At 32.0% G+C, this 63,763-nt stretch overlaps 7 protein-coding genes and 1 non-coding gene across 15 annotated transcripts in view; 1 reads left to right on the forward strand and 7 right to left on the reverse strand.

Moving 5' to 3' along the window:
* LOC109331981 (secretory carrier-associated membrane protein-like) overlaps window positions 1-3,148 on the reverse strand; it is a 5,007-nt gene extending 1,859 nt beyond the window's left edge. Inside the window, exons 1-6 of one of the 3 annotated variants that reach the window (XM_019566813.1) lie at window positions 2,875-3,145; window positions 2,202-2,318; window positions 2,017-2,079; window positions 1,387-1,420; window positions 715-837; window positions 110-172 (exon numbers count right to left, since the gene is read on the reverse strand). In XM_019566813.1, coding sequence (XP_019422358.1) covers window positions 110-172; window positions 715-837; window positions 1,387-1,420; window positions 2,017-2,079; window positions 2,202-2,318; window positions 2,875-2,925 — 451 coding nt within the window. In that variant the 5' untranslated portion in view covers window positions 2,926-3,145. Of the gene's footprint in view, window positions 1-109; window positions 173-714; window positions 838-1,386; window positions 1,421-2,016; window positions 2,080-2,201; window positions 2,319-2,874 lie in introns of all 3 variants that reach the window. The other 2 variants (XM_019566814.1, XM_019566815.1) reach the window with 2 other exon arrangements.
* LOC109330684 lies at window positions 9,934-15,108 on the reverse strand. 2 transcript variants are annotated; one of them, XM_019564951.1, is made up of 6 exons: window positions 14,395-15,108; window positions 11,927-11,976; window positions 11,705-11,782; window positions 10,951-11,557; window positions 10,431-10,796; window positions 9,934-10,379 (listed from the first exon to the last, which is right to left on the reverse strand). In XM_019564951.1, exons 1-6 carry the CDS (start codon window positions 14,527-14,529, stop codon window positions 10,347-10,349), a joined length of 1,269 nt encoding a protein of 422 aa, XP_019420496.1. In that variant the 5' UTR covers window positions 14,530-15,108; the 3' UTR covers window positions 9,934-10,346. The 2 variants fall into 2 exon arrangements, with proteins under 2 accessions (XP_019420496.1, XP_019420495.1); XM_019564950.1 differs by having other exon boundaries at window positions 9,934-10,796.
* On the reverse strand, window positions 20,575-22,571 carry LOC109330821. Its single transcript, XM_019565098.1, has 2 exons — window positions 22,386-22,571; window positions 20,575-21,441 (listed from the first exon to the last, which is right to left on the reverse strand). The coding sequence occupies exons 1-2, from the start codon at window positions 22,569-22,571 to the stop codon at window positions 20,575-20,577; spliced, it is 1,053 nt and encodes a 350-aa protein (XP_019420643.1).
* Window positions 30,700-31,401, forward strand: LOC109330822. Its single transcript, XM_019565099.1, has 2 exons — window positions 30,700-31,182; window positions 31,262-31,401. Exons 1-2 carry the CDS (start codon window positions 30,867-30,869, stop codon window positions 31,399-31,401), a joined length of 456 nt encoding a protein of 151 aa, XP_019420644.1. The 5' UTR covers window positions 30,700-30,866.
* LOC109330823 (F-box protein At1g61340-like) lies at window positions 34,707-35,504 on the reverse strand. Its single transcript, XM_019565100.1, has 3 exons — window positions 35,337-35,504; window positions 34,998-35,072; window positions 34,707-34,901 (listed from the first exon to the last, which is right to left on the reverse strand). Exons 1-3 carry the CDS (start codon window positions 35,502-35,504, stop codon window positions 34,707-34,709), a joined length of 438 nt encoding a protein of 145 aa, XP_019420645.1.
* TRNAL-UAA lies at window positions 43,807-43,889 on the reverse strand. Its single transcript has one exon. It is a non-coding gene; the product is annotated as a tRNA-Leu (tRNA).
* LOC109330751 lies at window positions 45,527-48,310 on the reverse strand. The gene is made up of 2 exons (XM_019565034.1): window positions 47,771-48,310; window positions 45,527-45,941 (listed from the first exon to the last, which is right to left on the reverse strand). The coding sequence occupies exons 1-2, from the start codon at window positions 48,065-48,067 to the stop codon at window positions 45,762-45,764; spliced, it is 477 nt and encodes a 158-aa protein (XP_019420579.1). The 5' UTR covers window positions 48,068-48,310; the 3' UTR covers window positions 45,527-45,761.
* On the reverse strand, window positions 49,963-54,483 carry LOC109330509 (glucose-induced degradation protein 8 homolog). 5 transcript variants are annotated; one of them, XM_019564716.1, is made up of 8 exons: window positions 54,468-54,483; window positions 54,384-54,415; window positions 54,157-54,239; window positions 53,277-53,436; window positions 53,035-53,141; window positions 52,049-52,180; window positions 50,867-51,023; window positions 49,963-50,360 (listed from the first exon to the last, which is right to left on the reverse strand). In XM_019564716.1, exons 3-8 carry the CDS (start codon window positions 54,205-54,207, stop codon window positions 50,239-50,241), a joined length of 729 nt encoding a protein of 242 aa, XP_019420261.1. In that variant the 5' UTR covers window positions 54,208-54,239; window positions 54,384-54,415; window positions 54,468-54,483; the 3' UTR covers window positions 49,963-50,238. The 5 variants fall into 5 exon arrangements, with proteins under 5 accessions (XP_019420261.1, XP_019420263.1, XP_019420260.1 ...); XM_019564718.1 differs by having other exon boundaries at window positions 53,035-53,138; window positions 54,384-54,471; XM_019564715.1 differs by having other exon boundaries at window positions 54,384-54,471.

Below are 63,763 nucleotides of genomic sequence, written 5' to 3' on the forward strand. Positions count from 1 at the left end.
CTACAACAAACAAGGCCAAGTTCACATGCATGGAATTAAGAAAGTTAGATTTGTGATTCAAGCTATACAATAAGCAAGAAAGGTTCTTGTTCTACATATCCAAACTAACCTCCACCATTAATCCAAGCTGTAGTGACAGCTATAACATTCCAGAAAAGGCACAACGTTATTCCTGCATAACATCACTTTTCATCAATGACCATGTACCACACCCTATGCTCACATAATTTTTGGGCATAAAATAACATGACTTCAAAATACATATTGGAGACACATTCTATTGTGACCATAATTAAATCCAAAATCATTGTCATGCTAAGAACGAATAAATGTAGAATGCATTTATAAAGCCATTATCTTACTCAACAAAACAGGTTAATTCCAGCCAGCCAGGTTAATGGTTTCAATCGTTCAGACAAAACTTGTTTATCATCTCGAAAGCTTCAATTTTATTATAAACTTTTATTTAAAAAAGTGAGGGGTGAAAGGAATAAATTACTATTGTCTTTAACATATAAAAGTACAAATAAAAAGGCACCGAAGTCATCATCTTTAGAGGCATACAAATAATTTATGAAATAGAGAACGTTGTCCAGAAAAAATTAACATAAATGTGCTCAATCCAGCCTCAATAACTGTTGGCTAAAAAGATGTCATAATTCGAACAAAGAAAGCCCATCTCCACCATAAAAAAAGAAGAAGAGGCTAACATACCTAAATATGTAGCAAATGCAACATATTGCAGTCTTTGAAGATGAACTGGAATTTCATTAGGAATATCATGATGAATAATTGGGAAAAATGGTGGCCAATTCTTCTCCTCGATAACAATTCCAGCTGCAAAACAAAATGTGATTACCTAGTAGAAAATTTAAGCAACACTAAATCAGTGTTCAAAGAGATGGGTTAGGATTTGCAGAATTACTGGACAATTCATGAAATCCTAGCCAAATACTATGGACTGACATACGCAACAGAATAGAAGAGGTGATAAAATTCTGCAGTACTATTGTTCTTACACTATTCAATTGAATGCCAACACAAACAAAAATTGCCAAACTTAACAATTCTTAAATCTTAAACAGACCACAATGGTTTCAAAAGCTGTTTGAATAAGCTTATACATATAGGAATAGGACTAGAGGGCTTTCGAGTTTCGAGAGCTTTCTGGGGCATATGAGAACAACCGTATGAAAGTAGCTTCTGACTTTCTTATAAGTTCTTTGTAGCTCATTTCAGTACACTTATCAGAGAAACTTACGAACATAAGATTTTTAGCATATATCAAAAAAGCTTTTTGAATCGGCACTTATTGCAATAAATAAGTCCAAAAAAACTAAAAATAAACCCTTCCAAATGGGAGCCAAACATGAAATGTAAAACTACCTCCCGCAGTAGCTTCTTCTTTCCGTCTCAAATCCTACATTTTGATAAATCAAAAGAAAGAACAAATCACAATTTTTAGGCATTAATAGTCTATAGGGAAATCAGCAGAAAATTTAACTGAATAAATATCGGTATGCACATTCTAAGCATAGAATGAAGATGGCATGATTTGGTGCAGGGAAATTATTTAAGAAGATACATATTTTCAGAGATTAAATTATTTGCTGATCATAACAGATGTCCCTTTTTGTCCAAATTTCAGAGAATATTATAGTAACGTACAGATTCAATTCAAATTCTTGGCAAGAAAAAAGGAATAGTTAACCAAGTGGGTGGTTAATTTAGTAAATATATTGCTTACACACTAACCTAGCATGTATGTGTTTCATATATATATATATAGAGAGAGAGAGATTCTGCTCTCAATACTTTTGTTTTCAAAGGGAGAACACAAGGTCATGAAGAATATATCATGTAGAACAAAATGACCTCTCAAAGGGAAAAGTTAGAATTTGGAGGGAATAGTAGAAATGTGAAAGACTGAAAGGAAAACACAAGACCGTCAAATTCAAATGGGAACTCTCAAACCTAAAGTGAAAAAAAAAGACACGAAAAAATCCCATTGCATACCTGTTCTCGTTTATTCAATTCAGCCTCCTTGGATTGGAGTTCCTTCTCTTTCTTTTTCAATTCCTAATGTTGAAATAGATCATAATTAGATAAACCACAATCAATTCTTACAACAATACATGAAATACATTTATAAATGAAATAAAAAGAACTGAGGATTTCAGCAACCATAATTTCATACGTACCAATGATGTATCAAGAGCTATATCAACAGTTTCACCATAGCCATAATTATAATCAGCACGTGCTGGCTTAAGAGGTGAAGGCCTCACATTTGTGGCAGGGGCAACACTTCCAGGATGCTGAAAAGTCGAAAACAATATGATGCATAAATTAAGTTGTAAGTGTTTTTTGAGGACTTTTTACCAATGTGATAGAAGTATAAGACATGTGTGCTTCAGAATAAATCATCATCATGAATTTCAGTTTCTAGTTGATTTTTAATTTATACATTTTAGTAAAGGTTTCTAGTGAATAATTGATAGTACTACATTAAAGAAATCCTTGGGTCATGTGAATGGTCCAAAAAGCTTGAATTCCAAAGGCCCCACCCCTTCTTAAGGTCAAAACATCATAAGAATAAAAACATGAAATCAAACGTGAAGAAGCAAGGGAACAAAAAAATAAAACTTCCTGAAAACAATATGCACATAGACATGGAAACCAGTTTCCTCAATCAAATGAATCATAGTATCAAACAAGTCAACCAAAAATCAGCATCAACATAACAATTCACAGACAAGTTTTTATCTAAAATTTCAGGCTCAAACACCACTAAGAAGGGTCCAATGCAGTTCAACAACAACAAAAAATTGCATACCCCAGTTGAAAAAATCTGAACTTTAAGAAAGGACTTACAGAGAATGGGTTAACTTCATCTTCGAAAGGGTTTTCATAGCGACCAGCCATTAGAGAGATATTGAAGGGAATGTGAAGAGAGTAAAGTCAAATGAGTAGCAAAAAAAAGATTTTTGGAGTGTTGAGATTTGAAAGTTTGAAACTTGTTAAAGAAGAGAAGGGGAAAAAAGGAAAGAAGGGTTGTTAATATAGAGACAAAGGAATTGTCTTTGGTTAGCTGAACACAGCAGAGAAAAACAAAAGCAGAGATATTCTCTGTAGAAGAAAAAACAGTAAAAAATCATTTTACTCGTGTGTATTCTTAATAAAATGAAAAATCCTAAAATGTCCCTAGAAGATCTTGCAAATCAGTTAGATTAATTTTTTTATTAATTATTTTTTATGATATTTTTTTTTAATTTAATATCTACCTGTTACTCATGCTTTGTTGACAATGTAAAGAATAGTTATATTGTGAGTGTATATATATTAACCTAAAGTTTTTAGGAGTAAGTATATTATTAATCATTCATTTGTATTTTATGTTTAAAAACTCAATTATAATTATATTTATACTTCTATACTATCTATATCTATATCTATACTATATATAAATGCAAAACATGGTGTAACTTTCACCATCGTGTAATTTCTATTTCCTATTTTGCCTTTTACATTATTTAATTTTTACAAAAAGACCATATAATCATAAATAAAGATTCACCAACACATTAATTAACTACATCTTTCACATTAAATTGAACATTATCATAAATACATAAAAATTATAACAAATACATTCTAATTCTAAAAATAAAATATATAAAAATTGAATACGTAGTACCATATAATATTGACCGACAGGCACGAAATGCATGTACACACTAGTATATATAAAGCCAAAACTTGAAATAACTTCTCTTATGTGTAATTCTCATTTCCTATATTGCCCTTAACATTATTTAATTTGTACAAAAAAATCTATATAATCCTAAGCAACTACCACCAATACATTAATTAACTACATATCTCACCTTAAATTTAACATTATCATAAACACAAAAAGTATAATATAAAATACACACAACAAATACATTTTAATTCAAAAAATGAAATATATAAAAATTGAATATGTAGTATCACAAATTATTCGCCGGCAAGCACGGAGTGCCTGTACACACTAGTCTAAAATATATTATAACTACCTACATGAGATAATTTTCACTTACCTATTTTGCCCTTATAATTAACTATACTTACTATATATAAAACTAAAACATATTATAACTACCTACGTGACATAATTTTCATTATTTTGCCCTTATAATTAATAATTATTACAATATTTTTTCATACAATAAAAAATATAAATGAAGGTCAGGGGAAGTTACATTCACTAAATATATCAAACTACCAATATATTTTTTAATAATATCACAATTCATTTTTATATTTTATCAAAAATAATAATATCATGTGCCCAAAAAAAGTGATATAATTTTCTAAAATGAAATATATAAAAATTAAATATTTAATACTAAAAAGTAAAAATGCGAGTAGGCAGATACGGAATGACTACCGACACACTAGTTAATATATAAAGTCAAAATATGATTAAGAGATAAACATGCAATTCAACCTGCTTAATTTTTATATTCTAATTTTGCCTTTTACTATATCAAATATTTTTATGTTTGCCTTTATAACATAACATAATAGTTGCAAATAATTTCTCTTTGCTATATTCAATATTTTTATGTTTGCTTTTTAACATACAAGTTGCAAATAATTTCTCTTTACTATATCCAATATTTTCATGTTTTACTTTTGTAACATTCGAGTTGTAAATAATTTTGTAATATACAAGTTGCAAATAATTCAATTCAAAACATGATCATAAAATATCAAACCACTAATATAAAATTTAATAATATCACAATTCATTTTCATATTTTCTATTACAAGAATTATAATATTATGTATATTTAATACAAAAAATGATATAATTCTCTAAAATTAAATATATAAAAATTAAATATTTAATAATAAAAAATAAAAATGTTGGTCGGCAAGTACTTCATACCTATCGACATGTTAGTAATTTACTTTTGTGTTTGTTAACACGCTAATAATTTACATAATCTATATAAGAATGTCGATAATATATTGATTGTATAACAATACCTACACTATGATACATAAAAAATTGAGTTACAAAATTTTTTTGGAACTTTTTTTAAGAGAAAAGAGGGTTTAAATTTCAAAAAAATGTGACTGAGAGTTTGCATGTATAGTATATATAAATGAAAAACATGATATAACTATTATAATAGTACAACTTTTCTTTTCTATTTTACCCTTAACTCTTTTTAATTTTTACAAAAAAATATATAATATTATAATTTATCAAAATAAAACATATATATATAACTTAAATTCTCAAAATTGTAGAGTGAAAAATGTGGGCTGACAATGTTTGTCGCCAGAGAAGTTATTAATAAAGCAAAAATTATATGCTATCATTTCATTTCTGAAAATAATTTTTTCCAGCTTCAGTTTAAACAAATTGATATTTTTTAAATGTCTAGGTGCGTGTTCCAGCTCATTACGATGATTGCACATTTGCACATTTCAAGATTCAGATAAGTTTAATATTTTTTAACATTATTTTTATTTAAAAATAATGGTAATTAATAAATGATTTAACAAATAAGTTAAATGCTAGTTTTTTGTATTACTAAGAGTATTTTTTTAGGTAAGGAAGTAATTCATTTCGTAACCGTCCCTTCCATTAAATGTTACTCTCATGAATCAAATTATCAACCTTATGGATCTAGTGGGTCTTACAATACTAGATCAATAACTTGTTGGTAAATGAAATAATAGTTGATTAACCGTATATGAAGCTTTCACATATATTCAGAGAAAAATGCATGCACTATTTTATATACCGTCATTGTATACATCATATATTATTCATTTTTATTTTGAAAAAAAATATATATACTAATAATGTATGAATTTGATATATTTTCATTGCATTATCCACCATTCATCTTTAATTATCATTAACTTTTCAAAAAATAATAAAAATACAAATGAATGGTAAATGATTCACTAATTGTGTATAAATCTTTACGTTGACAATGTATAGAAATAACACACATTTATTGTTTATTATTGATTATTCAATAATTCAAATGAATTGTAAATATTATAATAATTATTATAAATCTTTATAGACAATATATAGATAATACGCTTATATATTAAACTCATAAATTAGTTACCATACATTTCTCACATCCACTTCAAGTCATTAATAATATTATTTGTATATATTTTTAAAGGTTATTTTGATGAACTTAAATAGAACATCATTTAATGAAAAATAGAATAGAATAATCAAATTATTACATTCTTCACAAAGGATGACATGTTTATTTTTCTTATTGCCAGAATTTTAAAAGTATTTTTTTAATATTGTGAAAGGGTTGGTTTGGCTTAAGTAATAATACATATATACTTCAACTTTTTATAGCATGTTAAGACACTCTAATTGAAAACAAGTTGGCTGTTTTGCCTCAATCGTGAAACATGGACTTAAAAAAATAATAAATCATCATGTTGTTTTTAGTTTCTCACATGTATCATCGCACTAGAGGCAATTCTGTCCGAGCCGGAAACATCCACAGATACGTGGTGCTAACTCTCCCAGCGGACATTTTTTCCATCCACAAGACTCGAACCTGAGACTTTACTTAAGGAGAATCAAACATGTACCACTTGAACCAATGCCCGTTGGTAAATGAAATCGAAAAAAAGTAGGCAAAAATTAATTAAACTCAAATTATTTGATAAATAAAATAAAATTTGGTGTGCACTGCCTCACACAATAAATTTTTTAATTTTATTATTTATATATATTTTGTCAATCAATATATAAAAATAATTACTAGGTAAATAATAAGATATTTATATGATGAATTTATGATTATAGTCAAATAAGTGTAATCTATTTTAAAATAATAATAAAATAGATAATATACAATTTTAAAATAATAATAAAAAGTATAATATATAAATATAAATTTAATTAAAAATGAATTTATAAATATGTGTGTACTAATTAGACGACTATCATAAAACTCGTTCAGTGAATTCATGTATCTTAGGTCAAACGTGTTAGATGAGTGGAGTGTTGTGTATGTCATCTATACTAATAGATAAAAGAAAAATATAAAATAAGTACTCATTGGGTATTTTATGTTGATTTATTTTATCTTTTATAACTTTAATTTTATGTTTATCTATACTAATACTAATAAACATAAAATAACTACCCATTGAGTATTTTATAACTTTTCTAATTTTATGTTTATATAAATTTTTATTAATCATCACTATTACATAATTTTTATATTCCAAATTTATCATTTGTAACATCTGTCATCAATAACTAATATAAACTTCTACATATTACCTATGTTGCTTTCATTTTTTATACTAATATATTATTAATTTTCCATATACTCTCTTATTTATATTTTCACTCTCTATTGAGTTCGTATATTGCAATTTTATATTTAAATTGTTGTTTCTTAAATAATATAACATGAAACTGATACATTATATATTAGAAAAATACGAACGCGAGTCGATCAACACTGAGTGTCAGTGGATACGCTAGTATGTGATAAAAGTTAAAGTTTTATTGCATGATTATAAGACCTGTAATTTTATATGTGGCCGGAGGTTGAGTGGTAAAATGTCAACAAGAAAATAATTTTATAAAGAGATGTTTGAATGTTGTGTTTGGTAAATACACTAGACAAGATAAGGTTAACATTAAATGCACGAAGAGAAATTTGAAGTAATTCATATTATAGATTAGATGGTAGGATCACACCTTAGGTGGTTTAGTCATGAGTGGAAGAGAATACTAGAAGTCCCATAAGAAATAAAGATCAAATCGATGTTAGTCCAACTTTTAGAGAAATAAGATGATCAATAAACATCATAAGTAACATAACTAAGAAAGACTTAAAGTTAATATTTTATCAATGAATATAATTATATCATCTATACATCCCACTTTCATCTAATAAAATTAAGGCTTAATTATTTAGGTATATATCTATTATCCAAGCAAGTTATTAATAAACTTATAAGCAAAAAGGAAACTAAATGAACTTTTTTATTTCAATAAATATATTTACAGAGGCCAAAATATTCTCCCAAATTCCAATTATGTTTAGCTTAATTGGCTAATTCCGAGTCTTGAGAGACATTTTGATTTTCAACTGCTCCTTTAAGTGATGAAGAAATAATATGCTCAATTTACTACTAGTGCTCTTAGAGAAGTAAAGTAATCTCTCTTGAATGAGATATGATTCACAAACCAAAGAACACCTACTACTATTATCTAGTTTAGCGCTATAATTTATAACTATTTCATGTTTGAACTTTGATGTCCTAGTTTCCTTCTAGTAGCATGAAGGTTCATCAAACAAAAAAACTAGTAAAATGGGGAAATCATTGTACAAAGATATGCTTAAAGACCTAACGGCTTGTTAGGATATAAGGTATCCACAAGAACCAATCTGTCTGATTTATAATAATAGCAGCAAGCGAAACTGCTAAAGAAGTAGTTTGGATGAAGAAGTTCATAGTTGAACTTGGTGTAGTTCCTTCAATGGAAGAACCAATTACGTTATTGTGTGACAATAATGGAGCCATTGCTCAAGGACAGGAGTCTAGATCACACCAAAAGAATAAACATGTCTTACAAAAATATCTCATGATTAGAGAAATCATTGCACATGGTGATGTTAAGCTACAAAAGATAGTTGGCAAAGAGAATGTTGCAGACCCATTCACCAAGGCACTTGGCATAAAAGAGTTTGATAAGCACAAGTGTGAGCTGAGAATGAGGTACATGACTGATTGTCTCTAGTGCAAGTGAGAGATTGTTAGGATATAAGCTATGCCCAATAACCAATCTTTCTGATTTATAATAATAAAGTTGTATTTATTATTATTATTTCGTTATCATATTTATTGTTTGTCAAAATAATTAATATAAAAAATCATTGGTTAAAATTAGAGACTTATTATTATAATAGAGATTATAATAATGAGAAATAAATCTTTTATAATTTTAATCTAAATGGTTCTTGATCATAAGATTATTGAGCTTAGGACATCATTAATCTAAATAGATCAATATATGTGTAGTGGTCTTTATTAGATAAAGATTAATAGATCTCATTTATTAAACTACACATATAAATGGTGCATATAGAGATATGACCATTGAACTGACTCAAAGGAAAATTCCTAATGGTTAATATATTACCTTTGAATTGTCAATAGGATATTCTTATGAAGAAATATATATTTTCCTTAGACTTGATATTACCATAGTAATTAACAAGTTATTTATTATATTTTGATATCGGACACCTAATACCTTATAATGTTAGTTGAATGATTATTGGTTATAATTAAATTCTTGTAGGATTAGTGATTAATAAAAGAGAATCCATCAACTCATGGTAATGAGTTTGAGCTCTATAGAAATAAAGACTTTGGCCAAGGGGAATTGAATGAATGAATAAATGAGTTTCTTAAGTCATTCACTATGAGTTAACTTATTAGAATTTGACAATTATACCATATTCTAGAGTTAACACAGAACTGTAAAGATGAAATATTATAATAATCTTCTAATGATTCTAAAGTAAAAAATATTACTTCATTTATATCCGATCGTTAAGGAGTGTTGCTAGATGCCAACATTGATTAGTAAATTAATGAACCTACAGGGTCACACACTAACGAGTGTTCTGATTTTGTTGGACGAGAAAATATTGTTTTTGTATATTTTCTTAAGTGGAATATTATTATATTTTTGCTAAGCATAAAAATACAAATAATATCATTGAGACATCTATAATATAATTAAGTGAGACTTAATTAATACATTGCAATGATTTATTTATATTAATAAAACTAATAAGATTAGTGTTGATTTTACAATTTGAAACAAAAAAGGCTAAACCCAAGTGCAAGTGGTGGGGTTGGTTGCGGAAAGAAAGCAACGGAAAAGTGAAGTGGTTTTGTTTTATCTATAATACCAATGCATTCTGAATGTATGCACTACACAAACAGAATAGAAACTTAATCTTCTTCTCTAGTATTTGGTTTTGAAAAATTGAGATATAATTTACATTGATTTCTTGGTTCCACGGATCAAGTGTTGATACAACAAGGACTAGTCTTGGTGTGGATACACGTGTAAGACCTTCCTACGTTTGAATGAGAAAATTTTCTGAAGAATTTTCCGGTAACAAGCATGTTAACCTTCCTGCCTAAACTTGAGTTGGAACCAAATCTTCAGCATTGTGATCTTTTCTTGTAATTCTTCTTTTTCTCTTCATTGAGATTGCATGTCTCCGACTTTCTATAGTTTCACGTGCAACCTTTTTCGATCAACCACAAGATTTCTTGACGTGCAAGGATTCCTCTGAAAGCAGAGGATTCATTTTGCTGGGTTTCTTAGCTCCTTCTGAGACCTCAGAAGTAGAGTTGCTGCCGCCACCTGATTCCTTCGCAACGATCTTTCGGTTACCAGGGCATACAGTTCTGAGTTTCAGGGGAGGCTCATTGACAGCTAATGTGGTAGAAACATTAGCATTGGTGACACTGCTGCTAAAATCTTTGATGGATTCCTTTAACCTTTCGTTGACCATGTCTCTAAGAAGTTGAGCATTTTTATACTGGTAAGTGCTCTTGGAGTAGAAGACTAGAGCATTGTTGATGAGTAGATGCAAGTCTCTGAAAAGTTCCACAACTGAAGTAATTGTTCTGTTGCTGATTCTTGACCTTATAGTGTCAAGGTCCATGTGCTGCCGGATCATCTTCCTGTACCTGCCTCTCTTCTGTTACCGGAAAAAAAGTAGCGGATAAGGGATCATATTACTTCCTATTCCTTGACTTAAATCTCTACTTGTCAGTAAACAATTTCAAAAGGAATAACATGAAAAGAGATGAACTTTGCAAAGATCAGATTAATGTATGCTAGGTTTACGAGACCTGGCTATCATGTTTGCGATGGAATGAAGGACCCTTAAATTTCAAAATAGAATCCAAAATCTCCATTAGATCTTTCATTCTATCCTTTCTCAAGTTCTTATTCTTCTCATCTTTGTCAGAAGATTTTGCAACCTCATCAAAGTTGCTGGTTGAACCTTCTTTACATCCGGACACATCTACAGAAGTTGTCATGTTACTTTCCCGATCACTTGTTTCATTTATATTTCTGTCAGAATCCTTCCTCTTCCTCCTCCCTCTTTGCTTTTTTAGGCCCCCTACCTGTCCTTCACCTATAGGATCTTCCAACTTATCTACATTCAATTCTTTCTCTTGTTCATCAGACCGGGAACATTCAGGCTTAATCTCTATGTCCTCCGAAGACACAACCGGAACCTGGCACACGGGAGACATGTTTGTCCGGGTTTCATGCGTGAAACTCCCAGCAGATAGCCCATCCTTTGATGTCCCTCTGTTGGATGATTCCACTCTCTCCGAATTCTTAGAAGGAACATGTAATTCAGGTCCAGCCGAGCCATTGTCAACATGACAATCAATTTTTCTCTCATTCTTCTCAGTCTTAAGGGATTCAAGCTTTGATTCAAGAGACCTGAAACAAAGATATCAAGTAAACTATATCCAAAATGTTGACCTGATTTCATGATTTCTAGATCAGCATTTTTGAGACTTGTATTTCAGAATATTACTTTGTTATCACACAAAATCGTAGCTAAAAAGAGAAGGCCATGCAACTAACCCAATTGATTTTTCAGATTGCTCCAAAGCTCTCTTAAGCTCTGCCACTCCTTCCTTCTTAAGTTCCTCAAACCAATCCCTACCATGTCAACATAATACATGAGATATAACATACAACTTTATTGCAGTCTTTTGAGAGCATGTCATTAAATCTTAATAAGATATCTACCAAATTCGGAAATTTTAAAGAAAAAAAATACGGAAAAGAATAAATTCTCTTTACTTGCTCCCAGAATATCGCTTCAGCAACTCTTGATACTTTGCTTCACAAACCTGCAAAAATTAAAATGAAAGTTCATGAAATTAATTTCATTCTTTCTTTTTGCTTTAAAGCATGAAGAGTGGTAGGAAAGTTATAAGCCTCATATTCAACATCTGAATATGCTTAATATGCATTAGTTGTACAGGCATACCTGTCCCTAAACCAGTAAAATTATAAACCCAATGGGAAGGCTTTGGCCTAACCTCGTCAACCAACTAAAGCCTAGTTTGAAGTAAAGACAGTTCAAGAGTTGCTGTTCAGCCATCTCGACATTTAGCCGTACACGGCATGCAAAAAAGTCCCCTTTAAGTTGAGTTTGTTTCTAAACTGATCAAGAAAAGGTGTAGTCACCCTTAATTTGATAAAGTACATAACAATCTGAACTCGCTGAATGATCCAACGATGCATACACCCTTATTTGGTCACTTTAGAAGAGAGTTATCCAAGATATGGTTACAGAATTAGATTATCAAAATTCCAAAAGTAACTTTGTCAATGATATCATTGATACCGATACTGTCCAAGCATGGCATCCATCACCCACCACTTAACTGTCACAACTCACAAGGCATTTTTAGTTGTCTTGTACACCACTTATTGAGGTGTAAGGCATACACATTAATGCACTTGCTTGAAGGACAAGGGTCCTAATATCAGTGCTAGTGTAGTACTCAAGTTAGTCGAGTGCAACCCAAGAAAACACAAATCAATGGCTGGATTCATTATTATTTATTAAAACATAACTTTTGAACCCTCTGAGACATTCCATGCCTTTCATAACGTCTCTGAGCCATGTGCTGATGTTGATTAAGAAAGCTACAAAAGACAGTTTGGATATAATCAATTATATCACAGAACAAATTGAACAAAACAGGTGCCCAAAACACATTCTTCTCCAAATAGTAGTGACCCTAAAATCTTTTTCCTACATCGTTAAACATACATTGCTTTTTTTCTTAGCAAAAGTCCAACACAAGCAAACACTTCTACATTATTTGCTTGACATGTATTATAGAATAAGATCCAATAGTATAAATTCATTGTATTTACATTTTTTTTACTATAATCATTCAAGATGCTGAACACGATATTTGCATGCTTCAAAAACATAAATAAAAGAATATGAGTATTTGTTTACAGCATGTTAAATTATGTCAACTTTTACATCACCAATAATTTTATATAAAATATAAATTAGGTAAATGTATCTATTGAATAACACTTATATATGATCTAAATCGTTTGTCTCAAATTTGAGAAATTTTGAACATTAATATATTTCAAAGATATATATTAAGTTAATCTTCATGTATATAAATGGAATACTGAACAATGTTGGATTTTTGTGAAATTTGACATATGAGATATATAAGGTATAAAGTATAAACTATCAATCCAATTGGATAAGTAATTAAATTTATTTTATATAAAAATATTAGTGAATTATTATTAGTGAGTTAAGAGTTGAGGGAATTTAATTTGATATAAATAGTTCCTTATATCAACCACTAACTAACTGACCATACATCGGGGACCGAAAATTTATGTAACTTAGTTTGAGAATTGAGATGAATGATGAATATCTTGAATGCATTTATCGTGTAAATAAAACTTTATTTTGGTACATAAAAAAAACTATTAATAGTATATTATATGTTTTTTTTTTTAATTTATACATAATTTTTATTTCCGTACTCCTACACAAGCCTTTAGTATTGAACATTTAAACTATGACCTAATTATCACAGCAATTCAAGAATTTATAGGTCCCAAAAATATTTAAATAATTTTTTTAAAAAATTCTTTAATGTATTATACTTATTATTTATTTATTAATTTTATTATAATTCCTTAATAAATGTACTTATTACACAACTTAAATTTAATTATTATTACAATACTCTTAAGATTTTGCTTAATAAGCTAGGAAATTTTTAATATAAAAGTACAACTTTTTAAATGCTTTGATTTACTAAATGAGAAAAATACGTATGTATTGTAACAATTTTTATATTATTGCAGTTTATTTTTAATAATTATTATGTTCTAAATAAAAGTAATATAAAATATCCATGGATAATGAACTAGATGTGTACAAATATTTTTTTCCTTTAGTAAAGTGCCAAATTTTAGTCCTGCTTACCGCTGCCAAATTGATCGGTAATATACACATTATCAATAAATTTATCCAAAAATTCAATTTGACCAATCTAACAAAACTCACGTTTTACTCTTTAATTTATCACCAAATGTAATTGGATTATTGGAATACCCACATCACACACATGCCAAGCAATAAATGGTTGAATAAGACTCATAACCATGAAGACTTAAGAAAGTGACCCAAAAATAAATTAATTTTTATTTTATTTTATACCAGACAGAATCTAATAATAATAACAGAAATTAATGAATATTTCTAAATGTACCTCCGGAGTGTAAGTGTCAGGAGAAACGATCCGGTACCGGAGCTTGGCGGCGACGGCGGTCCAGTCTTGGGTCCCGTGCCTGAGAACAGCTCCACCTAGTAGCAGCTCCTCCCAAGAGCCCCATTTAATCATCATACACGTGTACGCTCCAGATTAAAAAGTAAACCACTATCCTTTTTTCACTTCCTAATCCTACGCACCCGGCAAAGGTTAGCAACCTCTGCCCTCGCAAAAAACGCCACTACCGGAAAATAATCAACAACCAAAAAAGAACGTAAAAGAGCTACGTGAATTGACAAAACAACCTTGTGGGTGTCGGAAAAATCAGTTTCTAGGATGTGGGTATGGATAGAAAGGGTGGTACGAGGTGGCTCAGGTAATTTTCCGACTAAAGTATAGGAGACATGACAATTTTTTCTGCTTATGTGTGGTTTTCAGGTTTTGGGTTTTTTCTGCTGAGTAAAAAATATAAATTTATTTAGTAGAGTATGCAAGTAAGAGAGAAGATGGAAGGGATTCCATTTTCATCAAATGATGAAGATATAGTTATAGAGTTGAAGTAAGAGAGAGGGAGAGAGAAATCAGGAACAAATAAATTCAAGGACGAGGAAGGGAACGTACAGTTTTTCCATTTAGTTACAGGATGATGACTTGATCAGTGTATACTTCATTTCGAGTCTCTCATTTTTTGCTTAAACTTGTAACTAAAACTCATAATCGGATCAAAGCATTAAAACGTGGATCAAATTGATTTTGGAACAATTTAATCTATTTTGACTCACGTGTTATATAAAAATATTTTGGATTTTTATTTTTTAAGAATCAAATGTAAGGAATTTTGAGTGACCTTATTTTAAGTAGTCAAATTAAAATGATCTAATTCAAGTAAGGTATATAGTTATAGACATAATTGTCATGAAAATAAATATCTAAAGTCTTATTTCTACTTTTATGATGGGCAAAAATAAAAAATAAAAAAATTCAAAGGCACTACCCTTCATGAAAGGGAATGCATGTCTTATAAATGGGGTTATGGTCCCCAATTGTAGACACAACAAAATCAACTATATTCTCTTCATTCCATTGGAAGAGGAACTAAAGACTAAGGAATAGTCTACAATTGGAAGGTCAAATAACTTACATGTTCTACTATGAACACACATTTGCATAAATGATATATGATATGAAGTTGATGAATACATGACAAATGATGCTATAATGTCCATTCACCATATTCTCTACGAATATATTAAGGTACACTTCCGCTTTAGTTTATCTATATTATTCTTGATGATTTGACATGAAAGATCTTGGCTATATATAATGATAGTTGTTCATCATCTTTAGTATGTGTTTTGTATCATTAAGTATATAAAGTTTCCCACACCATTTAAAGTCCCTCTTTATCAAAGATTTTTTCTCACAATGAAAATTGCTACCATAGTAGATGAGCTATAAATGTTTGTTGAGCACTTTTCAAAATAGCTCATCTACTGTGATAGCGATTTCATTGTGGGAAAAACTCTTTGATAAATAGATACTTTAAATGGTGTGTGTTAAAAATTTACGGAACGACAAGTGCATCGTATCGTCCAAATAATAAAATCCGGTAAAATAGCGGATATCGTCATCAGGGAGCAACTAGATTTTCACTAATTCCTACAAGAATGAATTTAGTATATATTTACAATGGTGTTTTTATAAGATTTTGTATTTATTGTAAAAAATCATAAATTTAACGAAAAACAAGTAAAATAATTTGGGATTTAAATGCATCGTTCTTTCCCAATGATATCTATGAATTCAATTCCAAGTGAATTGTGAAGTTACTGATTTAGATGCACATATCATTCAAATCATTCACATCAATCCCTTGAGTGTAAAATCCTTAAATAATTGCTCAAATACCAATTCCTTGAATATTTGACCAATTAACTAGCATTACGTTCCATGTAAAAGGAAGATCAATGCTAAAAGCAATTCATGCATCATTCTCCATTCCTAGATCAATGATGTATGAAGGAAGATGATCTGGGTTCGGTGTCAAGTTTAACTTTCCAATTAAACTTGAACCCAAGAACAAGAAATTAGTAGCAAATTAAATTCATGCATTAAGAACGGGATGAACTTCCCAAAATCAAATAACAATTACAATGCAATCGAATCTAGGAGTACAAAGGTTAGAAGATTATATTTCGAATCCCTCAGTAAGATCTAATCACTCCTTCTCACTATTACAACACTCGAATCATGAAATTATATAAGGAATAATGTGAAGTAGAATCTTTTCCACGATTTTTATCCTAATCTCTCTGTGTTTCTCTCTATTTTCGTGCCAAATATCTTCTTAAAAGTGAATGGACCCCTTTATGATTTCCGAAACCACCAATATCAATTCCAACTTTCACATCCTCACCCAAGCTAGAGATTCTCGCTTGAGCGAGTAAATAAGAGGCTCTAAGACCTGAGCATCTCGCTTGAACGAGGCATCCCTCGCCCAAGCGAGGACCAGACAGGACATCAAGACTTTTTTTGCTCCACTTGTCACTTGGGCGAGGGATAACAACGATTTTTGGTGATTTTTCTCCTACTTGTGGCTTGGGCGACCCTCTCCTCGCTTTGGCGAGGCTTGTGGTGCTCAGAAGTACCAATCTTCTACTTTTTTCTTTATTTTTCATAAATCTTATCCTAAAACAACATAAACACATAAAAATTTCTACACGGAACAAGATTACTAAGTTATTAGAAATCTTACACAATTCTTGTATAAATGTGCACTAAGTGCCCCAAAAGCATATGAATTTCCTTAACAATTTGGCACTTAACAAACTCCCCCAACCTAAAATCTTGCTTGTCCTCAAGCAAAGTAACAAAGTGCAATTCAGCTCAACATATCTGGTTTTAAAAAATATTCATTAATCCAATCATGGCATAGCTAGAATCATTCACTTGTTGTTCATGAAGATCTGTTTCATGCTCAATCATAGTGAACCAAGTTCCAACTAATAACATAATGCAAATGCAATTTAATTTCAAACAAAATAGCAAGAATAACTACTCAGTTCAATCAAAGGAACTCTCTCGATCTCACTGGTCATGTGTTTCGCTCATCTCTTTGTTGCACCCCAAACAATTTGACTTTGCCTTTTAGTTCAATCAACCATGTATGCATGTTCAATTATGGATCTTAAGGACTTTATCAGAGTTGTAATGAGGTCTGACTACAAATAAAATTGGTTTTTCTGGGATTCAAAAAGGGAGGTAGACCATTAGTGCATACTTACCTTTTCTTCTCATGTTTCCTTTCCAATTTCTTTGTATCATGTTCTTTCATATCAACCATTGGATTCTCCTTCTTCAACCGACTCTTTTCTTTTGAGTCTCTACTTTCTCGCATGACTTATTTTTCACTTATTTCTTTCTTTCTGCTGCTCCATGTTTTACCATTTAACACATGGTTGAAGAATGAGCCTTTTTGATTTCAGTACCCTCATAAACACCAACTTCATTTCATATTGTCTAGCAGGATTCATATGCACTAATTATCTCTCTCCATGGGTATGGGGATTGATACATATTGATGTGGTTTTGGTGAATAATCTTCACCAAAAAAAAAATCAGCTCAAAGGGGCTAAAAAAATCAAGTTCATAATTCATCTAGGTAGGCTTTCTAGCTGTAGTTTAACTATGCTAAACTAAGCCTTAATTATTTCCATATTATTCCCTACTTAATGACAATAAAACATCAGGCCAAGTTCATTGGTGAAATCTAGCAAAGACAATCATATGTGTTTGGGTACACTCTCTCACCTAGTTATAGGCTTTGTCTTTTGACTAACTGCTCATTATTCAACCTATTCAGTCTGTATCTAATTCAACATCCACATCCCGAAACAGTCAAACTTCAGAACCCTAATCATTCACAATCACAAAATCTTATCCCAAGATTTAATTCACATGTTTCTAGCACAACACAATTGGACAATAGTAAACACACAATTAACCACACTCAGTTTCATTGACTACACATTTTCTCACTACACTTGAAAACAAACAACATACAGAAATAAAACACATAACAATTGCTCCTACACCCTAAACATACAATATAAACAGTAGTCCTAAACAATCATACTCATGCATCCTAAACATTCATCCTAAATTACAAAACAGAAATAACAGAACAAATAATAGATGACCCAAATTCATTCAGTTCACAAATGCTCATCAGAGCAGATATCCAACATCTTCAGCATCATCATCATCAACAACATCACCAACAAACTCAATTCCATCTGCAGCAGGTCCAGCAGCTCCTGACCCCTCCGGAAAGGTAGGCCTGACCCTAGGCCAAGGAAACTTATGAGTAAAACTGTACGTGGATCCCCAGAATTGGTTCCCCGGACTTAAGTGTTGGAAAGCAGCAAACAACCCTTGCTGTTGGAACACCTGTCCTTGTCGCAACATCTCATTTTGGAGCTCCAAATGCTCCATATGTAGTGTTAGCTTGTGAAGCTGCTCCTGAGTGGAGAAGTCCTAATATGGTGCCGAGTGTAGCATTGGTTGTGGTTGTCTTGGCTCAGGTGGAGGTGGTTGTGGTTGAGATGATCTTTGGCCCTGATCTTGGTCGGGCTCCTCTTTGCAGTTTTGAGAGATATACTACAAGGTAATAAAAGGTTTAATCTTCTCGGTTCTATTCACCATAACCCCATGTTGTGCACATAATTCAATAATCAGATAAGGGAATCCCAATGCACCCTTCTTTCCAGCCCGCACAATGGTTTGATTCATCTCCTATGAAATTATTCCAGCCACATCAATTTTCAGACCGTTGAGGATGACATAGATAATGTGGCAGATGAACAGTGGCAAAGATGATACGTGACTATTAGGAATCACGTTGTGCAGGAGGAATATCATCCACAACTGGACCAATGAAGTCATGTGCTTGCGGTAAATCTACAATGGATGGCCATCAGAGTTAGTGGTGAAAGATTGTCCAGGAATGCACAATTTCTGAGCGGTGTTGGTCGAGTTGAACCCGCCTTAGGCTAGACTACGAGACTTTTGAATCATGCAGTTGTACTCGTCCTCGGTCCCGTCGATTGCTGCATCATACGGGCTATCCAACAGTTCATTGATTGTATCTCTGTCAAATAGCATTGTTTTTCCTCCTCCAGCGGGTAAGCATATGCATAAAATTCAACATTTGGGGTGGCTAATATCCAACATTTCAGCCGATCCAGATGTAGAGTGAAAATCGGAAGGTCCTCTGGCTGAATGCACTCGCCTCTTTGGCACAAAAATCCAGTTGAGGAGCAGGAGATAACGATCCTCATTGCCCTTCTTCTTGAATTTAGTTATGTCGCATGTTTGTGGGGCCTGGGAGGTTGATACACCCTTCAATTTCTTGGGAGGAGGGGGGGTCCTTTTTAGCAATAGATTTTCTCCTCCTGTAATACAACAAAACCAAATACATAGTCACTATTACAACCACTTAACCAACTCGAACACATGAGTGCCACTTTTACGAATATTACTTAGGGTTTCCACTTAGGAACCCTGTTTTCTTGATGTGGGCACTCATGGTAACACAACAACAATGCAATAATAATGATAAAATAACATCAAGAGTGACCTAAAGTACCTAAATGAGCCTAAACGAATGAAAGCTAGTAAAATACACAAATAAAGAGGTAATACGTTCAAGATGCCAAAAATGCACTTACATTGATCCGCTCATGATGCAAAGCTTGTGTGTGTGCACTAACTGATGAAGAAGAAGAAAGCTTGGGCTCTTGGAGAGATTCACGAGTTTGTTTTTGGTTTTTGATTGCAATGGGGATGTGAGGGGTTGGACCTCTCACCCCTGTTTTTAAAAGCAAATGCATCCTCTCTCGCTTGAGCGAGAAGCTCAGAAAATCTGGATCTGTCAACCTCGCCTAAGCGAGAAGCTCTCGCTTGGGCGAGGATTGGACAGAACTTTTTTTAAAATTTTAAGCACGCCTCGCTTGGGCGAGGCCACTCTCGCTTAAGCGAGGGACCCAGCACTGAAAGATCAGCTCCTTGCCTGAGCGAGGAATACCCAAAAATTCCTTTTTTTTTAATGCAAGCAAAAATAGAGTTGGATTGACTTCCAGTTAGTGCTTGTCTAACGTCATTAGCTCGACGCCTGTTCTGTTACGTATCTGATAAGTTGATGATTGTGGTGAACCGCTCGACGTCACCACCCAAGTAAGGTTTCACCATTTGGCCATTGACTACACAACTTCTCTGAGATGTTGGGTCTTGCAATTCGATCGCACCATGCGATATAACTTCCTTAATTAGGAAGGGTCTTGACCATTTAGTCCTTAGTTTGCCCAGAAACAACTTCATCTGGGAGTTGAACAACATCACATTCTGACCCACCCGAAAGTCTTTTTGACGGAGCTTCCAGTCATGATACAACTTGACCTTCTCTTTGTATAATTTGGAAGATTCATAAGCAATGAGCATCATTTCCTCCAAATGTTGCAACTGAAGTTTCATTTGGTCACTTGCTGCTTCGGGGTCCAGGTTGAAAAACTTGAGGGCCCAGACTGCTTTATGCTCAAGCTCTACATGCAAATGACAAGTCTTCCCATATACCGGCTGAAATAGGGATAATCCAGTGGGTGCTTTGAATGTTGTCCGGTAGGCCCATAGTGTATCATCCAATTGAAGAGACCAATCCTTCCTTGTGGTTGACACAATATTTTCCAGAATTCTCTTGATCTCTCGATTGGACACCTCTGCTTGTCTATTTGTTTGCAGATGATAAGGTGATGCTAGCTTGTGCGAGACCCCGTAGTGTTGTAGGACCTTCTCCAATTGTGAATTGCAGAAATGTGATCCTCCGTCACTGATGAGTACCCGAGGTGCGCCAAACCAACTGAATACATTCATCTTTAAAAACTTGATCACAATCTTATCATCATCCTTTTGTGCAGCTATGGCCTCTTGTGAGCATGACGGTGGAAATGGTCCCTTAAAGTCAATTCCCCCGCAATCAAACACCTCAATTTCCTGAATGTTTGTCAAAGATATTTCATTCCTCTTAGAGATCCCGCCTGATCTCTAACATTTATCATATTGTCGTGCATACTGATGTGCATCATTGAATACAGAAGGCCAGTAGAAGCCATATTGAAGGAATTTTGCAGTTGTCCTCTCTCCATTAAAGTGCCCTCCATATGACGAACTGTGATAGTGCCATAAAATGCTCTTGGCTTCTTATGTGGATACACACCTTCTCAATTTTCCATTCGACCCAGTCTTAAAAAGATGAGGGTCGTCCCACGCATACAAACGAGACTCTCGTAAGAATCTTCACTTTTAATGCCACGACAACTCTTCATGAATGACCCCTGCAGCTTTAAAGTTAGTCATGTCAGCAAACCATTACCTTTCCTGAACAATAAGAAGCTTCTCATCAGGAAACTCCTCCACAACCTCTGATTCTCTTACTGTGACCTCTTGATTGACCAGTCTTGACAGATGATCTGCTACGCAATTCTCGCTCCTTTTTTATCCTTGATCACCAAATCGAATTCCTACAACAACAAAAACCCAACGCAACAATCTCGGCTTGGATTCCGATTTAGTTAGCAAGTATTTTATAGTAGCGTGATCAGTAAAAATTATGACTTTGGAGCCAATCAAATATGATCTAAATTTCTCCAAAGCATACGCTATAGCTAGTATTTTTTTTCTGTGGTGGCATAATTAACTTTTGCCTCATTGAGTACCTTACTAGCATAGTGTATGGCATGGAAAACTTTAGCCTTTCGTTGTCCTAGTATCGTGTCGGCAACATAATCACTAGCATCACACATAAGTTCAAAACCAAGATGTTAGTCGGGCGCTACTATAACAGGAGCAGAAATCAGTTTTTGTCTTAAGGTTTCAAAAGATTTGGCACACTCAACATCAAATTGAAAAATAGTATATTTGTTTAAAAGATTGCTAACCGGCTTTGCTATTTTAGAAAAGTCTTTAATAAACCTTCTATTGAAACCTGCATGCGCAAGGAAATTCCAAATTCCCTTGACGTTAAGTGGTGGCGGAAGGTCCTTGATGACCTCTATCTTTGCCTTGTCAACTTCGATCCTCCTGGAAGAGATCTTGTGTCCCAAGACCATTCCCTCAGTCACCATGAAGTGACACTTTTCCCAGTTCAATACGAGGTTTGTCTCAACACATCATTGCAGAATGATGTCCAGATTTGCCAAGCAGCTCTCAAATGACGACCCAAAGACCGAGAAGTCATCCATAAAGACCTCAATGCACTGCTCCACAAGATCAATAGCTAACATGCACATCTGAATGTTGTCGGTGCATTGGGCAGTCCAAATGACATCTTCCTATATGTGAAGACACCAAAAGGAAAAGTGAAAGCTGTTCTTTTCCTAGTCTTGTGGGGTGCATCTAACTTTGCCAAATATGTCTTGATAATCTTATACTCATTCATATTGTTTCCCTCTAGGTCTCCCCTCAAAACCTTCTCCAAAGGACAACTCCTACTCAAATGAATGTCGTCGAGTATGAATAAGTCCTCAAGGACATCTACCCGAAAGCAGTGTTGCATAGCCTCAAAAACATTAAAATTCACCTCTTGATCTTCAATTCTTACCTTCAACTTCCCACCATCAACATCAATAATAACTCGGGCAGTCTTCAGCAATGGTCTGTCTAAAATAAGAAGAACTTCCTTATCCTCTTCAATATCCATGATGACAAAATCCACATAAAATACCAACCCATCTACCTTCACCAAAACATCCTCTACAACTCCATAAGGATACTTGACAAATCTATCTGCAAGTTGCAAAGTCATCCTGGTAGACTTGATCTCCAAATCCCCAATTACTTTCAGCATAGAAATGGGCATCAAATTAATGCTGGCACCCAGATTATGCAGTGTCTTTCCCACAAACAATTCACCAATAGTGACCGAAATAGTGAAGCTGTCAGGATCTTTAGTCTTCTCAGGCAAAGACTTCTGAATAATAGCACTGCATCCAGCTTCTAAGGTCACTGTCTCTTCCAACAACTTTCTTTTCTTTGTCAACAAGTCCTTCATGAATTTAGCATACACATTTATTTGTTCCATCGCCTCCATGAATGAAATGTTGATCTGGAGATTCTTGAATAAATCTAAGAACCTAGCATATTGTCGCTCTTTGTCTTTCTTGGAATGTCTCTTTGGGTAAGGGAGATCCTTCAACTAAGGTAGGTCATCCTTCCTCTTATCATTGTTCTCCCTTATATCATCCTCGTTAGTGACAACCCTTTCCTCATCTTGTACCACTTCACTCTTATGTGTCTCTCTGACTATCTTCTCCGATCTTCCAGCTTCAGTATTTCTCAGAACATCTTCCTCAACAGCCAAGTTCTCACCAATTTCCTTACCAATTACCTTACCACTTCTAGTAGTGATAGATTTGCAGTGTTCTTTTGGATTGGTTTGAGTGTTGGCTGAGAATTGTTGTTGATCTGAGTTCTGTTCTGCCATTTGCTTAGCCAAATGACCCACACGAGTCTCCAAATTTTTATAGAAGCATCAATATTTTTCTAGTTTGAAATGGAGACTTGCATAAACTTTTTCAATGTTTCTTCCAACTTTGTATGCCTCTCATATAATGATGGATGTGGACCTTTCTGATAAGATGGTTGATATGGTGATTGCTTGTTAGATGGTCCTGCATCCTGCCTCCACCCAAAATTTTGATTCTGGTTTTGGTTTCCCCTCCAACCCTGTGAAAACTAATTGTTGAACGAAGGGTTGTTAGGGAAATTAGTCTGACGAGGTTGATTGTTAACATACTGAACCTCTTCTACTTGTGTGTTGGTAGGCATTGAGCAATGACCAGTAACATGATCACCGCCACAAAACTCACAGTGTAGCACCTGTTGATGAACAGAAGGAGTTTGCACCACATTCAATTGTTGAGGCAACTTTGACATTTGCTTTGTAAGTGCCTCAATTTGCTATGTTATAATTTTGTTCTAAGCCAGAATGACATCAGAAGTATTCAAATCCAACACTCCTCTCTTTTGTACCGTCTTTCTATTATGATGAGCCTGTCGATCTGTAGCATATAATGCAGTAATAATTCTGGTGGCTTGCTCAGCATTCACTGCCATCATGGTGCCACTAGCTGCGGTATCCAATATCATCTTAGTCTCTGGCTTCAATCCATTACAAAAGATGTTTAGTTAATCAACATCTTCAAATCCATGATTGAGACATTTCCTCAACAACATCTGGAAACGTTCCCATACCTCATAAAAAGCTTCCTTAGCACCTTGTCTGAATGTTGAGATTTCAAACTTCGTATGCACATACCTCGCCAGAGGGAAAAATCTTGTTAAGAATTTTGTTTCCAAATCAATCCAATTGGTCAAGCTTTGGGTTGGATGTGATTTTAGTCATTCCCTAGCTTCACCAAGGAGAGAGAATGGAAAGAGCATGATGTATGCAGCTTCCCTCTCGGTGTCAAAATACCCCATAGTGGCCACCAGCTCATAGAAATTGTCCAAATGAGCATACAAATCTTCATAATCCTTCCCCGTGAACTAATGAACACTGACTAGATTCAGATAGGCATGCTTGATTTCCCCTGCCCTGGCGGTGTATAGAATCACAATGCTAGAGTAGTGTCGAGGACCTTGATACATAACATAGTCTCCTAAAGTCCTCATTGGAGGATTAGGCCTTGAGTTATTATCAGTAGCATTATTGACATTCTCCATCTTTTCGGACTGAGATTCTGAAGCTGTAGGAACTGTAGCCGATTCAGAGCTACACTATGCTTCTCTTTTGCTTTCTTCCGGTTACTTTTAGCATACTTCTCAATCTCTGGATTGTATTGTAGTTGCTCTTCTTTTGATTTACCTCGCAAAAGCATAAATAAGAAAACTACAACAAAGGTTAGCACAAGGGTTAACACTATATTACAAAGAATTAAAGAAAAACTATGTACAAAAATAAACAAACTCTATAAAGAACTAATGTAAATCGCTCATTGCTCCCCGGCAGCGGTGCCAAAAACTTGTTAGAAATTTACGGAACGACAAGTGCACCGTATCGTCCAAGTAATAAAATCCGGTAAAATACCGGAATATCGTCCTCAGGGAGCAACTAGATTTTCACTAATTCCTACAAGAATGAATTGAATATATATTTACTATGAGGTTTTTATAAGATTTTGTGTTTAATTGTAAAAAATCATAAATTTAACGAAAAGCAAGTAAAATAAATTGGGATTGAAATACATCGTTCTTTCCTAATGACATCTATAGATTCAATTCCAAGTGAATTGTGAAGTTACTGATTCAGATGCACATATCATTCAAATCATTCACATCAATCCTTTGAGTGTAAAATCCTTAGGTAATTGCTCAAATACCAATTCCTTGGATATTTGACCAATTAACTAGCATTACGTTCCATGTAAAAGTAATTCATGCATCATTCTCTATTCCTAGAGCAACGATGTATGAAGGAAGATGATCCAGGTTCGGTGTTAAGTTTAACTTCCCAATTAAACTTGAACCCAATAACAAGAAATTACTAGCAAATTAAATTCATGCATTAAGAACGGGATGAACTTTCCAAAATCAAATAACAATTACAATGGAATCGAATATAGGAGTACAAAGGTTAGAAGATTACATTTTGAATCCCTCAGCAAGATCTAATCACTCCTACTCGCTATTACAACACTCGAATCATGAAATTATACAAGGAATAATGTGAAGTAGAATTGTTTTCACAATTTCTATCATAATCTCCTTGTGTTTCTCTCTATTTTCGTGCCAAATATCTTCTGAAAAGTGAATAGGATCACTTTCTGACTTCGGAAACCGCCAATATCAGTTCCAACTTCCACACCCTCGCCCAAGCTAGAAATTATCGCTTGGGCGAGTAAATAAGAGGCTCTCAGACCTGAGCACCTCGCTTGAGCGAGTCATCCTTCACTTGGGCGAGGATCAGGCAGGACATCATGGATTTTTTTGCTCCACTTGTCGCTTAGGCGAGGGACAATAGTGGTTTCTAGTGATTTTTCTCCTATTTGTGGGTTGGACGACCCTCTCCTCGCTTGGGCGAGGCTTGCGGTGCTCAGAAGTACCAATCTTCTACTTTTTCTCCTTTTTTCATAAATTTTATCTTGAAACAACATAAACACATAAAATTTCCTACACATAACAAGATTACTAAGTTATCAGGAATCTTACATAGTTATTGCATAAATGTGCACTAAGTGTCCCAAAAGCATATGAATGTCCTTAACAATTTGGCATTTAACAGTGTGGGAGACTTTATATATTTAATGATACAAAATACATACTAAAGATGATGAAAAATTATCATCATATATAGACAAGATCTTTCTTATCAAATCATCAAGAATAATATAGATAAAACTAAAGCGGAAGCGTACCTTAATATATTTATAGAGAATATGGTGAATGAACATTATAACATCATTTGTCATGTATTCATCAACTTCATGTCATATGTCCTTGTATGCAAATGCATGTTCATAGTAGAACATGTAGGTTATTTGACGTCCCAATAGTAGACTACTCCTTAGTCTTTAGTTCCTATTCCAATGGGATGAAGAGAATATAGTTGATTTTATTGTGTCTGCAATTGGGGACCATAACCGCTATTTATAAGACATGCATTCCCTTTTATGAAGGGTGATGCCTTTTGAATTTTCTTATTTCTTTTTTTTTTCCATCATAAATATAGAAATAAGACTTTAGGTATTTACACATGATTTTCATGACAATTATGTTTATAGCCATATACCTTACTTGAATTAGATCACTTTAATTTGACTACTTAAAATAATAACCCTAAACACATTCAAACATTACATGTGTGACCCAAAATTCCTTACAATCTCTCACTTGTCACATATATAATTTTATAAATTGTGTTAGACTTTATGAGCTAAAAAATATGTCATTATAAACCTTAGACATATCCTTATCTCGTCCATTAATTATATTAATATATAGAACCAAAGAAGTTTTCGTTATATCACTCATAACTAAACTCAAACAATTATCACTAATATTAACACAACTAAATGACATTAGATCAATCATGAAATGTGTAACATGAAAATCACATGAATGTGATCTATACATGTCGATTTTCAACTGATCCTCTTTTACTTTAGTGAGACCCATAAATAAATTTTAGAGTGAAACTGAACCATAAACCTTATTCTGCAAAAATATATATTCATATCCATAAAGATAAATATGTCTATATAAAGAGAACACCCAAATACAAACTCCGACTGAACCAAAATATCCTCAAGTGATATAATACTCATATGAGCAATGTACTTGTGAAAGACCTTATATGATAAACTTTTAGTGAGCAGATCTGCAACTTAGAGTTTGTGTCAATATGCTCTGTTGACATTTGACCACTTTGAACTGTTTCCTTAGACGGTATATAGCAATGTTATCCTTTTGTCACAATATAACTTTAATGATCTTTCGATATATCCAAATCAGCAACCAAATGACAATTGCATAGCCATATCCCTTAATTAGATGTCTCATAATAAGCTATAAAAATGATTACCATAATAGATGAAGTTGTAAGTGTATACTTAGCATTTTTCCAAAATAGGTCCTCATCCACCTAATTGGCAGATATAACTTTACATAGATTTTCAACTGTATTGACATCTAACAAGAGTAAATAATCATACATAATGATCTCTAACTGAATCACTTTATGTTGTGAGAACATAATTTATTTGTTCTTAATAAGTATTTTATAACCTAATTGGCTGCATTCCAATTATTTGTCACTGAATTACTTAAATATATGCATTCTAACAAAGTACAAAATATCCTTATGCACAACTTTATATATACATTAGACTCACTTAGCCAACTAATAAGGAATCTACTATATATCTTTAAGTTTAAAAAATTCATTCCTAAAACATTGCACACATGAATATTCCTGGAATTGTATACCAAATGAACATAAGACTCATACTATTTGAACATTCTCATTCCTCATAGTTCTCATTATCCTTAATGGAACTTCCTTAAAATCAATGAGTTGTTCCATTCTAAAGTGTAAGGTCTAGATCTATACATTCGAGAACAAACACAATGTTCTCTCCTTAATTCTTAAAGTTAGTGCAATTTAGATATACAATAGAATATATATGTGCATATATTATAAAAGCAGAGAAGTCAATAGAACAAATAACAAAATAAATTGCAATCATTCGTGCAATTAAACTCACAATCAACTTTGACCCTTAAATTCAAATATTGGTGGGGCACATCATAAGTTATCTAGTACAACCACTACCAAAATTATGTAAGTTATCCACACTACATTTGCCATGTTTTTCAAAACCGTAGTTAAACTATTAGAAAAACGGAAAATTAGGTACACTTACTTTTCCTAGCCTAGCGGATTGTTAACCCTTTAACTTAAGCTACTAGGTTCAACACCCACTTATAGCAATTTTCATTTTAACTCGTTTTTTTCACTTTCACTCCCACTCTCCCTTGTTCACTTTTCTTTCTCTCTCGTTCACTTTTATTTCTCTCTCATTCATTCTCCCCTCGTTCATTATTCTTTCTCTCTCCACCATTGAGCTCCATCATCGCTATCGATGTGAGCTTCATCATCGCCATCATTGTGAGCTCCACCATCATCGTCACTGTGAGCTCTATTATCACCGTCACTATGAGCTCTGTCATCACCGTCACTATGAGCTTTGTCCTCCTATGAGCTTCATCCTCCACCGTTGTTCAACATTAGCTCAAATTGAAGCTTCTCATGAGGTTTAATTCAATTCAATTTTGAATAGAAATCCCCAATTTCATGATTCTTGTACTATAATCATAAATCATAATTATCTAATTTCACTTTTTTTTTCTAAATATTCTACCGATTTCCAAAGTATGTAGAAAGCCTAACTTGTGAGTTTTTTTTGTTGTAAATCTCTGTTTAAGGAAATAATTTTCACACATGCCATATTATATTTGATACTACTTTGGTTATTCTTGAGCATTTTTAGGTGGAGGTTAGAGGGAATTGTTTGAGGTATGATTTTGATGTATATCTATGAATGTGAGATTGTTTGAGGTATGATCAGTTGTGTTTGTGCTGATTCTATGAGTACCTTTTAGCTGTTGTTTGCTTTGGTAAGGGTAATGGATTTGTATGGTAATAAGCATGTCGTTTGTAGGACTTTATGTTCATGTTTGTGTCACTATGCTTTATGAGTTAGATTGAAATTTTATTAGGCTTAAGCAATAATTTTCATGTGTGTTGTATTATACTTGATATTATTTTTGTGATTCCGTAGTATTTTTAAGCGGAGGTTAGATGAAATTGTTGAGATTTGGTTTTGATAATAATATGAGATTGTTCTGGTTTTGATGTTTATAACCTCATCTCAGAAAAACATATATATTACCACTGCTGTTATTCTTTGTCCTTTGGTTTGAGCCAGTAAAGCTTGCAGCGTATTAAATATAATTATGTCAGATGCAACAAATTTTTATGTTGTTTCTTGTTTAAGCTTTCATATGAATTAGTATTTCCATGAATCTCCTGACTTTTCAACAAAATAATAGGTTGCGAGAAAGGAAGATCCAGATATTACAAGTGAAATTGAATGTCTTGCAAAAGGGCCAAATAATATTTCTCGAAGATTTGATGGGTATAATATCCATGGATTTAAATTTCGAACAAAGAGGAAGGAGCAAGGATTGAGAACACAAAATAGTGGTATTGTTATGTCTGCTGTAACTAAGAGATTTTCAAGTGGTAAGGAACCTATTGAAATATCAAGTGATGTTATGTACTACGGGAAATTGGTTGACATCATAGAGTTAGACTACTATGGTAAGTTAAGGGTTGTGCTATTCAAATGTGATTGGGTAGACACTACACTTAACAAGGGAATCAAAATTGATAAATTTGGGATAACAAGTGTAAAATTTTCATGTGTAATACACACTGGTGCAAATGAAGCAGATGAACCATTCGTCCTTGCAACTGATGCTAGAATGGTATATTATATTGATGATCCAGTTGATCAAGGTTGGTGTTGTGTTCGCCACATGAAGCCTAGAGACATCTATGATATAGGTGATCTGAACTTTGAGGACTTAGAAGAGTCATCAATGGAAGACATATCTTTTTGTGAGTAACATTTGAAGAACATCGAAGAATTACAATTAGTGCAGGAAGGTGTAGATGAACAAGAACAAGAAAAACATGGATCAAATAATGATGAAGATTGTGATAATTTTAGTGATGATGAAGAAGGAAGAATGTTAGAGTAGTTTAATATCCTATATTATGTACTTGACAATATAAAATAGACTTTTTTTACAATTTGTGCCACACTTTTTGCATTATATCTTTAATAATTCATGTTATGATTCATTTAGTATATATTTTGTTTCTTGTTATAGTTCTTTTCTTAGCAAACTGTGCAGGTAATTGGTTCAATATGAAGCGTGCGAATTCAGGACAAGTAATGCTAGAAAAGCTACGAGGACAAAAAGGTGAAAACAGTAGCGAAAGTACCCAAAATATGCAACAACAAACTAGTGACAATCAAGAGGGTGTTGAACCTGCACATGTGAACACAAACGATGCTTCATATGGTGATGACAACTTTGAAACCTCCTCAAACTCTAATGAAACTCAATCAAAAGATAGAGAAGAACCCTTATTTGTCAAGGTTAAAGGTAAGAGCAATATTCCATTAGCTTCAATATGTTATTATGTGTTTACCTTTAATACTTTGCTTCTTGTACATAATTGCAGATACCTCTTCAGGAGAAATTGAAACTCGAAAAATGCAAGCAATTCAGGTTTGGCATTTGGAAAAAACTAAAAAAGTTATTGTGGAACTCAATGGTTATGGACAAGGCAATGACATTCAATGGTTATGGACAAGGCAATGATAATGGCTCAAACTTACTTGTGAGGTTTCTTGGTAAACTAGCTCAAAACTCAACAATTTGTCCTATTTATGTTAAAAGATGGGATTGGATGTCAAAGGATAATAGATACCAACAATGGAAATATATTGAGGTAATTATTTAAAAAATTTGCAATTTTAATAATTTTTTCCTATTGTCATTGAAAATTGACTAGCGTATTTAATAATGTGTGAAGGAAAATTTTGAGTTTGATTATGTTGCTGGAGTCAAATGGGCTATGAGTACTCTAGGTGAAAGATGGAGGGCCTATAAATATAGGTTAAGGTGTAAGTATTTCTATCCTAATAAAAGTAAGGAAGACATACTTGCTAATCCTCCTCCAGGTTTAGATTGTGCTGATTGGACTGCATTTGTGCATCATTATAAGGAGGATAAGATGAAGGTAAACATTATGTTGTGAAGTATTTAATTTCTCCAAGACTTGTATTTTTTTAATATAATGACTACAATGTTTGGCAATTGTAGAAACAAAGTTTGTGGTTTCTTAGAATTCATGAACTTATATGATCACATTTTGCATTTTATTTTTTATAAGGATTTTTGAATGTTAAACATTTGGTAATTGTATAAGATTCAATTTTCTAATGGTATAACACTTACTACTGTTATTATTAGCTAGCAAATATTTTATTTTATTATAAATTTACCATTATATTATTGAAAATAAAGATTGTGAGACAATGACACATTGGGATCATGAGAGGAGTATGTATGAAAGTAACTTTAAATAAAATTAATTAGCCACGGATGGATTGTGGAAAAATAAGCAACTTATCCACGGTTGTGGTGTGGCAAAATCAGCAACTTAGCCACGGTTCGACTGTAGCTGAATTAAACAGATTGTGGATAAATAAATGTTACCACATTTCACAAAAGTGTAGCGAAATAACATAATGACCGTGGCTAATTTTTAGCAACGTCATTCCTTGCCACAACAACATTAAGTGTGGTCACTCAATCTAGCTACGGTTTTTTTCCACTTTAGCCACGGTTTCAACCGTGGCTAACAGGAAGTTTTACTGTAGTAAACGTTAATATTCAGTCTTTGGACAAAAATATTAACTTGCAAGTGGTACTCTCAATGTAGTAATCAAATATTGATAATTAGTCATGTCATATAATAAGCCTTTCTTTGAACCGACTTACTATTTACATGAAAAACCATATGATTATCACATATTTATACCACAAGTATGTTTGTAATTTTGGTCAAATAATCTTCCTTTTGGCCGCTTACTATTCGCATAAAATGCAAACATACATTTATGATACTCTTGTTGTAATGGTTAAACATTGATTACAATGCTTGTCAAATAATAAACCATTTTTTGGACTGATTTATTATAATTATCACATGTTTACTATCAGATGTGTATATAATCTGACCAAATAATAATATTCCTTTGGGCCGATTAATATTCGCATGGATAAATATATACACTAGCATTTGACATTTATAATAAACAATTTACACAAGAGATGACACTTTAATGACTTCTTATTTTTATAGGTTCACTTAAAATATCAAATAATTTTATAGTCTAAAAATACCCACAACAAACTTGAACTTATTGAACACTTAATCCAAAATATAATTTTATTTATATTCACCATGTAAATATATATTTTGGACAATGTATTACAGTTTTATAGTGTAAGCATTGTGTAAGGCTTCCTTTAGTCAATCAAAATCCTCAGTCAATAGTCCAACCACCAGACCAAATAAGATGTTCGTTGAATGAATGAAATAGCATAATGAATTAATTTCATAAATTCACACCGGACCGAAGGATTCAACAGACAGAACTTAATATATTCATTGTATGTCATAGTAGTTAAGGTACTAATATGGAGTTTCCAGAAACACTCCGTTGGTAATATAAAATTTAAAGCATATATACCAAACTAAGACAATGGGTTGTGCAGCTCTTCAAAAAAAGAACTTGAACTGCACATCTACCCAATATAAATAAATAAAATCCTTATTCCTAAAGTATATATGTTTATTTTGGAAAATAATAGTCATTTTGAAATTCTAGCCTAATGGTTAGAAAGGAAGAGAAAAAATGTACCAGTCAATATATCATTTATTATTCATATTTGATGCTATTGATTTTTCAAAATGAATAATCCAAATAAATGGTGATTAATATAGTAACTGTATATAATTTTTTACTCAATCAATATATAAATATTATATTCATACGTAAAATTACCAGTATTTCTTTGTCTTTTATATTTTAATGTTGGTTTGTGGTTGCCTCTAAACATTTTCTAGTTTTTTTGACAGCTTATAATTCGAATCTCAATAAAATTAATATTTTGGAGTAACGATGTATTAAAAGAGTCGATTACTATAAAAATAAAGGAAAAATAATATGTAATTTTCATTCTTTTATATAAAATAATACCTTTCCTCTTGAATTTTAGAGATAATCCTTAATAAATGGTTTGAGCCTTACTTTTAAGTGCAAATTTTTGTCTATATTAATTTATTTATTTTTTAAAATGAAAAATATCATTTTAGTTTTTCATCATAATTAATTTAATAATAGTGTTTAGTAAATAATTTTAGAATTAATTTGAGATTTTTTAATTTTCAAAGGATAAATTGATATATACCAAAAGTAGGTACCAACACGAGTGTAAACAAAAAAATGATAGTAACTTCCACATCAATATTGTACGTTAAAACTTACTAGTATTATCATTATAAAAATATGATACAAATTCTGTGTAAATTAAAATATTAGTTATCTTGTTTAAAATGGAAAGATTTTATATGTAATTTGCAAATTGCAATGATTACATTTGTGAAGTGTCATTAACCAATTAAATGTTTAAACCTCGAGTGAATTTTAATCATTGAAAAGTGACTTAGATTTTAGTATATTACCAATGAAACTACAACCTGCCATACATATTATTATATGCATGGTAAGCTGTGATACCAAACCCAAGTCTATCTATCATTTCAACATAAAAACAACAAGTAAAATTTATTAACTAAGAAAGAGAATATCTAATTATCTATGATCTTCTCATCACTTCCTCACTTTCCCTTAGCTTAATGCTCTTTACTCAACCTACCAAACAAGGAATGAATATCACCATTTACCTATCTCATTTTTTTGTATCTCAATCTAATTAAAAAGTGTTAATAAATAAAAATCATAAAAATAGAAAATAATTTTTTTATATTATTTGATAGAATGCAATTAACTTGAACTTTAAAAACATGAAGTTTTTAGGACAAATGATCCTTCTTATCCAAACAAGACTATTGAGATGGAAGACAAGTTCTTTCCATTCAGTGTTGACCTATATTTCCTCAAAGGCGCACTTGGGGCTTCAATGTCCTCAAACCCATTTACATGCTCCATATCAATGGCTGTATGAAAAGCAAAAGTTTTCTTCTTTGGTGTACTATACTCAAAATGTAACCTCTTCGCCATCTTACTCTTCAATAGTAAACAAACCAAATGGTAAATATTAACTATCATTTGAAACAAAACAAAATGGATCAGAATGAATAACAATAGTACTGTGAGACTTACTGCTTCTCTAATCGTTTTAGACACGTTAAAAAGTTGCTCCAAATCTTCATGGTCCGCACCACACAAAACCTTTACCTGGGATCCATTCACACAAAAAATTAGAATACATGCACAATACAAAAATGAAACAAATTTGGGTCTATAATTATCATATCTTAGGGTTTTCATAAGTCATCGAAACAATATCGTGACCATAATTATACTCGTGTCAGTTGCATTTGTTGGTAATTATCTGAAACGTCAAGATTATGAGAGTTTTCGAAACTATAAGCACGGTTTAAAACTTTGATGATTGTGAATCAAAATGTATGCTTGGAATGATTGATATTTGATACTCACTAATAGGTCAATAGGAAGAGCTTCAAGGAGAGACCCCTTAGAGATGGACGTGAACTTTCCACTACACATTCTCTTTAGTGGAGGATTTGAATCAAGCGGGTAAGTATTGGAAACCATGACCCTCTTCCTTCTCAGTGATCGAGCATCATTATAAACCTCAAACTCCATTGGCACTCTAAACTTATTAGCACGCTCTAGAGTTCTGCAGAAGCAAAACTTAATGGTTAACCAATCACTATTAATTAGAAATTTAAGTCAGAAGATAGAGAAAGGAAACATTTTGGGAGGAATTAACAAATATCATATATTTTGTATCAAAATAGTCGGGATTAATGAGAGAAGAAAAAACACTGAATCAATGATGTACCAAATGAATGTGGTGAAAAGGAAGCAAAAGCACACTTCTACCTATTCAATATACCAAATTATGTCCCTTTAAGAGAAAACTGTTCATTTTTTATTCTCAAGGAAGCAGATTAGTCAAAGAAGAAATCAGTGATCTAGTCGTGCCTAGCAGATTGTAAAAAAACAAGAGTACAAGAAATAGAGCAAAACCTCAATGACGTATGCACTTGGATATCTCAGACACTTCAACTTATAATTAAGACATAAGACATGCATACACAGGCACACATATTCATATATAAGAGAAAATGATCCTTGTAATAATATTGCTAACAGTTAGATTGCGAGTTAAATTTTGGAGAAGAAATAAAGAAAATGGAAGGTTTGGGAAGTTTTCACTTTTCATTTTTTCCCATACAAAATTCAACTTTTAAACTTGTTGGGTATTCCAAGTGTGAATAAAGAAGTCTCACATTTGGCAAAATGGATGAGTTAAAGAACATATAAGTAGATGATCCATAGACCTAATAATACCTTAAGGTTTTGGGTCAGATGTGGTGTCAAGCCCACTTATATGATTCTTTCACTTAGCTCATGGAGGAATGTTGTAACACATGGATGAAGATCTCCCAACAAGTAGTATCAGAGCCGATGGTTCAACGGCTCAATGGAGTATTGAAGCGACAAGTGGTCAGTAGATCCACGAGGGATCCTTGTGTCGAAAGTCTTCCTGACGAGAGGTCAAGGTGACGTGTTCCGTTGATGAAAGGATAAGCCAACGGCGATACAAGTGGGTAAAGAGCTGAGCTTAGTGTATCCAATACTCGAATGGGAATTTTCCAAGTGTGAATGAAGAAGTCCCACATTAGGCAAAAATGGATGAGTAAAGAGCATATAAATGGATGGACCCATAGACCTAATGCCTTAAGGTTTTGAGTCAAGATGTGATGTCAAAATCACTTATATGTTTCTTCCACTTAGCCCATAAAAAAATGTTGTAATCCATAGATGAAGATCTCCCAACAATAGATAAATAAAAATCTATTTCCATAGATGCATAGATATTAAATAAATGCTATCAAGTGAGAGGATTATTTTTATGTGAGGTGGTTAAGATTAAAATATAAAGTTCAATTTTTTCGGTGGTCATGTAAATTTTTAAAAAAATGGTCCTAACTTTTAAACAACTTTTAATATGAACACTCATGCACTCTTACATAAAAGCTCATCTACTGTATAATATTCAAGACTAATATCAAATAACTAATTAAACTTTGGCATTTTTTGTATGTGGGTGGCAATGACATTTCAACTTATGACCTCTTGCAAAGCATCCATACACTTCTCAAATGTTATTTAAACTTTTCTATTTCATTTGTCATTTTCATGGGCTAATAAAATTATATCTACCAAAGTCGAAACATTGTTTTGGTTTGCTTCGTCAAATATATATTATAATATATGGGGGAATTATACATAAAAAATTCCTTTTTTGCCATTGATTTTAACTTGTATTTAATTTTGACAAATTGTAAATTATTTTATACTAAAATTATTTATATAATAGTATTTTATTTTTTTAAAAGTTAATTTTATACTAAAATTCTTTTTAAAATGTCCAATTTTACTACTATAATATTACCTCTAATAATTTGTATTTATATTTTTAGGTCACATCATATAATCTTTTAATGTTGAAACTTGACCTATATTTTCATTCAATAAATTCAAATCTATGAGAATATTAATTTATAATATTATATGTATTTAAAAAAAATTACATGTTAACGAGCAGTACTTGTCCAAACGATAGTGTATATAAAAGAAATAAATAAATAGAAATATTTAAATTTATATATACATCTTCAAAAAAGAATGGGTAAGATAGAAATAATTAAATATTATATCAATTAATAATTAGTAACTATATATTATAATATTTGAGAATATATTAACAAAAATAAAAACAAATAAAGGAAAATAGTCAAATGGGAAATAATAATTAATATATAATACTCAAATTGGTAGTGGTAATTAGAAATACGATTCCTTGAAAGGAAAAAGATTAAATAATAAAAATAAATTGTTGGTAAATATATAAATTAATTGGTGAAATCATTCTAAGAGTTATGATAACAACTACTTGAAGGGCGTGTTTAAGGAATTTAAGCTGAGTAAATTAATCCTAAAAATCCAAATCAAATGCTTCTCAAAATATTAAACAAATAATTTTCAAAACAAACTTTCTTTTTAAACTTTAATAAAAAATGTAATTAAACACTTATTAATATTCTCCTTATTTTAATTATAATATTATAAATATCTTGAAAAGCATTAAACAAAAAAGACTGAAATACAAAAAAAATCTCATGTTGATATCTTTCCCACCAAATCCCTAACTAAATTACTTATATTGAGAATATTGTTCACCATGGCAATACAATTATTAATTACCCAAAATTATAATGTGGATTGTTTGTTCCAAACTTCACCATAAGTGCAAACTTTATCCTCCTGGTCTATTTTGTGTGATTTCTATCCTCTAACTTTTATCAATGTGTAAAAAATATTCTTTTTTAGGGAAAAGTTAACAAAAGCTTCTTAAATTTTATGTGTTTTACAAGTAAACACCATAAATAATTTTTTCTCTCTAGTTACTCTTTAAACTTTAACTATTGATGAAATTAATCATTAAATACATCAAAATTTAAATTGCCAACAATAAAATTAGAATGTAGTAAAACCATTCCATATTTCTTATCATACAATATTTTTACTCCAGAAGACACCAGAAGGATTTGATTGTCCATGTATTTATAATGGAAGATATGCTTTCCTAACAAAATCATTTCATTTCCTACTTCTTAACATTAAGATTAAAATGTCCCCAAAGTCGTTTAGCCCTTCAACAAGGAAGTGGAAATATTTGGTACGAAAAGTTTGTAATTTCTTACCCTGCCATAAATTTTAACAGATTCTCCGGTTTAACATATTACATAAGTTTGGGTATTATTCATGTTCCTTATGGGATGTATACTATGGATATCTAATAGCTTCACCAATATATATCATTTACTCATATCAATTCTCGGTTGGTATTTGATACAACAAAGGACAAACACTATTGGAGATAGCCAAAATATTAGAATCATTTGGTTGATACTACTATTGATTTTCAATGTGATGAATTTTCCACACAAATTCATAAAAGTTGATTTTAAAGAAGAAAATGGCTAAGATGTGACAATCAATATATATCTGATGGACTGGACATTGGTGCTACTTGCACAACTGCAGTATACAATTGCATGATGAAGAGATAGGGAATGGTTTCACTAGATTGAGGGAATGGTTTCACTATATTTCAATTTCATTGTTAGTAATTTTAAAATTTTATGTATTTAAAAACCAATTTCACCAATAGTTAAAGTAGAATGAGTGACGTGTTCCGTTGATGAAAGGATAAGCCAACGGCGATACAAGTGGGTAAAGAGCTGAGCTTAGTGTATCCAATACTCGAATGGGAATTTTCCAAGTGTGAATGAAGAAGTCCCACATTAGGCAAAAATGGATGAGTAAAGAGCATATAAATGGATGGACCCATAGACCTAATGCCTTAAGGTTTTGAGTCAAGATGTGATGTCAAAATCACTTATATGTTTCTTCCACTTAGCCCATAAAAAAATGTTGTAATCCATAGATGAAGATCTCCCAACAATAGATAAATAAAAATCTATTTCCATAGATGCATAGATATTAAATAAATGCTATCAAGTGAGAGGATTATTTTTATGTGAGGTGGTTAAGATTAAAATATAAAGTTCAATTTTTTCGGTGGTCATGTAAATTTTTAAAAAAATGGTCCTAACTTTTAAACAACTTTTAATATGAACACTCATGCACTCTTACATAAAAGCTCATCTACTGTATAATATTCAAGACTAATATCAAATAACTAATTAAACTTTGGCATTTTTTGTATGTGGGTGGCAATGACATTTCAACTTATGACCTCTTGCAAAGCATCCATACACTTCTCAAATGTTATTTAAACTTTTCTATTTCATTTGTCATTTTCATGGGCTAATAAAATTATATCTACCAAAGTCGAAACATTGTTTTGGTTTGCTTCGTCAAATATATATTATAATATATGGGGGAATTATACATAAAAAATTCCTTTTTTGCCATTGATTTTAACTTGTATTTAATTTTGACAAATTGTAAATTATTTTATACTAAAATTATTTATATAATAGTATTTTATTTTTTTAAAAGTTAATTTTATACTAAAATTCTTTTTAAAATGTCCAATTTTACTACTATAATATTACCTCTAATAATTTGTATTTATATTTTTAGGTCACATCATATAATCTTTTAATGTTGAAACTTGACCTATATTTTCATTCAATAAATTCAAATCTATGAGAATATTAATTTATAATATTATATGTATTTAAAAAAAATTACATGTTAACGAGCAGTACTTGTCCAAACGATAGTGTATATAAAAGAAATAAATAAATAGAAATATTTAAATTTATATATACATCTTCAAAAAAGAATGGGTAAGATAGAAATAATTAAATATTATATCAATTAATAATTAGTAACTATATATTATAATATTTGAGAATATATTAACAAAAATAAAAACAAATAAAGGAAAATAGTCAAATGGGAAATAATAATTAATATATAATACTCAAATTGGTAGTGGTAATTAGAAATACGATTCCTTGAAAGGAAAAAGATTAAATAATAAAAATAAATTGTTGGTAAATATATAAATTAATTGGTGAAATCATTCTAAGAGTTATGATAACAACTACTTGAAGGGCGTGTTTAAGGAATTTAAGCTGAGTAAATTAATCCTAAAAATCCAAATCAAATGCTTCTCAAAATATTAAACAAATAATTTTCAAAACAAACTTTCTTTTTAAACTTTAATAAAAAATGTAATTAAACACTTATTAATATTCTCCTTATTTTAATTATAATATTATAAATATCTTGAAAAGCATTAAACAAAAAAGACTGAAATACAAAAAAAATCTCATGTTGATATCTTTCCCACCAAATCCCTAACTAAATTACTTATATTGAGAATATTGTTCACCATGGCAATACAATTATTAATTACCCAAAATTATAATGTGGATTGTTTGTTCCAAACTTCACCATAAGTGCAAACTTTATCCTCCTGGTCTATTTTGTGTGATTTCTATCCTCTAACTTTTATCAATGTGTAAAAAATATTCTTTTTTAGGGAAAAGTTAACAAAAGCTTCTTAAATTTTATGTGTTTTACAAGTAAACACCATAAATAATTTTTTCTCTCTAGTTACTCTTTAAACTTTAACTATTGATGAAATTAATCATTAAATACATCAAAATTTAAATTGCCAACAATAAAATTAGAATGTAGTAAAACCATTCCATATTTCTTATCATACAATATTTTTACTCCAGAAGACACCAGAAGGATTTGATTGTCCATGTATTTATAATGGAAGATATGCTTTCCTAACAAAATCATTTCATTTCCTACTTCTTAACATTAAGATTAAAATGTCCCCAAAGTCGTTTAGCCCTTCAACAAGGAAGTGGAAATATTTGGTACGAAAAGTTTGTAATTTCTTACCCTGCCATAAATTTTAACAGATTCTCCGGTTTAACATATTACATAAGTTTGGGTATTATTCATGTTCCTTATGGGATGTATACTATGGATATCTAATAGCTTCACCAATATATATCATTTACTCATATCAATTCTCGGTTGGTATTTGATACAACAAAGGACAAACACTATTGGAGATAGCCAAAATATTAGAATCATTTGGTTGATACTACTATTGATTTTCAATGTGATGAATTTTCCACACAAATTCATAAAAGTTGATTTTAAAGAAGAAAATGGCTAAGATGTGACAATCAATATATATCTGATGGACTGGACATTGGTGCTACTTGCACAACTGCAGTATACAATTGCATGATGAAGAGATAGGGAATGGTTTCACTAGATTGAGGGAATGGTTTCACTATATTTCAATTTCATTGTTAGTAATTTTAAAATTTTATGTATTTAAAAACCAATTTCACCAATAGTTAAAGTAGAATGAGTAATTAGAAAGAAAAATAATTTATAATGTCTACTTGCAAAACACATAAAGTTTAAAGGGTTTTTGTAACTTTCTCCTTCTTTTTATATAATAGTAATTCATTTCCAATTAAATAAGCATGCATAATGATATTGGATGAAGTTTGATATTGTTACAGCCTTATGCTCAGTTTCTTTATACAGAATAATCTATTAAAGATATATCTTTTTATTGCTAAGTGAGATGATTTGCATCAGGCATAATTCCTAAACCAACATATCTAATTATAAGATTAGTGTAACCTATGATATAAGTAGGGCCAACCTTGACATATCTGAGAGGCCTTGTGAGTTAAAAAAAAATATTAGCCTTAAATTTATTAAAAAAAATATAAACAGTTTCTTATGAGGATTAGGGAAATTATGGCTATAGATTCTCTTATTTTATGTGTTAGAGTTTTATCAATAAAATTACTTTTTTTGGATACTATGTAAAACTTAATATCATAGGTTAAACAAAATATCGATTTATAAATTTCAAATTTCGATGATCTTAAAATTTTAAAATTTTGTTTCTATTATGATGTTGATTGAAAGAACTTAAAATAAAATCATTATGTTGTTTATAAAAATAAAATAAAATAAATATTTACTAAAAAAATAAAATTTTAAAATTGATCCCTTATCAAGGCCCTGGACAGTTACACCTGAAGCACCTACAAGGGTTGACCCTATATATAATATGGTATGAATGAATACATGGAACATGTATACTAAATTTGAATAAACTCTTTATATAAAATATTAATATTATCTTGGACCCATGCACACTCACTCGAGGGTGTAAAAAATATACATATTACTCTTATAGACTTATAGTTAATATTTTTGCATTAGTTATATAAAATTGTATTTATGTCACTTATTTGTCACATTCTCATAAAGTTATGTCACACATAAATAAGTTGAAATCAACATAGATTTTATATTTTAATTGCAACAAAATGAAACAAATAAGTTTAAAAGTTAATTAAATAATTAAGATTTTGAGACATAAATCAACAAATGACAATCAAAACTCCAATAACGATAAATATAACTAAAAATAATTTGAAAACATATGATTGATTTTCCTCCCAAACATAAATAAATTGATTTGGCCAATTCAATCAACAAATTGCAGGCTTTATGTGTAAAATAGTCTAATCGAACTAATTCATATTGGTTATGATTTATAACCAATTGAATAAAAGACTCAAATAAGTTAAACGTTTGTTCTAAATCAACCAGACCAATCTATACCGAATTTAATAACATTGTAAAATACAACTTGCACCTCTTAACTCTAATTTCTAAATCCACCACTGAATATTATTGAACTTAACTAGTGTCATTTAACTGCAATGTTATGCTTCATCTGTCATTGAGGGTGTGATAAGGTCTAGGAATTGTAACTCATTTTGGATAATAAGAGTAAGTGACACCCAGTTTTGAGAGAAAACTCGCAATCTACACCAACTTTTTGCCAACTTCAGTAACAATAATGATATTATGGAGAAGGATATTGTTGAATATTCAACTATTCAAGGTTCTCCATCCTAACTACATCTCATAATCATTTATTTATTATGTTTGTATATGCATATTTAATTGTTTATAAAATAACGACATGTCTTTGACCCAAAATATTATTAATCCTCTAAATTTTCATCATATATATATATATAAATGATTAACAAAATATCTACATACCTATATTTATATCATATATAAAGGAAAACATGGTGTAACTATTATGATATAATTTTACTTTCCTATTGTGTCCTTAAACTTTTTAATTTTTACAAAAACAACTATATAATCATATATATAACCTCCACCAATATATTAACCACCTTTCTAATACTATAATAATAAAAAATTCTAATATAAAGTATCCCCAATACAAAATTGGGTCAGGTTAACCATATAAAGGAAGGTTAATATAATAAGTTGATTCTAAAATAATGCAATAGATTGCTGGCTATGGGGTTCGAACCCATGCGCAGTTGACTGCAGAAGATCTTAAGTCTTCCCCCTTAACCTCTCGGGCAAACCAGCTTGATGATAGATCCCTCAATAATTATTACTAAGGCATTACTTATTTTCCTAAAGTGCCAGCTCTAATTGATTTGCAATAATGGAAGCAGTGTGAATCTAATTTCACTATTCTTTTTACTGGATAAGATTTTTATGATGAATTGGAGTGTTAAGTGTGTCCACCCTTAATTTCTAAAATAATTAGGAGATTTCAATATATTTTAGTTAGTCAAAGTATATACACACTTATTTATTTCACATTAAAATTCATTTTAGAGGAGTTTCTCCTCTTTTATTAACATTTGGGATCTTAATCTTTTGCCCCTCAAAACCTTACTTAATAGTTGAAAAACTGATATAGTGAAGTACAATGAAGTTCTAAGAAAGTTTCTTTCATAAAATCCAAGTTAATTTAATTTTTGGAGAAATAAACTAAGAAAAAACTATAAGTTAAATGATTATAAATATTTTAGAGATAAGTCTTTTGTCAATAAACATAATTTATGATATCATTCAATTCAGTCGACCCTTTTTATATAATTACCATGATTTATAACATTCATTTTTCAACTTAACTTTGCCATAGACACTTTTGATCCACAGCCATGATATTTACTCTTTAGCACTTCCTTATGCTGAAAGTTTATTCATTTATTACCCTTGAATTTCTACCACCTCATTCTTGGGACTTTAACTTCACATTTTATTTTCATCTACCCTCAATCTTTACGTTTATAACCAAAATTATATGTTGGATCGTCAAACTTTTTCCATATATGTCTTTCTAATCTAAACAAAACTTTCTACCTAATTTCATTTCAAGAAAAAAATCGAATTGAAACGTTGTTCTTTCAGCTTATTAAAACTCATGTTTGCTATTGTAAAATCATAAACTAGAAATCTAAAATACCTTCCTTTTCCATATTTCTTTCCCATATCACCTAATCCATATAAAAACATTCATATTCTTTAGTGTCCCTTCTTACATGTCCATTGAGATCTCCTCCTAGAAAAATATTTTGTCCTAGTATTTCATGGACTACAATATTCAATCCTCCCAAAAATTTATCTTGATATGTTCAACTAGATGTACATGTGTGCATAAATAATAATCACATTAAAAATATTTTTCTTTACTATAAACTTTAGAAATATAATCATATCTCCTATTCTTTTTACATCTAGTACATATTTCTTCCATTCCATATCTATAATTATACTCATCCCATTTCTAGTACCACAACTTAAAACACAAAACATCTAATTTCATTGTCTTTTCACTAACTTGCTTAGTTTTTTTAGGCATATAAAATTGACCATCATACAAATCATTATATCTATTATTTCCATTAATTTATCTATAGGAATACTTATATTTCATATTCCAATTCGTGTCATAAACTTGCTGAACTACCTCACACATTCATGCAAATACAAAAAACTTTGCCTATTTTCAGTAATTTTCAAGATCTCTTCATTTGAACTAAAATCCTTTACATCCCTGAACAATTTATAATAAAAATGATATAAAACTAGGGGAATAAATAACTATTAAAAGTTAAATAAAATAATAAATTAAATAAATTAAAAGTTCATGAGTAGTGATTTGCAATACAAAGTTTTCCAGACCTAAGAACTAAATAAAAAAATATTATATGTAAATAAAAGCAAAGATGTATGCACTCTGCCACAAATCAATGATCTTTTACTACAAAAGATGGATCTCATTCTAAAACTAAATCCTCTGTACATGTCATAAACCATAAAGAAACCTGCTCTTGGTAAAAAAAAAGGATAGAAGACAAACCCCTAGAACAGTGTATTTCTTCACAGAAAATGCACCAACCCCTTTATGCAATATGCATGAATCTTTCGTATTCAATACCCTCCAACTTAATTGGTATTATTATTATTATGCAAGGTGTTGGAAGTGGAACAAGTTAATGTGTTATGGTGAAGAGAATGCCATGAAATTTGTTCTATGCAGCAGGGTGCAGGGGCAGGATGGGCTATGAATGTTGGAATATCATCTCCAGGCATCAGAACTGAAACCCCACTGGTATATACACTCATCTGCACAAAAAGTTTAAACATTTACAAAGGAGTAAAGATTTTAAGCACTGAATATACAATTAAATGAAATGAAATTATCTTATGCAATATTGTCCCATTTTAATATGTTTCTATCTTTACTCATTGTCTAAAGTACTTCAAGTAAAAAATCTTTTATTGATTCAGGGCTAAGCTACTTAAAGCATGTAATTATCTAAGCAATACATATTATGCATGTAAATATAATAGTGCAGTAGTTCCATTAGTATTGTTAGTTTGATTTTTCAACACAGTAAGCAAATTTATCAAGAAAATATAGTCTACAAAATGGAACACAATGAAATATCAGAAAGGACAAGGTTGTTGATTAATACTTGACATGCTATCTTGCTTATCATGGACTTTTAGTGAAAGATAAATGTCCCATGCAAGTATGGTTCTAAGATGCAAGAACACAGGTAAAGCGAATCGAAGTGGCATTCACACTATGAAAATGCGGAAAAAAAGGTGCAGCTGAAACATCAATTAGCCTCCCAAAATGACTATCATTAAAAAGGAACAATTCTTGAAAAGAATTGAATTGTATTTCTTATAGGAGGTAAACTGTTAAGTTACCACCTAGATATAAATAAACAGACAAGACATATGGATCCAGTGACAATATGTTCAGTGTCTTTTTCTATGTCTCTTTTCCTGTGGTCTAGACATGTTAAATAAGGCACTAACATTTATTTCTTGCTTTTGACTTTGAATACATTATATACAAAACATTAAATGTAACCATTTAGACATAAACATACAGCCAAACAAGAGCCAAGTTAGAAATTTTTCACTGAGACCAAGAAAGAACAATAATACTTCATAAATTACATGTGAAAACTTTGCTTTTAAGAATTTTGAGATAATAGCTACTCATAAACACTCTATGCTCTGCCTCTGCAACATGTTGTGTGAGAAGCGTATAGAAAAGATATTGTAATTTCTTGAATATAATAAAATATTTATCAGAGATTATCCCATTAGTTTTTTCCCTCATTAATAGAGGGTTTTCCACGTTAAAATTTGGTGTCTTTTTTCTTTGTTTTGCACAATTTATTTTTTTTGCCCTTCTGAGTTTATAGATCTAGATCCATTACATATATTTTGGTGCTCGTTGCCACATGGTAACACCATTTAGATCATTTAATTTACATATTGAGTCGATCCAGTGCGCAATTAATAAAGGATTTTAAACTCTAAACACATAAAAAAATGTGGGTAATTGTTAATTAACAAGTTTTCTTTCTGCCTTTTATTCAAGAGGGAAGCTAGAGATTAATCACCACACTGAATTATTACTCTATCAGTAAATATCCCTTTAGTAAAATAATGAAAAGCATAATAAGCATTTGATACTTTGGACAATTGAAGAAGAGAAGAGGGACATAATTTTACTGTAGTGAAATACCCTTCTCGTGTTTTAGGAGAATGTAAGAGCCAATGTAACAGGAAAATGTAATACAGATTACAGAAAATCTGCAAAGGAGATCAAGAACATAGTGATAATGATGCTGATGGAGATAATAAGGGTATAAGGCACAGAACAAAAACATTATGAACTGGACACAAGTGATTTTCAAAAATACCCCAAGATCCAGAATAGCAAGGGAAGAAAAACCAAAGTATGAGAAATAATCATCACACTTATCCATAATTCAAAATAACTATCCCAAATTGAAAGTAGAGCATTCTGCAACCAACATTTCCTTGTTAAATGTGAAAGCAAAAACTGAAACAGAAAAAGGAGAAAACTCTTTGAACACTCAACAAAGAAGCCACTTATATAATGAAAAGCAAAAGCCTTCACTCACTTTTGGTGAAGGGTACCCAAGCTTGCCATTGAAACCCATCTGGGACTCAACATCAGCAGTGCTCCGGCGACCGGACGGTGGCAACGGCGGCGGCGAAGAGGCTCTGAGGAACCTCTCAAAGATGGCCATGACTAAGAACATGAAGATGAGAATGGCAGTAGCTACAAAACCAAAGGAAAGTGCATTCATTGAACTATCAAAGTTACTCCAATGTTGCTGTTGTTCTACTCCGTTCAATGGAGACCCAATGGGTGGCCATACACCATTGTTGTTGTAGTTATTATCTTCCACTACCATTAATGCTGATAAAAAAAACTCAGCGTTGTTATTGGGTCAGTGGAAAAGGATCATAAAAACAGAGTAAATATGACAATGTCGAAGGTTATTGAAGTGCTTGGAATTTAGGAGTGGGAGAGAGTGAGAGGAAGATGAAAAAACAGAGCAAGTAGGGAACCTTGGAATTTGGACACGACACACTCACTTTTTTATTGATTTTTTTAGCACTTTAAGAAGAATAAATACATTCTAATATTCTATATAAACCATAGTGTGGGACAAATCTTAATTTCACTTACTATCTCATGTTTAAAAATCACAATTATCTCTCTTAAACGATGAGAAGTATACTTATACTCACGTTTAATACAAGAGTAACAAGTGTAATAATACATGTATATTAATTAGAGAGGATTATGTAGATATAAAAACAATAAGGAATATTATATAGTTTTACTAAACCAATATAAATACTAATAAGGCGTTGGTTCAATACTCTTCACTAGATTTTTAAGGTCGGAGATTCGATTCATGAGAATGATACTTATTATGAGGTGTAGCTACGAACTCTGAAAAAGATGTTAGTTTCTTACCCAAAAAAATGAGAAAATATGTACCAAAAAAAACCTTATATGGATGTAGTTTATTCATAATAGTTAGAAAATTTCAAGAAAATTATATGGGGCAACTTACAAAATTACAAATATGTTGATTAAAGCATTAGTATGACCCATCATAGCACAAGACAATACCCAACGTGCAAGGGACCTGTGAGAAGCATATGAATCCAATCATAGGCCATCATGTTTTTGTGCCCCCTCTTCTTTTATACTCCACGTAGAATTATCAAATAATAATGTAAAAACAGACCACATGCATCCTCACACCACATGGGGATCTTCTCTATATACTTAATCTATTTGAAGGTGATGACGACTGTTTAATATAGTAATATATAATTCTACATAAAAAAATATGCATTTAATAAAAGATAATATTTTTCTTAGATTTAGTTTATGAGCACAAAATATTTTCTCATCTGATCTCCTTCAACCATTAAAATAATGACACATGGTTTATTTTTTTAATTTTTAGAAATATTTTTGTAGAAAATAATTAAATAGATTCATGACTTTAGTGGCTGAATGAGATAATTTATCTCCTCATATAAGGAGGTAATTTATTATCTTAGTTTATTTACACGAAATTAAGTAGTGAAGTGTGTTAGGGAGAAATTCTCCACTTCAACAATTCTTGGCTCCCTCATCAATGATTGAAAAAATATTTAAATTAAATATTTAATAATTAAATATTTTTCAAATTGAAACATTAACTACTAACTTCAGGTTTTCAGGCCCAACCAAGCATGTAGTCTTCCTCCAAATTGTATCATAGATTAACGGCACTGATCAATTAGAAAATGAATCGTAGCCGTTGGTCATGTTCCCTATGGTCAAAATCATATGGGCCAACAACATCATATCATACATCATTGTCCAGTAACGTAAAGGTTTCACGCCAACATGCACCATGCTACACCTCGCACGTGCAAAGATATAATGTAACCATTGTAGCAAGAGGGTTAATGTGTGGGCTCATCCGAACCAAAGTGGCTTGGTCAAGTTTGGTCATGGTCATAGTCTCCGTGTGTATTTCCTTACTATTTACGTCACTCAAATGCATGGTATTGTTTTCTTAATTTTTTTCCGGAGTTTGTGGTCATGTTTGTGATGCCCATGCGTGAAGAAAATATTATTCACATGTATGAATATTTTTACCATGCCTTGTTTGTAGAATGTATAAACGAACAAGTTATGCATTCAACTTTGGTAATTGCTATTTACCCCCTTAACAAGTAGGTACTTCTAGTTCAACTCGGGGTATTCAAGAATCAAGATCCAATATTCCAATGTAACTTCAAATAAAAGATCCATGATAACTTTTATAATGATAAATATTATTATCCAACAGAGTACCTTAACAATCAGTGACTTAAAGAAAAAGAATTGATAAATGTTGACAATCTTTTTGTACACGGATATAAGATCAGTGAAACATCTAGGAGACAATAACACCAATGTTAAATACCATGATCGGCCATGTCTGAATTGATGTACATACATCATTTTTCATGTCAATGGCCGCAATATCTCCACCTAAATCCTCCAAATGCAATTGCAAGTTACAAGCATTCAAATTGAAGGGTCTTCTAATTTAGCCGAGGATAGATCCTTTATGTGAGGATAAGCAGCTTTCTCATCTAGCTGATTTTGGGCCCATATCAGCATCTTCAACAAGTTTGGAAGCTTTGGATCTGATGCAATAAGTAGAAGATCACAAATCAAAGCAGTTTTTATGCATAATTACATACAAATCTTCCTGAGCATTAGAGCCAAATCTTTTCTTTCAAGTAAATATATGATAGATCCAAAAGCACATTCAGACATAATGTTGACATCACCAATGACGAAGCAAGATCGATCATAGTAAGCTGAAAGCAAGTCCTCCCAATACTCCCATGGAATTTACATTTGGGAAAGCAAGCGAATAAATACTTCAGATGGTGAGTAAGTTATGGGCTCTACAAATTTGTATCCATCTCTCAGTTGACGGACACTCTAATTAAACACTGGTTATTTAAGTAAGTCTAAAAATATCAAATTGGTTAATTCCCCAAATTTTATACAAACTTTATATCCCAATCAGAAAAAAGGGCTGATACAAATACAGGTGCGTGTCACACATTCCTCATATAATTAAATATGGCAAAGTAAAAAATTAAAGCCAAAGTCATAAAAACAGATGTTGCAAGAAACGGACCTTTTTCATGACTCTGGCTTGTGAGTATGGCAGCATTCACTTCACTTGCTGTCTTTAAACGTTGTGATATATCAAGAAGCTCTCCAAGAGGACAGTTAGAGACATCTTCAAAGGCAAGAAGTGCAACAGTTTTCTCCAAATCTTGTAGAAAACTTTGCTGGAAAAAATTCAAGTTTCAGTCAAGTGTTAGCACAAAGTATATGCAACTAATGCAAACTGATGTAAATCAAGGGGGACGACCTATGATTTATGGAGGCCATGTTCTTGCAAAGAATTCGTAGCATAGTTTAATTTATTTTATTTGCATTGTTATTAATAAATGAGAATTTAATTCTCATGTAGTCTTAGGATTTATGTTTATTTTTCATTCAAGTATTTTAGTATTTAATTTGATGTATTTTGGGGATTGGGAAATTATTTATTTCCTTGTAATTTAGCATAGTAGTTATTAAGTGGTGTAGCATAAACAAGGTGGCATGAAAATAGGAACAATGCAACAATTTCAGAACCAACTTGTGGCTATACTTAAGGGATGAAGAGAAGATGATCAAGTCCACTCAAGCAAGGAAATTCTATGATTAATTCGAGGAATTTTCAAGGCTAATTCAAATCTTCAACAACTCAATCCAACCGAAATTGATCAGATCAAATTAGATTAGGCTTGTTAGGATTATGTTAGTTAGGATTTTATCTTCAAATTTCAATTTGTTAAATTAGATCTTATCTTTATCTTTTAAGCAAGACAAATCTGCCTATTTATAATTTTGTTTATTCATTAATAAAAAAAAGTTGAATTTTGAGTAAATTTGAATTGTTTTAGTTGAGAGCATTTCTCCTAAAGGCCGTGACCACCATTAACAAGTTCTTATCAAGCTTCCTTGCTTGTGGCGAACATCATAGCTTATCAAGCTTCCATGCTTGTGGCGCTTCCCCCTCCTAATCTTTTCCATTTCCCTCACCAAAACAACCCTAAATTCCCACAATTCACCAAAAACGAATTACACTTTAAAAAACTCAAGACTTCAAGCTAAAACGATCCTAGTTCTAAGGCAGCCCCCTAGAGGTTGTCATCACAAACATTTAACCCATTCATTAAAATAATACACAGGACCAAAAATGAGTCACTAATAAAGACATTAAACAGAAAAATAGAGGTCAACAAATTCATCAGGTGAGACTTACATTTTCCTCCCCCCTAGGTGCAAGTTCCTCCTGGGCGAACTCTAGAGCTTCTTCTATTTTTCCATTTCGAATTAGCTCTATCAGCCGTTGCTGTTGGAGGTGGAAAAATAATTGAGGGTTTGTGTCCAATATCTGCAAACAATATTGTGGGATGAATATTGAAGTTTATAGAATAGAAGAAAAGAATCTGATGAATGGACTCTATGATGTATACTACAAAGTTATACTATGCACAGTGTTATTTTAAGTCTGACAAGTACAGAAGGCAAAATAAAGAAATTCTTAGCAACATATAAGTTTTACAAATTGAACATCTCTACTATAATAAATTTGAGTTGAAGTTTGATTGTCAGATTTCAGACAACCACCACAGTTTTGTAAATATGTATACATCATTGGAGGCATCACTTCTCTAACCTTACATTTGCTTACAACACATTTAAATTGCTACACAGGGTGTTGAAACCTTGAAAACATACACAAGAGGAATTGTTATTAAAGATTTATCTGGCTTCCAGATTTTCACAAATGCTATCACCTAAGCAGCACGGGCATGGATACATCATACATGTATCAAGACTGTGTGACATATTTCAATTTCAAGACATACCAAGTTTAAATAAATACAAATGTTCGGATGACCTTTAGAGTTCAGACAAGTTCTACTCTAAGATCAGATGCCTTTTTCAGTGCTTTAAAGATATTCAAGATATGCTTTGGACGTTTTAGAAACCAGGTGCACAACCTCGCAACATACCAACTTTTCTGGCAAAAAGGAGTTTAAGCAAATACAAACACAGTAAGAGTATAAGACAGAGAATCTGTATTATTATCAACATGGTCACCAAATTGCAATAACACAAAATGGATCAATACCTCAGGCAAGTGCATGTTTATTTGCCCAGCCTAGTAAGCAGTTGAATACATAGATTGTTAAGTGGCATGACAGCTAGATGGGGGATATAAAATACAGAAGGGGAAACTACCTCCGGATTTAAGTCATTCACTTTTTCGATTGCATCATCTACATTACCACTCTGTACTGCCTTTTTAACAGCCATGCGGTCTGTGATGGTTGCTAGATCTATGTCTGCTAAAGATCAATAAGGAAAAGCATAGCAGAATAAATAAATATATATATATATATATAGGTGAAAAAATCATGTCAATAAAAGAAAGAAGTACAAAAATCAAATGAAACAGAAAGGCATAATTTATTCAGGGATACGTTCAGTTCCAGACTCCTTCCGGAATTTCTCTGCAGCTTCAACAAAACCCTCGGTGACAAAGAAATTCATTACTAATTTATTCATGTCTTCCTTCCTAATCTTCACATCATTAAGCTTCTTCTCCCACTCTTCTCTTGTTATTACTTTCTTTGATGCAGTCTTTACACAAATAAGTTCAAAGATAATTCCATTAGTACATTAGAAGCAGTGGCACTTTGATAAAGTGTGTATAACATTGTCCACAATTAGTCTATATATAGTAACTTTCAGAAGAAGAAAATGACAGAATTTGATAAAAAAAAAACCCAGCGAACAGAAAATCACACTTTCCCCCTATCATTTTTCTGTCTAACAAATTAACATGAAATAAAAACAGCTAACATGCTAAATCCATCTCCTCCCATCCCTTTCATAGATTAATAGATACTTATGTTTGGATATGCAACGATGGGTAGAAACTAATGGGATTGAATGAAATGAAATGTAACAAAGTTATCATACCAATATTTGGACATTTTATGATGGAGTGGATAACAATTCGGTTCAATATCATTCCATCCCATACCTCCAAAATCGAGCAAGAAGAAAAATATATAAACTGGATGGGATTAAATGGAATCCATTCCATTAAAAATTAGGTTTCATTTTAAATAATCGAAACAACGAAAACCAATACAATTAAAGCATTTGTCCAGTTTGCATGAGGCAATACACAATTACTAGAAGAAATGAACATAAAACAAATGAAATCTGATTCTGAACTATATTTCTAAATCTCTATACATTTACATATACATCATCAACTGTTAAACTAGCACAAACTTAGGATCCTTATCACAATTCATTGAAAAAATAGTATTAATTTAATTTAAAAAATACCATTGCTTCGATTTCTGCAAGTTGACGAATCACAGTCCAAAATAGTGACATCAGTGTACCCCCTCCAATTCCATTGAATCTCCCTGAAAATCGGAGCAGATTGTACCAAATTGCGATTCATAAACGAGCATGAATAAATAACAATCAAAATAGAAAAGGGAAAGTGTAACTACACATTACAAATTTTAAGGCACGTTAAAGTAACAAAAGCAGAGTGAAAATTTTACCAGGAAAATATTATTCTTGTGATTTTCGCGGAAAGGGTGCAGGTGATCCCTTTCTTTCTGCTTCTATTCCTCTTCAGTTCTGGTTTTGTGTTAGCAGAATGCAAAAATATTTAGTTAGTGTTTGGGTTTGTCCTCGCTTTACTGGGCTGGGTGTTAGGCCCACTCAGTCCAACACACGGACAGTGAAAATACCCATTTTTTTTCTCCTTCTAACCACCCACAAATCTAATATTAGTGTATTAAAAATGTAAAGATTTATACATAATCAATATATTATCTACTATTTATTTAAATTAATTTTTTAATTAATCAATAATAATAAAATATAAATAATAGATATGCATTGACAATATCTAGAACTCATAAATGTATACATTTTTTCTCATCTAATATATATACTATAATTTCTTCAAATATTTAAAATCTTTATCTGTTTTATTAAATTTTAATTTTGCAGTCCATTTATCATTTTGTCTTATGATTAATAAAAATATATATGTTGAATTTCACTTCATCAAATCTCTGGTCGGTTATAGCTTATAAATATTGGTTTAGTTTGCAATCGTCATGCACTAAGTTAAATGTTGGATTCCTATAAATTAGATTTGGAAAGGTAAACCACACATCTCTAAAATAATTAGTTCTTTAGTCACAGTGTGGTTTGAAAGATGAGAGTGTTATGGATATTTGTGGAAAAAAGGTTAGACCTCAAATTTTAAGTTACCTGGTAATTTAAAAAAAGAGGTTAGAATTCATCATCGAGGTGAATTATAAGTCAAGATGTATAACATTGTGTTGGACTAGACTGCGATCGGGGAGCCTCCAACCAACAGGGAGTTCCATTGTTGCATGGGTATGGGAAGAGTGAAGAGTCACAAGTGAGACACCACGTCTTGAACCAAAATCTTAAGGCATAAGTTCCATGAGCCTTTCGTTCTTATAAATTCTTTCACTCCTCCCCACATATCCAATGTGGGGCTTCACACTTGAATAAACCCAACAATCTCCCCCTCAAGTGTGGGTACCACACACTTTCCGGTCCGCTCCCCTTTGAGTCCACCATGTCCCAGCCGTACCATCGGCTCTGATACCACTTGTTGGACCAGACTGCTACCAGGGAGCCTCCAACCACCGGGGAGTTCCATTGTTACATGGGTAATGATTTCAACCTATAGAGATTGAAGATGAAAGCTCTACTAGTTCATCAAGGCTTGGGAAAAGCCTTGGAAGGTAGAAACAAGTTACCACAGAGTCTGACTGAGGACGAGAAGGATGAAAACCTAGAAAAAGCACATAGTGCAATTTTGTTGTGCTTGGGAGATGAAGTTCTACGAGAAGTGTCAGATGAAACTACAGCTGCTTCATTATGGTTGAAGCTGGAAAGCCTGTACATGACGAAGTCACTCACTAACAGGCTGTATTTGAAGAAAAGACCCTTCAAATGCAGGAAGGAAAAACAATAAAAGATCGTCTGGATGAATTTAACAAAATTATTCTTGATCTAAAGAATATTGATGTTAAAATTGAAGATGGTGACCAAGCAATTCTTCTACTATGTTCCCTTCCAAGTTCTTATGAGCAATTCATCGACACCATGATATATGGTCGAGAAGATCTGACTTTAGACGAAGTAAAGGCGGCGTTGCACTTGAAAGAACTGAAGAAAAGAGTATCAGATTCGATATCTGAAGGCTCAGGTGATAGTCTTTTTGCCAAAGGAAGAATAGAGAGGCAAAATCAATTTGGTGAAAGAGGGAAATCTAGGTCCAAGTCTAAAGCGAAACCTAGAAAGTATAAATGTTTTCATTTTCACAAGGAATGGCATATAAGTAAGAATTGTCCAGAGCGCAAAGGCAAGGAAAAGATTTATGAATATGGAGATGCAGCTGTAGCAAATGACTATGATAGCGCAGATGCACTAATAGTCTCAGAGCATGATTCAAAAGATGAATGGGTACTTGATTCTGGATGCTCATATCACATGTGTCCCATTAAGGATTGGTTTTCAACTTACCAACCCTTAGATGGGGGCAAGGTCCTTTTGGGAAATAATGCTCCCTGCAAGGTCATTGGCATCGGCTCAATTAGAATCAAGATGTTCGATGGAATCGTAAGGACGTTGACAGATGTAAGGCATGTTCCAGAATTGAAGAAAAATCTGATTTCCTTGGGAACACTAGATTCAAAAGGTTATAGCTACAAAGGTGAAGGTGGAGCTATAAGAATATCTAAAGGCGCTATGGTTGTAATGAAAGGAAAGAAAGAGAATAGTCTCTACATGCTACAAGGAAACACAATCACGGGTGTTGCTGCTGTCTCATCAACAAGTGATTATGATGCCACCAAACTATGGCATCTAAGAATGGGTCATGTCAGTGAAAGAGGTCTAGCCGAGTTGGCCAAGCAAGGATTACTATGTGGTCAACAAGTCGGAAAGGTAGACTTCTGTGAACATTGCATTTTTGGGAAGCAATGTCGAATAAAATTCAACAATGCAGTTCATCGAACAAAAGGCACGTTGGATTATGTACATTCTGACTTGTGGGGTCCTTCCCAAGTACCTTCTCATGGTGGTAGGAGATATATGCTAACTTTCATTGATGATTATTCAAGGAAGGTTTGGATCTTCATTTTGAAACACAAAAGTGAAGCATTTGTGAAGTTCAAGCAGTGGAAAACCTTGATCGAAAAGCAAACTGGGAGGAAGATCAAGCGACTGAGAACTGACAATGGCCTAGAGTTTTGTAGCAGAGAATTCGGAAACTTTTGCAAGGATCATGGTATTGTCAGACATTATACTGTGAGGCACACTCCTCAACAAAATGGACTTGCAGAACGGATGAACAGAACCTTACTTGAAAGGACAAGGTGTATGTTGTCAAATGCTGGATTGCCAAAACAATTCTGGGCGGAAGCTGTCAATACAGCTTGTTACTTGATCAACAGATGTCCATCAACGGCTATTGACTTTAAAACTCCAGAAGAGATGTGGTCGGGTGTTCCTGCAAATTATGATAATTTGAGGATATTTGGTTGCCCTGCATATGCTCATAACAAAGAAGGAAAACTTGATGCAAGAGCATTGAAATGCATTTTTCTTGGATATCCTGATGGTGTAAAAGGATATAAGTTGTGGTGGCCAGAGAAAAGAAAATGTATTATCAGTAGGGATGTTACTTTTAATGAAGCTGAAATGCTAAAGCCTCATAAAGAGTCTTCAAGTGAAAACAAAGACCCTAGTATCTCGGAGAAGGTGGAGTTTGAGGTGGAGCCAACGAAGGAAAATACATTTAATCAAGAAGAAGAAGTTCATGATGCATCTACTAGTAGTGATGTATCCCAATTGCAACATTATCAGTTGGCTAGGGATAGGCAAAGGAGACATATAAAACCTCCTGAGAAATATGGTTATGCTGATCTGGTGTCTTATGCTCTAAATGTTGCTGATGATATCAGCAATTGTGAGCCACAATCATATGAAGAAGCTATCAACAATAAAGAAGCTTCCAAATGGATTTCTGCCATGAGAGAGGAAATTGAGTCTCTTCATAAGAATCATACTTGGGTTCTTGAGAAACGACCAAAGTCTCAAAAGGTTGTTGGATGCAAATGGGTCTTCAAGAAGAAGGAAGGAATTCAAATGGCTCTTCAAGAAGAAGGAAGGAATTCCTGGAGTTGAAGATGCAAGATTCAAAGCGCGATTAGTGGCCAAAGGTTTTACACAAAGAGAAGGAATTGATTTCAATGAAGTTTTCTCCTCAGTGGTAAAACATAGCTCTATTCGCATCCTACTTGTCATTGTAGCTCAATTTGATATGGAACTTGAGCAACTAGATGTCAAAACAGCATTCTTGCATGGTGAGTTGGAGGAACAAATCTATATGAAACAACCTGAAGGATTTGAAGTTCAAGGGAAGGAAGATCATGTTTGCTTACTGAAGAAATCCTTATATGGCTTAAAACAATCTTCTAGACAGTGGTATCGACGGTTTGACACCTTCATGCTCGAAAATGGCTATTATAGAAGTGAGCATGATAGTTGTGTCTACTACATGAAGCTGGCAAATAAGTCATTTATCTATCTCCTTCTTTATGTTGATGACATGTTGATCGCATGTAAGAACATGTCAGAAATAAAAAGCTTAAAAGCTCAATTGAGCTCAGAGTTTGAAATGAAGGACTTAGGACCCGGAAGGAGTATATTGAGAAAGTGTTGGAACGATTTGGCATGTTGATCACAAAAGAAGTATATTGAGAAAGTGTTGGAACGATTTGGCATGCAAAATGCTAAACCAGACACTACTCCATTAACGTCTCATTTCAAACTTCCAATGACCTTGTGTCCACAAACTGAGAGCAAAAATGAGGAGATGTCAAATGTACCTTATGCTAGTGCAGTTGGCAGTCTTATGTATGCCATGGTATGCACTAGACTACAATCAATTGTTGGATATGTCTTTACACTGTGTATGTTGTACTATTAGTTGGAAAGCAACACTACGTCTCATTTCAAACTTTCACTCACTGGATATGTCTTTACATTGTGTGTACATTGTGTGGTTGTACTATTAGTTGGAAAGCAACACTACAATCAATTGTTGCTTTATCTACAACTAAAGCAGAGTACATCGCAGTAACAGAAGTTGTAAAGGAAGCTATTTGGGAGAAAGGTCTAATTGAAGAGTTGGGTATACAACTAGAAGAAACAACCATCTACTGTGATAGTCAAAGTGCTATATCATGGGTCTTTCCTTCTTATAAACTCTTTCACTCCTCCCCGCACATCCAATGTGAGACTTCACACTTGAATAAACCCAACACACTGTTTAGTAATTTGGTGCAAGAGATTATTAATATAATTTCCTTTTATCTTCTTTTCTCACTTCACAAGTCCAATTTGCACGGAATACAAAAGTGGTGGCCATGAAGAGGGTTAATGCAGGGGAAAAGGTGGAGGGTGAAAAGCTAGTAAGCAACCAAGAAAATAAAAGAAATCATGAAGGTCAAAGACAAATTATATATTATTTCACGTCATATTTAACTACCGAAAAGAGGTTTATAAAGAAGAAGAAATTTAAATTTATAGTAATGGAATGATAGTGCTCCTTGGATTATATTTGCTTAACTAGATGGTTATCCTACCCCACAAAAACATTGACTAATTAAGTTTATAGGAGTAATGTAACCAAGTTAGTTAAAAAAATAGTGCAACCCTACAATATATTACTGGAAATAAAAAAAAAGCTACTTCCTAATTATTTTATTTTTTGTACCTAATTTTTGTTAAATATTTTATTGTTATACATCCTAGTCTCACCCATCAAAACTGTGCATATTTACTTTATGGAATTTCTGAGTTTAATAGAAGAAAAATAAAATTTTGTACATGATATCATATGAACACAGAACAATCTGTATATAGTTCTATGTTTGTCACAGTTATCGAAAATAATTCTCTTCAGTAATGGAAAAATAAGTTGTTTATTTTGCAAGTATATTTAAGAGTAAAAATATTATCACAATGTTTTTAAAGAATAAAAATTGCACATGATACAATTTTATTATTTGTTTTTTTATATAGTTCGTTAATAAAGAGAAGATCGTAACCCCACAATTATGTATGTAAGAATTGAACAAATTGCATTACTATTCTTTGTTGACTCATGAGTTGATTGAAGGATGTCTTACATGTTTTGCTCTGATTGAAGCTTATATTCAATTGTTTAATGAATTACATGTTCAAGATATAGAGAGGTAAGATTGATAGATTGATAGATTGAAAGTGAGGGTTATCTGATTTTCCACTATCTGGTCGTCAATGTAGATTCTTATGCAAAGTTTGTCCACGCATTCGTGTATGTGCAACAATTCTGTTATATGTATAAGGTATATCTATTTTAACTTTACTCAAACTCTATTTTAATTATATCCAACTTTATTGACATAAATTTCCAAAAGTCCCACAAAACATTAGTCCTTTAAGCATAAGTTTTAAAATATGGAGGTTAGGAGTTCAGATTGGTTATTATAAATATGGAGGTTATGAGACTTTCCTATCTAATAGATTAGTCTTTTGAATGAACTATTATCATGTGTTTAAGTCCTAATAAGTTGAATTAAGGTATCGAATATTGATAGCTAAGTGAAACTGCTAAAAGAGAAAGAAATATCATTAGGTCAATGCCAATAAAGTGAAAATAAAGTCGTCGTAAATTCGGTCCTTCAAGAGGAAGACAATAATGAACTATATCTGAAGTAGCTACAATATCTTTTGTGATGATTTTCAAATGGTCCTAATAACCAAACACATCAAATACCACTAGCAAATTTCAAAAATCATCTTACTATACAAATAACTTTCTCTACGTTCATATATGTGTCCTTTTATGTTTCAGATTGGTCAGACAACTTGATAGATACCAGCCAATGAAATAGTAAAATAGACATCAAAAGTAAGGATTCATAGCAGAGTTGTATTATTCCAGTGTAAGTAAAAGTATTCCATATCAATAAAATGGCAAGAGTACCAAAGAAGTTGTAATTGTAGGAAAAAGTATAATAGAATGACTCAAGGGAATGATCTCAATCTACCCTCTGACATTAGTTACCCCACAATTCCCAAAAGATTGCATGCCTCAAACGTGCTGTCTTCCCTCCTCATATTCTCCTCCCTTCCTTGATTCTAGGGTCTTCTGTCCATTCATAGCTTGCCACGTGTTCTGATGGTTAGAGTCATGTGCAATATGCTCATTCTCTCCTTCCTAAAATACCCTGATCACCTTTCTTTCTTCTCTGAAATACCCTTCTAATTGGAGGTCTATCAATATCAGTCCCAATGAGCAACACCTTGTCCTCAAGGTGAAAATCAGGAAAGGTTGCATTTACTAATGTAAACTCTTCCCAAGTAGTGTCATGGTCTGAAAGAGCAACCCACTTGATCAAAACTTCCATTTGCCCATTCAACAATTTGCCACTGGATAACACTTTTTCAGGAACTACCTGCAATTCTCATTCTTCATTCAGCCCAACAGGCAACTGGTGACAAGAGACACTAGCAAGAATAGTATGCTTAAGCTGTGAAACATGGAAAACACGATGTATGCAAGAATAATCTAGAAGTTGCAGTTTATATGATCATACCCTTTCCCTTTCCACAATCGGCAAAGGAACCATGATATTAGTTTTCCAATGTGGGTTCAAAATAAGGATGGGATGAGTTGTTTGTGATGGTGTCTCATTCTCGTCTCAAGTCAATCATATATAAACACGTGGATAAAATAAAAAAATAAAAAGTAAAAGTAATAAAATATAATACTCTTATTAGTTTGAGACATGAAATGAAACACGATTTGGGACAAGTGATTTTCATCATAAAAATAATGCTTAAGTACTAATAGTTGATTGTAATATATATGCCTACTGCACCCTTTTCTACATGGTCTGCGCTAGCTACTAATACCTTTTTCATAGGCTTAGTCATACTTGGCTTCTGAAAATTCAGTCCTAATTAATTTATCAATGTCTCAAATGCTTATTGATATTTGCTTTTCAATATGCAAGACAAAGGGAAAAAACGTGTGCAAATTTTATGGAATTCTTATTGAATTGTTCCGTTAACTTTAGATGCACCAATGAGACATTATCTTACTTAATTAGCCAATGAATAGGTTTCTATGGTCTGTTTAAAGGATAAACACCATGTCACAAGTGAAGAAGGGTTGGTCCATGTTGTTCCTGCTCAGAATTTTAAAATAGAGGAAGTGTGTGTATGAACAAAGCATGCAAATAAATAAATAAAAAGTTTATATTAGGCCAAATTCCACATTTGGAGTGACTAGAATGAGGAGGGACTACAAAATTAATTACACCTATGTGTGGACTAATTTAAATGTTATTTTTGAGGAATTGGCAAATTTGCACAATGTTAATCATGTTGAGAAGTCCTACAATATTTGTCTTCCTATGTGAGTTATGGCTCAAATACTTATTGAGTTAATATTCTATTACCAATTAGTTTTGAAATATAAATCTTAATCTGATATCAAAGTCAGAATTAACTTTTCTCCAATTGTGATAGGCTAAATAAATATTATTTTTCATTGGTTAATCGTAACTTTTCCCTAATCCCTAGTCTAGTAGACTCTTGCGGGTCATCATATTATGAATTAAGTTTCACATCACAAATCATTTATGTGACATCTCTATAATAGTCTAAATTCATATGAGACTAAATTTTCTACTTTTAAAAAGTGAAGGTTACATCTTACGATTTACGTGAATTTATAAAATCTAGGTGGTCATTGTGCAAGTTTTTGGTCTGGTTGTTTTCTTTTCCTGTAGGTGAACATTGTTAAGCCTTTTCTTTTTGTCCTGTCAGTAACTGTAATTTCTATGTGGTACTCTATCATCAACGAATCTTCTACTACTGATTAGAAAAAGGTTACATAACTTAATATTAGATTAAAGTTAATCTGATTTTGACTAATCACATCACATTTGTTCTAAAATGGTTAAGCTTTAGTGGGAATCTAGCTAGTTTTTGTTTGTTCATGTCAATCTAGCTCTCCACTTTATCCAGCCCCACATGAGCCCCTCTGCATGATGGGTGTTAACTACTAACAACTTCTGATTGATTTAACAATGATGTGATTCTATCTTCTGGTGTAAAGTTGGTCAGATCTCAACCCTATCACTCTTTAAGAAAGTGCATTTCTATGTAAATTAATCTTTTTTGTGGTGTGTGATTGTCATTCCCAACAAATATCATTTCCAGTAATTGAGCTATTGACTTTTTGGTCTTTTTGAATATCAAGCAAGACATTGTACTACTAAACTAACATATTGGTTTTCAGGACATGATAATGATATAATAGAACTTTAATTGTATTTAAATAAGAGAAAGGTTTATAAACCCCTTAAACTTTATGAGTTTTGCAAGTAGATACCGTAAACTATTTTTTCTTTCTAATTACTCCTTAAACTTTAACTATTGGTGAAGTTAGTCCATACATATAAAATTTTAAATTACTAATAATGAAATTAAAATACCCTTAATTATATAAAGACCATACCCAACTAAACTACCAAAATTATAATAACTCATACACTACTTATAAAACAGCAATGTAACAGGCACATAAATGGGCCTAAATTTCATTTGTACCAAAATATTTCATCATCATATCTTATCATTTAATCCAAATCCAAGACTTTGATTTCACACCAAGCACATTTTCCTCCAACTTTGCAACAATGGTGTATTATTCGTAGTTTACATGTACATAGGTAGCAATTTCACCAATAGTTAAAATTTAAGGATTAATTAAAAAGGAAAAATAGTTTACGATATTTATTTGCAAAAGACATAAAGTTTAAGGGTT

The sequence above is a fragment of the Lupinus angustifolius genome, chromosome LG17 (genome assembly GCF_001865875.1).
Source record: "Lupinus angustifolius cultivar Tanjil chromosome LG17, LupAngTanjil_v1.0, whole genome shotgun sequence".
Classification (NCBI taxonomy): domain Eukaryota; kingdom Viridiplantae; phylum Streptophyta; class Magnoliopsida; order Fabales; family Fabaceae; genus Lupinus; species Lupinus angustifolius.

Bases quoted from the DNA above. Each gene is read 5' to 3' on its own strand.
- LOC109330751 (XM_019565034.1), bottom strand. From the start codon at position 48,067: ATGGTAGTGGAAGATAATAACTACAACAACAATGGTGTATGGCCACCC. The intron at 45,942-47,770 runs GTGAGTGAAGGC...CTTTTTGTGCAG, and splicing joins TTGGGTACCCTTCACCAAAA to ATGAGTGTATATACCAGTGG.
- LOC109330821 (XM_019565098.1), bottom strand. From the start codon at position 22,571: ATGGTGACTGAGGGAATGGTCTTGGGACACAAGATCTCTTCCAGGAGG. The intron at 21,442-22,385 runs GTTAGCAATCTT...ACAAACATTCAG, and splicing joins TTTCTAAAATAGCAAAGCCG to GAAATTGAGGTGTTTGATTG.
- LOC109330509 (XM_019564716.1), bottom strand. From the start codon at position 54,207: ATGTCACTATTTTGGACTGTGATTCGTCAACTTGCAGAAATCGAAGCA. The intron at 53,437-54,156 runs GTATTTTTTAAA...ATTTGTGTAAAG, and splicing joins TTGCAGAAATCGAAGCAATG to ACTGCATCAAAGAAAGTAAT. The intron at 51,024-52,048 runs GTAAGTCTCACC...AATTTTTTCCAG, and splicing joins CACCTAGGGGGGAGGAAAAT to CAAAGTTTTCTACAAGATTT.
- LOC109330684 (XM_019564950.1), bottom strand. From the start codon at position 14,529: ATGATGATTAAATGGGGCTCTTGGGAGGAGCTGCTACTAGGTGGAGCT. The intron at 11,783-11,926 runs GTAAAGAGAATT...TTGACATGGTAG, and splicing joins AAGCGATATTCTGGGAGCAA to GGATTGGTTTGAGGAACTTA. The intron at 10,797-10,950 runs GTCTCGTAAACC...TTCCGGTAACAG, and splicing joins ATCGCAAACATGATAGCCAG to AAGAGAGGCAGGTACAGGAA.
- LOC109330823 (XM_019565100.1), bottom strand. From the start codon at position 35,504: ATGGAGTTTGAGGTTTATAATGATGCTCGATCACTGAGAAGGAAGAGG. The intron at 35,073-35,336 runs GTGAGTATCAAA...AATGGATCCCAG, and splicing joins CTCTTCCTATTGACCTATTA to GTAAAGGTTTTGTGTGGTGC. The intron at 34,902-34,997 runs GTAAGTCTCACA...TTACTATTGAAG, and splicing joins CTAAAACGATTAGAGAAGCA to AGTAAGATGGCGAAGAGGTT.
- LOC109330822 (XM_019565099.1), top strand. From the start codon at position 30,867: ATGATTCATTTAGTATATATTTTGTTTCTTGTTATAGTTCTTTTCTTA. The intron at 31,183-31,261 runs GTAAGAGCAATA...ACATAATTGCAG, and splicing joins CTTATTTGTCAAGGTTAAAG to ATACCTCTTCAGGAGAAATT.